Here is a 69,257-nt window from a genome sequence, read left to right on the forward strand (position 1 = left end):
ATTTACAGAATCCCTGTGACTTATGAACATGGTTATGTTTCATTATGTTTGGTGTGAGAGCTCGTGTGTGTAGAGTATTCATGCATCCGTAGGAAACGTCTTAAACGGTCCAATTTTTGTGCCCCTGTTTTGGAATTTCTTTATTCTCAAGGCCCCAGGGTTTTCTGGGCCTCTGAGGGCTTCACCCAAGGGCTCCTCATCCCGAGTATATCTGGGATGAGGGATGGAGGTGTGCAGGCGAGGAGCTAATCTGCAGCCCCTTCATTCATTCTGCTCTTTGAAAAGAACCACAGGAGGTACTCGACACTGGCCCTTGGAGCAGAGGGAGGGGCTGGGGACATGGGGCCCTGGATGGAGGAGTTGGGAGTGGGCTTCCTGGTGTCTCTGTGCACCCAGTGACTCGGCCTTTGCTCTTGGTCACGATCTTGTACACACGGAGGAGAGGGAGGTGGAGAGGGCTGAGTGGTCATCAGGGAGCTGGGACCGTGACTTCCGAGGGCCTGCAGGCTTAGCTGAAGTGTGACATTGCCCTGGGCTTGCCTGGACCACAGTGTACTCATCCCTGAGTAAGCAAGAGTGTTCCTGGAAGGATGGATTCACAAAAGGATTCAATAGAGGGGTAGAAGGATGGATAAAATTAAACCGACCTGATAGAGGACTCCCCAGGACTTTCTAGATGACTTGTACAAACAAGAAAGGAAAACCAATCTTACTGCAGTGTCTCTTGCTTGGTGGCAGGAATGAGGGACTGTATAGGACGGGGCTGGGGCCGGGGCTGGGGCTGCGGGAAGGGACGAAGGCCTCACACAGCGCAGGCTGGGGACCAGGCAAGGAGAGCTTGCTTGAAGCCTGTTGGGATTGAAACAATGTCAGGAGAGCCAAGTTGAGACATCTGGCTCGCAGCTGGAGCTGGGGAGAGGGTCCTTGTCCAGGTGGGGGTATAGACGGGGAAATTTCATCTGTAGAGGTGATCAAGGAGGTGCTGGGAGGGGTCGGTCCCCAAGGGAGGGCACTAACAGGGACAAGGGCCGGCCCTTGAGGATGTTCACAGCCGAGGTACTCATGCGGGACATCAGCAAGCGCTGTGGAAAGGAACAACTCTTATTTCTGCTTTTCATGGATACACGATGATCACACACACTGATGGAGGAGTACGTGTGCAGTTCCACACACCCATATACTCTGTGGTGGTTAAAGCGAGGCAATTAGCATTTTCATTTTCTTAAACATTTATCATTTCTTTGTGTTGAGAGCCTTCCAACTCTTCTCTTCCAACTCTTCACAAAATACAGTCAACTGCTGTGAGCCACGGTTCTCTCCTGCGCTGTACAGCAGCAGGACTTTTGTTTTTAATTAAGTTTATTGGCACAATTTAAATATACACAGTGGGGCTGGGGATCTGGCTCAGCGGCACAGCGCCTGCCTGGCAAGTGCAAGGTCGTGAGTTCAATTCCTGGTACCGGAAAAAAACCAAAACCAAAACCAAAAAAAAAAAAAAATACACATAGTGATAAAATTCATCATAGGGAATTTGTACCTGTACACGATATATCTTAGTTCGTCTTTTTTTCCCATTCCCCTCCTCTTCTTCCCCTCCTTATTTATTAAGCTTTGTTTCCATTTTATCCTTTTTTTCTTTTCCCTTCCACCCTCCCTCCCCATTCCCCTTTCCTTTTGAACAATTACTTCCTACTTCACAATATCTATTATACATTTTGGTCCTTATTTACACTTTCAGTTTCTCACACCAGAGAGATAATGCGATATTTACACATATGTGTCCAGTTTATTTCACTTAAGAGTATGGTCTCAAGGTCCACCCACTTAGCTATAAATGTCTCAAGTTTATCTTTCTTTATGGCTGAGTAATACTCCATTATATTAAAAAAAAAGCCCATCTTTTTTATCCATTCATCAGTTGACGGGCATTTGGGTTGTTTCCAAGATTTAGCTAATATTATGCAAGAGCACCAGAACTTATTCCTCCTATCTAACTATATTTCCATCTCCATCGTTTGACTTGCCTCCATCTCCCCCCAATTTCTAGCCTTTAGTGACAACTAACCTGTCCTCTACTTCGAAGAAATCTGCTTCCACTGGAGTGAGAAACTGTGCCTGGTTTATTTCACTTCAGCTAGTGTTCTGGAGGAGGACATTTCTTGAAGTCAATGCAGGGAAACCTCTAGAACAGTGTTTCCTATCCTTTAATGGCACCAGGAATCAGTTTCATGGAAGACAGTTTTGCTATGGACCAGGTATGTGTGGGTGGTGATGGTTGGGGATAATGCACAGATGCGGGCAGCCTGGATCCACCCAATGCACAGATCGCAGTAGGGTTCATGCTCCTGTAAGAATCTGATTCTCTGCTTCTCTGATTTTTTGATCTGACAGGACACGGAGCACAGGCAGTGGTGTGAGCCATGGGAAGCGGCCGTAATTACAGATGAAATTGCTCACTTGTCCACTGCTTACCTCCACTGTGTGGCCAGATTCCTAACAGGCCCTGTGGCCCCAGGGTTGGGGACCCCTGTTGTAGAATTTAAAAGACAGGAAAGCAAATTGCATCTGCTCTGTGATGAATCTCAAGAGAGACTTCTGGGAGACTGCTGGCCGGGGAGAGCCATGATTGCAGGGTCTAAGGATACACTGCTTCTGGGAGACAGACAGGAATGCTGTTTTGCCTCTAGCTTCTACATGGTGTCTTTCAGTGGTGAAACACTGATTTTCTACAGCAAGCACATCCATCAGTTACAGTCACGTCACCTGCAGTATGTGAGTAGGATCTGTCAGGCCAGGGTCCACTGAAGTGGGACATGCGCTCTGTCATTTAGTAGCAGTAGCCTGGTGCCTTGGAAAGAGGCCCAAATTACAGATAGATCTGATTTCTGGGTCTGGATCTAGTGCTAACCAGCTGGGTTATCTTAATCAGATAATTTAAGCAGAGGTCTTCACCCACACACCAACAAGCTCCTAACCATCCCGTATCTGCTGTTGCTGTTCATGTTGGACTCCTCCTAAACATTACTGTTACGGTTTAGATCTAAAGTGTCCCCCAGAAGTCTCCTGTGTGTGTGAGAGGACTTGGTCCTAGGTTCCAGTGGGTGGGTCCATCCAGTGGGTTCAACTGTGGATGAGTCCAGCAGCTGAATATACTGTTAGGAGGTGGGGTCTGATTGGCAAAGGTGGGGCACAGGGGTGTGACCTGGCAGGGTGCGTTCTTGTCCCCAGCCCCTCCTTCCCCTCTCTGCTTCCTGGCTGCCATGAGGTGAGCAGCCGTCCTCTGCCCAGGCCCTTCCGCCATGTTGTTTTGGCCTTGGAGCCCCCAACCATGGGCTGAAAGTATGAACCAAAGTCAGCCTCTCCTCCGATAAGCTGCAGGTGTTGGATGTTTTGTCCCAGTGATGAGAAAATGAATACAATTACCTGGTTTACAGTAGCTGCTCAATAAGCATGCCGGTGGGGAGATGGATAGATGACTGAGTAGGTAAATGACAAATACTGGAGCTGGATGCCCATCCATAAACCAGGGGATAGGAAGTAAAACTTGCTCCAGTTTCCTTCCACCTCCAACAACCTATCTCTTGTCACACTTCCACAGCCTCTTCCTGTTTGATCAGTGGTAGGATCTTCGAAGGTTGCTGCTAAGCATTCCTTGAGTGAAAAACGGATCACTCCCAGTTATACTCTGGTTCTCCAGAGACACATTTCAGGACGTTGTAGCGTGTGGTTCTCATGGCAGACAGCATGCCACAGTGGCTTCCAGCTGCTTGAAGATTATCCTCGATGACCACACAGGATGCGTCTCTGTGACCGCTTACCAGTGCGACAGATGTCACATCATTTTGGCAGCCACGGGTTTGGGTTTGTCCTTACATCCATCAGCCTGTCAACACAGCACTGGGAAGTATCGTGTCTGGGGTGGCCGCTGCGTAAGAGAGAAGCTGACAATTTGCAAAGTGTCCGGAGGCATGAGCCCAGGATGGAGAAGGATGTGGAAATGTCATGACGGAGGAGCGGTTACAAGAATTAAGGTATTATTCACTGGAAAAGGGAAACGCAGTGGCTGCCTGCATATACACACAACGCTGTAGCAAAGGGTGTTGTCTAAGCAGGCTTGGACCAGACTATTCTTTTCCCTGCATGGGCCTCCTGAAACAGACCTTTGGCTGTAAGTTACCGGGAAGCCAATTTCAGCTCCGTCTGAAGAACTGAAGCCTGGTTCTCACCTGAGATGTGCGAACGTAGAAGTGACTGTGCAGTCACACTGCCAGGGCCCCAGGGAAGGAGTCCACAGAGGCTGGGCGGCTGGATGGGGTGGCTTCTCAGGTCTCCTCCCAGTGGAGACTCCAGGATGCTACATGAGCTAGCACACTGGAAGAAAGAGAAAGTGCTGTGCTTTGTCAATTTACAAACTGTCTCCTGCCCTTTGCGGTGGTACATCCAATTCCTGGCTCGCTGCCTCTAAACACATTTTTCTAGCCCAAGGTTTTGGCCTCCTAATGCAGATGAACTACAAGCCTCTCCCCTCTGTAGCTTAAAAAAAGGAGAGGTTTTTTTTTAAAAAACTTTTTTTCCTAATTAAGAACTTAGAAGGTCTCAGGAAAACTGTACCCAAATGGAGCAATTCTGTAAGAAACAAACAAACAATAAACTCTCAAACCAAAATTACATGGCAGCAAAGGCTATATTCAGTTTGGCCCAAAATTCAGTTAGTCAAATTGTCCACAAAATACAGCTCTGTCCACCTTCCCAGCCTCTTCAGGAATGAAGTACTTTCCTGACCCAAGATCGGACCCATGAAATTCAAATCTGGGAACAGGTAGGCGGGACTTTCTGAAGTTCAAACTTCCCAAAGGTGAAGGAGAAACACCGTTTCCATGGCAACTGGAGGCCCCAAGCATAACATCCTCCTTTCCACCTGGGACCAAGTCTTCCAACAGCCTCTAGGCCTGAGGTTTGCAGCCTGGGGCCTCCTATCTGGTGGCTGGTGACGTCAGTGGAGCCTCTGATGGAGTGATTTTCTTGGAATTATGCAGGGAACGTGGCCCATAAAATAGAAATTAATCTATCAGCTGCAAGGCTTAAAATAAAAAGTGATTCATAGCCACTTTATTTGAGACAGCACCACGGCCAAGCAGAAGTAGCTGTGGGCTCCCCAACCCAGAGCTCAATGGCGTTTTCTTTTCTTAGTGGCATGAGCTGTCAGAGCAGAGGGCTCTCTGGGATCTGCCAACCCCCTCATTTTACAGATGAGGTTTCCTTTGAAGCTTGGTTCCAGGAGGTTTGGCGTCCAATAGGAAAGTGTTAACATTTTCCAGAAGCGGCCTCCACCTCTCAGCTGAAACCTACTTTAACATGAAAGTCCACGGCTTGTTTCAATTAGTTGGCTGCTCGGGCTCCATGACTGGGAAAGGGGAGAGTGACGAGGAGGAAGTGACATCACACGGGACCCCAAGTAAAAGCCTTGGGACAGAATGACAGGGGCCAGCAGAGCCTCCCAGGCTCAGCTGGCAGCATTGGAGGGAGAAGGTGGCTGTATGTGTTGACCATCTGTACACCTTCCGAGAAGTGTCTGTTCATTTCAGTTGCCCATTTAATTGATTGGATCTTTAATTTGGGGGAATCTAATATTCTGAATTCTTCATGTATCCTATGCATTAGTCCTCTGACTGAGCAATAGCTAGCAAAAATGTCTTCCCATTCTATAGGTTTCCTCTTGACTCTCGGTGGTTTCCTTTGCTGTGTGGAAGCTTTTTAATTTGCTATGATCCCATCTGCTGATTCTTGTGTGACGAGGGTTCTGTTCAGAAAGTTCTTGCCTACTCCTGTGTCTTCAAGAGTTTTCCTTCTTCTGTCTTCCAACAGATCAAGTGTTTCTGTTTTAACATGTAGATCTTTTGATTTTAGTTCAACATTTAGATCTGTTTTGACTTAGTTTCGTGCATGATGAGAGAGATGGGTTCGATCTTCTGCATGTGCATCGCCAGTTCCCCAGCACCCTTTGTTAAAGAAGCTGCCTTCCCTCCAGTGAAAGTGTTCAAAGATAAGGTAGCTGAGTGTGCCTGGAGCTGTTTCTGCTTCCTCTATTCTGTTCCAGTGACCCACAAGTCTGTTTTTGTTTTGTGTTTTGATTTTTTCTTTTTTGCCAAAACCATGCTGTTTTAAAAAAAATTTTAAAAAAGAAGAGGAGAAGGAGGAAAAGGAAGAAGAGGAGAAGGAGAAAGAAGAGAAGGAGGTAGGAGAGGAGGAGGAGGAGGAAGGAGAGGTGGGGCTGGCTCAGTCTCTGTCACTAGGACCCACTGCCCAAGAGGCACTGCTCTGCATAGCAGGGTGGGTCCAGACACCAGGGCGCTGCCTGCTGGCCACTGGGCTCAAGCGCACTCCCTGTTTGGGGCCACCCTGCAGGAGGCAGCTGTAGCTAGGCATACAGTAGCATGAGACAACTGTAGCTAGCTATATTTGCTGGGCACCTTTGCAGGGGTGTGAGCTGTTTGAAGAGGAGCCTTCTTTCATCCCCAAACACCCCAGCGCTACCCGCCCCTGCTCCACTTTGCAGCAGAAGTAGAATCTACCATGCTGAGTGGATGTCACTGAGGAAAGGCTCAGTTCCCTGGAGCTCAAGTTCCTCTTCAAATGCACAGAAGCCCCCGCTGGCATGGTTTCTTTTCCATGTGTTTGCAATGTGAGCTGGGGGAAGGGAGGGGAAATGAAGGAAGTCATGCTGACAATTGCAAGTCTGTTCAGAAGCCCAGAGGAAAAAGTTAGTACAGACTAAGTAGGAGAAAGAAAATTTCAGGGTTTCCAAGAATACTTAAATAATTGCTGTGATTCCGGCCCTCAGATTGGCGGTTTGTTTGAGTAATAGCTCTGGCATGAGTCCTCGGTACCACACTTTGTCTCAGCGGAGGCCCGGCTGCCTCTGCCATGTCTGCAAGACATGTCCCCAGGGTGCGTGGTACTGGGAGGCACTAGCCCCTGGGGCAGGCGAAGGGATGAAAAGATGGGGCAACGTGGTGAAGAGGATGTCACTGTGGAGGACCGTGTCTGGGCGCCCACAAACTCTTAGTGTTTCAGAGGTGGGCTCTGAGGGTGGATTCTCCACCATGCAAATGCCGGACCTATCTACCACCCAATCAGATCTCAGCACACAGAAAGAGGCTTCTGGTCATTATCCTGGGACACTCTTGCCCGATGTGACATTTCCCTGAGCTGAAAAGGATGCTGGTTGCTGCAGGGTTTCTGTGTTTGGCTGCCCGGGGCTCTGTCTGTATCTACAGGGTTGGACTGTGACCTGTTTCATCAGCAGGCGCCTCTTTCCGACCTAAGCCAGGATGCTGGCACCTTGCAAGGAGGGAAGACCCTTCCCAGGACTCCCAAAGTTGGGACGTAGAAGGAGCTGGATCCTGGAGGCCTGATCTGGTCCCGGCTCTGGTGTAAAGTGGCTTTGTGTTCAGTGAAAATCACCTCATCTCACTGAAAAAGATGAGAGTGGGAATTAACCTGTGTCCTCACGCACTACACTTTGCGACCCACAAGTGAGCCACTGTAAAATGAACTTGGGATTGTAAAGACTTGGGGATCCCTCAGGAAAGTGGCATCCAGCTCGCCCAGTGAAACGTAAGGACTTTTGCAGTTCTTGGAACTCTTGCTCAATGTAGAATCCTTTCTTGGTTTAGGTACCTGAAGGGGCGGGGTGCTTAGCAACAGGATGGCAACGATAATGATGGCTACCAGTGTTTAAACTTCTCTTTTGCAGCAGCCACTACCGACGTTACTCAAGTGCAAGACTCTCATTCACCCTCCCAGCAGGCCTTCCAGTTTGCACCTGAGCACGCAGGATCCGAGGGCCCATGCTTAGAAGCTCTACTTGTCACTGGGCCTCTCTTACAGGACTGCTCTTGCCCCTGAAGAAGTCCTTCCTGCCTCCTCCTTGTCAGGTGACTACTCTTGCCCCACCCTGGATATGAGCTGGAGCTACCATTGGCTACTAGCAAGCAAAAGGTGACCACAGTGCTGTGATGTCACAGCTGACTGGGGTCAGAAGACTGACCTCTGTTGTGCTCTATCTGGCTGTCTCTCTTACCCCTTCCGGAAGCCAGTAGCCACTTGGTGAACTGGCCTAGGCATAGTTCACGGAGCCAACAGCCCTGAGAAGGAGCTTGGGAGCTACATGCCTTCAAGTGCCTGCAGCCCAGCCAACACCTTGAAAGCTTCTCTTTATGGGAGAGACTGGTAAACACAGCCAACAGCTAAGCCACACCCTGATTTCTGACCCAAGGAAATGGTGAGATAACAAACTCTGGTTGTTTTAAGCCTAACTTTTAGACTCCTTTGTTACTCAGCAGCAGATAACTGATACATACCCAATATCCTCCACCCTACTGTTACCCTTTTGAGAGATACAGAACATCTTCACTCTCTCTCCACCTTTTCACACCTGCAGGTTGCACCATGCCTGCTCGGAATGTCCTCTTCTTCAGCTTCCCAGTGACCTCTCAAGCACAGGCAAGTATCACTGGGCTCTTCACTTTCTCTGGAAAAGATGGGCAGGTCAACACACTTCTCAGAGAGGGTATTGAGACTGGCACCCTATGGTACTGGTCCTGACACTCTCTGATTTCACTATTCATGTTTGGAGATCAGTCCTCTACTTACTAACTGTGTGACTTTGGGACAATTACTCAGCTTCTCCAGGCTTCCATTTCTTCATCTGTAAAATGGGGAGAATAGAGTCCCTCTCTCACAGGGCTACTGTTCTTGCTTTTGAATTTTTTTTTTTTCTGGTACCTGGAATCTAACTCATGACCTTGCACTTGCCAGGCAGGCGCTGTGCAGCTGAGCTAAATCCCCAGCCCCCTGTTCTTGCTTTTGAAACGTGGTTTCGCTATATAGTTTAGGTTACCCCTGAACTCACTGTGTAGCCCAAGCTGACTTGAATACATGGGAATTCTCCTGCCTCAGCCTCCTGCTGGGATTGAGGCATGCACCAAGACTCCTGGCTTTATAGGGCTATTGTGAGGATTAACGAGATAATGTATGCTAAGTGCTTAGAACAGTGCCCAGCATACAGTGGATGCTCAAGCAATGTAGCTGCTGCACAGTTGGTGAGAACTACGCTGTTCCCATTACTACGGCAAATGTACAAAGCTAGCTGGGTTGCAGAAGAGGCTGGGGGCCATCGCTGACCTTTCCGGGATCTTTCCAAAGTCTCCCTTTGCTCAAATTCAAAGGGAATGAACAAACTTCTTGTAATATGGGGGATCAGGGTGAATAAACCACTTCAAAAATGGAGGCACAAATATAATTGTTCTCTCATTCTTTCTCAGCAAAGGAAAATAGCTCTCTGCACTGCCCGACCCACCATGATAGCAGGAAGTTCATCCTTCCTCTTCCCTAGGGCTTCTCCATCTCCAGCTGCTTACAGGTTCTAGGAATCTGCCATCCACAGCCAGGTCAGGGCGTCAGTCTGATTCCTTTCCCACCTGCTGGCCCCGAACACCCCCATGAACACTCACGTTGAGACTGACTCCCCATCCAGAGGGCAGATGTTGAATGCAACTATGGTATTTGGAGATGGGAACTTTGGGAGTGGACTGGGGTTGGATGAAGCCATGGGGAACCCTCTCTTCTTGAAGCATCTTTTTTTCTTTTGGTCTTTTTGAGACAGGGTCTCGTTATGTAGTTCAGGTTGGCCTTGAGCTCACTCTGTAGCCCAGGCGGGTCTTGAACTCACAACGATCCCCCTGCCTCAGCCTCCCGAGTGCTAGAATTACAAGTGTGCACCACCACGCCCGGCTTCTTGAAGCATCTGAGGGAGCAGAGTTCCACAGAACATGCTTTGGGAACCACCAAGCTACAACAACCCCATGAGTGGTCAGCAGCATTGGCCACCGCTCTGTGCCAGCTCTCTGGTGTACCACAGAATGGACCCAACCCCTGATGTGCTGGGGCTTGCCCCAGAAAGCTGTCCGGCTCCTCAGGTCTCCACTCACACCCTCCGGCCACATGTTCCGGCCCTAGGCCAGGTGCTCGCAGAGCAGGAGCTGGGCTTTGCAGGCTGTATCTCCGGTGCCTGGCAGACATTGAGCACTTGATAAGTGGCCGTGCAGGAGAGGGGTGAGTAAAACCTTCTGGGTTTGTACTTCACTTCTGCCTCTATCTCTAGACATCTCACCACCCTGGTTGCTCCTTGCCAGTGAGCCGCAGAGCCACTTGTACTGGTGCCCGCATTTCCTGTGACATCTGTCTTGAACACTGGTTCCCTGGGTGCTCTTCACCTGCCACATCTCACGACTCTCACCTGTCATTTCTTTTTTTTTTTTTTCCAGTACCGAAAATCGAACTCATGACCTTGCGCTTGCCAGGCAGGCGCTGTGCCGCTGAGCTAAATCCCCAGCCCCTCACCTGTCATTTCTTGCCAGGTACTCTGAACCTACCTCAGGGCCTTTGCATGGGCTATTCTCTCTGCCTGGCATGTGGCCACCTCTTTTCTGTCTTTCAGTTCTTGGCTGAGAGGTCACCTTTGCAGAGGGCCTTTCCAAAAGTAAATCCCTTATCACTCTCCACCATGAACCTATTTTGTTTTCTTTTTTGTGCTCACTGCTCTCAGTTATTTTGTGAACACACGCAACTAACTCTGCCGTCACCATAAGCCTTTGGGTTAGAGCAGCCCCTGGGACTGCACCTGGTACATTTCGGCTTAAAGAACACCTGAAGTCTGCAATCACGGGATGGCAAGTGACGGTCTTGTCACCCAAGATGACACAAACACTGTGCCATGTATGGTCACCAAGGCCACTGCCACTGAGGGATCAGACCCAGGGGCGGAGAAAAGGCAGCGAGCAACTGACCGCCTAACACAGGCTGATTCACAAGTCACTCCCTGCAGCGCCCAGCCGGCTCAGCCCAGCCGGGGCCTGTGAAAGAGGCCCTTGTCACCTCTGACTGTGTGGTCATTCATTGAGATTGGCTTGCCAGGCAGAGGATTTTAGTTTTTTTAAAAAAAAATAACAAAAAACTTTAAACCATCTTGAAGCGCACAGCCCAAGTGCTGAGGCACAGGTAGGGGAGGGACGGATGCATTTATTTCAGGAGGTGCCTCTAGGAGGCTGCTCTGATCTTGGACTTGTGTATCCCTTTCTGAGACTTCCCCCCCAAAGGACTGAGCTCACTGCTTCCTGGAGCGGAGGAGAGTGGGGGAGACAGGGCGGAGGGGGCTCAAAGATGGTAAGGGGTCAGGAGAGACTCGAGGCTGTCCGGTCTGGGGAATTTCACATGCCCAGTGCACTAGACCCCGCCACATTATCAATGCTTGCTGAGCGTTGGTTCCCCAAATATTTCATAAATCCTCCAACCCTTCCCCAAGCTGCTCAAGGCCCATCCTCACAGCCCTGGACCGTGAAACCAGCCTCTGCTCTCCTCCCAGGAGCAGGAGGGCCAGTTCCAAAGTGAACCCCCAAGCTTTACACTAAGCTACCTCCCCTAGTCTCCACCCACTTTTGTTGAGACAGGGTTTTGCCAAGTTACTGAACTACCCCGGGCTGAAACTTGTGATCCTCCTGCCTCAGCCTCCCACAGTGCAGGAATTACAGGCATGTGCCACTACACCTAACACCAACCTCTTCTCAAATCCCTTCGACAAAGCATCACCCTTCCAGCTAGACTGTGTTCCTCCCCGGAACTCAGGCCTTCGATCTGTGTCCTGCCTGATGCTCCCGCAGCATGGCCTGCACGACGCAGCGCGTGGGGAAGACCATGGAGTTGTGACATCCTCCCCCACCACAGCAGGCAGAGACTCAGAAGCACGAATCTGAGAACAATGAGAGACAAAGCCTGTGGAATCTGGGAAGGGTTCCGGGAAGAGGCGACAGTCCAGCTAAGTCTAAGAAGAGAAGTTAGGTGGTGGGGGGTGGATGGAGAATTGAGCAGGGCATCGCATAGCTCTTTGTGTCCTCTTGGGTGAGGAAAGCAGGCTTAGGAAGACACAAGGTGAGCAACTCGGGCTGAGACACTCCAGCAGAGCCAGAACCCATGGGTCACAGCCTCAGAGCCAGGCTGGACAAGCAAAACCCACATTCACCTGCAGTAGGAAGTGTCCAGCCTCATACAGTATCTGAGCTTTAGAGTTCAAACAACCCAATACAAGAAATCCAAACCCAGGGCTGCTCCTCACATAGGCTTGGGCGATCCTCGTGTGCATGGCCTCTGAGGTCCTGCCACCCAACCTGAGAAACAGACAAAATCAGGGCCCAGAATCCGGGTCCTGCGCTGTGATCCCCACGAGGGAGCCATGCAAACTTGTCTGAACAGATGCTCAGGCCCCGGGCAGAAGCGCTGCTCCCAGGAAGAGAGGCCCTGGGAAGCTGACCTGACAGTGATGTAAAGAAGCAGACGAGGCATGTGCGGGGCAGGGGCTCGGACAAGGAGCACCAGAACCCCAGGTACTGGGGGACCACAGCGCTGGAGAAAGACGATCGGTCCCCATGCCCACTGAGCCAGGCAATTTACAAGTGGCACGTGCACATGCGTGCACACACACACACATACACATGCACTCATATCAAACACACTGAAATAAAACACTAGGGGTAAAAAGAAGACTTGAAAGACAACTGTAATGGGTTGAAGCATCCTCTCCCACTGAAGTCACGTGCACAGGGACCCTTCGATGTGACCTTACGTGGATCAGGGTCTCTGCAGACAGAGAAAACGAAGCCGCACAAAGATGCGGGCAAGACTTGCATCCAGGCAGCCTGGAGCCCAAGAGCTGCTGCAACTAAAGGAGGGAAGGAGGGGTCGCCCCCAGCCTCGGAGAGCTCCTGTCCTTGCTCACACTTTGATGTCACGTGAGAGGGTACATTTCTGTTGAGCTACGACATCATGTTTGTGGAAATTTGTTGCAGCCGCCCTAGGAAACTAAGATGAATTTCTGGAAGTAAAAGAATACAATCTTTATCAAATTAATTAATTAACTTTTGGTGGCACTGGAGATTTAACCCAGGGGGTCTTTACACTCGGTCACATTCTCAGTCCTTCTCATTTTTTTTTTTTTTTTTTTTAATTTTGACATACGGTCTTCTTAAGTCTTTAAGTTGCCCGGGCTGGGCTCAAACTTGTCATTCTCCTTCTGCCTCAGCCTCCCAGGGTGCTGGGATATCATATTTTTAAATAGTTTATGGAACAGTTTGCTGGCCCCTGCTCTAAAATATGGTGGTCACACAGACCCAAGGACCCTTTGTCATGATCCTCTGATCCCCTACAGTCTGAGACTCAGAGGGGGACCATAGCACTAGAGAAAGACGATCGGTCCCCATGCCCACCAAGCCAGGCAGTGAGCGGAAACACAGGAAGGGCCAGGAGGGGGCTGCCGCCGACCAAAGTGGACGAGCAGTGGAGAGCAAACACAGAGACGTGCCGAAGCACCATCTCATATGTATGAAGCGGGGCTCTGCACACACCTCCCACAAACGTGCGCTTAGGTTCCTGCGTGTGCTTAGGAGCACACAAGACAGACGCAGGCTGTGCCCGGGGTGGGTGACGTGGACATGGCCTAGGTGGAGAGTAGGCGTTGCTTTGAGGAGAGAGTTCTGCCAGCAACGGGGACTGGAGGAGTTTGTGAGTCTCTGCCCCTGTGGCTTGGTCCGTGTTTCTCTTTGCAGCCACGCTTTCCCCAGGGTTGTTATTAGTAGAGGTGACAAGGCCCCCATGACTGGAGGCTGGCCCTAGCCCAGGGTGCTGGCCCTTACTTACTCCCCGTGCGGGGGTGGAACCCCTTGGCAGAGGGCTCCTACTGTGGGGAGCTGGGCTGGCAAGGTGCTCTTGTCCCCCACCTTGTGGCAGAAGCTGCGTGAGTGGAATGTACCCTTTGCTGCTGGAAATGCCTTGGGTGAGTGGCACGGGCCCTTCCATGGGCTCTGAAAGGACAGTCCCTGCCTCTCTCTCCACAGCGTCCCATGTCATGACATTGGAAGCCCTTAGGTTCTCCTGACCTTGGTTTGGTCCCTGGCCCTCCTCACATGTGTGGACGATGGGTGCCTTCCCACATTCCCCCTGCATCTCAGGACATGTAAGGCCACCCGGACCAGGGTCCCACCCAGCCACCCCCATTCTGCAACCTCAGCCCGCCCTCTCAGAGGTCCCACCACAGCCGCCTCCCCTCTCAGATCCTGCCAGGTACCGGGCTCATCCCTCAAGCCCCCAGTGAGAGGCCTCCACCTCCGCACCCACGTGCTTCTCTGAGCTCCATCCCCAGCTCCTCTTTGTCCTCAGCTGGGGAGCTGTACCCAGTCTCTCTGGCCTGGAAAGTCCTCCCCCAGGTAGCGCCGTTCCATCTTTCTGGACTTGTACCAGGACAACAGTGCTGGGAGCGTAAAAGCCAAACATTGTCCTGATTTTGCTCTATGGCTCCTCCACGCCTTCTCCGTGGGAGAAAGCTGGGTTTGTCCTGACACACAGTGGGAGAAAATTCAAAGTAGTCAGCACCTTCCCATCACCTGTCTCCACTGCTCTCCTCTTACTCCGAGGCAGATCCCTGCTCCCCCTGCACCTTCGGGTTCCCAGGTCTCTGCTGTCTGCTAGATGGGGCTGTGGCACTTCTGACGACAGCTCCTGGTGATGACAGCTCCTGGTGATGAACCTCTCCAGCCAAGACCAGGATGTTGGGGAAGAAGCCATGGCCTCAGTGACCCTTCGTCCACATTCACACACCCCGGATCCAGCCGCCTGCACAAAGCCCTACCTATGACTGCCCGAGGCTTTGGGGGGACATCTAGATACAAGCAGTAACACTGATGAATTAATTTGATTTTCTTTCCACTTTTCAGAGTCTTGGAGTTGTAGAATAGGACCTCACTTTACTGAGTCTCCGTGAAAACAGCACAATAAAAAAGGCCAGGAATGCCTATGGCTCTGCGGCCAGACCCCAACCCAGCTGTCGGGCTTGGAACAAGATCATTCTTGTGATCGCTGAGGTGGTGGCAGGGAAAGTGGCTACTGTTATTGGCTGTGTCGTTACCCATTGTCTGAGCCACTGACCCAAACCAATAGGTCCTCACTGCCCAGACTCACTGAGAACTTAGAGCTGCTGGGCAGATGTTTGGCCTGGGCCTGGAGACACCCATCCTGACCCCCACTGCTGGCACAGCCGCCTGGACACTGGCGCCCCCTCCTTGCCACTGTCCTCCACCTCAGCCAGAGCTTAGGGGCGTGGTCCAGCCGGGGGCCACCTGGTTAGGTCCTGCCTAGGAGGCCCAACACCCTGCTTTGGGAAGGATCCTGCCAGCCTCTAGACACCTCGCTTTAAGGGCACGTGTGTGTGCTGTGCATAAAGCCAAGGCCATGGAAGGGCACTGCGGGCCAGGATGGCACAAGCCATTTTCCCGTCTTATTCCCAGCCACAGTGCCTCACAGTACAGTGTCCTTTGTCACCAAGTGCTAGTGAGGCTGGGCAGGCAGAGGGGTGGGGAAGGACCAGACCCCAGCAGGGACCAGGTGTGTGCTCCTTCTGGCATCCTGCAGGGGCAGTTGGGCAGATGGGGAGCCTCCCGGAGGGGAGGTCCCACGGCAGCAAGCGCGGCCAGCGCAAGTCTGGGTGAAGGAATCTTGTGGTTGTATGGTCTCCTGAATCAAACTGCACAAACCCCAGGACCTCTTCCTGGGAGGATGCGAAATCCCATCATAGAAGCACGGGGAGGAACGGGCTCAACACAGCCCCGCTGAGACGCTCACTGTTCAGGCCCGTGTGGTTTGAGGGGACGGCTGCTCCATCTCTCCCTGCCTGATGGCCATCAAAGGTCATTTGTTACAGAGGCAAGGCCAGCCACAGTCCAGTGCACTAGCTGAGGAGCTCAAATGAAATGCCCCACTTAGCCCCACCCTCCTGTCATAGAGAAGGTGAAGTCAGATCCCAAGAGGTGGCACAGCTTTGCTCTGTGGATGGCAAAACCAGGAAGAGAACCCAGGTTTCCTGGATTCCAGGTCAGTCGTATTTCCGCGGCCCACATCCTCCTTTACAGGCAAGGAGGCAGCAGCTTCAGGGTTGGGGTGGTGCTGTACCCACCCCAGTCCCACCGCAAACTGGCCATGCTATCCCCCTACTGAGCGAATCCACTCCCTCCTCTCAAATGGGGGGTGTGTGGAGGGGAGCCTGTTTTCCCCAGCCCTGGCTTCTTGCCTGTACCCCTGATGGGACCAGTTTGGAAAGTCCCACCCCTTCCGTCCATTCTCTGCCTGTTTGCCTGGGGCTCCCCTGAACCCTGTTCATTAGCTGATCCTTCCTCCACCCAACCTTTGCTTGGCGGTAAACATATTCCTCCTTCATGAAATGCGTTTCCGCTGTCACTGCGCAGTTCTAACAGCTCTCCGGCGATTCTTCTCAAACACGCATGTTGCTCACCTGCGGCTGCAGAGCCTGAGGGTGCCCCGGCTGCCTTCTCCACACATGTTCTGACTCAGCATTCCTTACAGGTCCAGCTCCGCAGCCTGAACTCTCTCGTCCTGTTGGGGGCTCCGCTGTCCTCTAGCGAACCAAAGCCTTCTGTGGGGAGGGGAGGAGGAAGAGACAGGCAGACACAGGCCTGTGGCTGGGCGCAGAGCTGGGGCCAGGTTGGTTGTGGGACTTTGGGTTCAGGCCTGACCTAGGGCCGGTTCGTGTCTGGATCCAGGGCCGGCCCAGTGGTCCATCCACAGCGATTCTCAAACTGAGGTCACAGAGGGGCTGGGGATTTAGCTCAGCGGCAAAAGCGCCTGCCTGGTAAGCGCAAGGTCGTAAGTTCGGTTCCCGGTACCAGAGAAAAACCAAAAAAAAAAAACTGAGGTCACAGTGACATCTGCCTCTGATCCTCCGTGCTCCTGATTTGGGAGCTTGCGGACGAAGTCTGGGTAGAGTGAGAGCCAAGCCCAGGAGGTCTTTTCTGTAGTTCTTGTTCTGTCACAAAATATCCTCTTGACTGCAAATCAATCTCATCCCTGTCAGAGCCTCAGTTGCCCGCTTACGAATTAAACAGAAGGGGCTAACGTTGTGGTGTTGTGTGTTTCACGGAGCCTGTGGGGCCCAGTGAAGTTTCCACACAGCTTGACATGGATGGTGGAGGTCCCAAGGCAGACATTGACCTCAGCCACTGCCTTCTCTAAGCTACGGGCATAAACTATGTCTCCACCCATGACTTCATTTGGAACAAAGTCTGGAAGCCATCCATGCATTCATCTTTAGAATCCAGCCGACAGATGATAGTGTAGCCACAAACAGAATATCATACAGCTAGAAAAAATGAAATTGCTCTCAAAACATGTAAGAAAATATCCAGGGTTGGGAAGATAGCTCAGTGGTAGAGCACTTGCCTAACATGAGCAAGGTCCTGGGTTCAATCCCCAACACTGAAAAAAAGGACTCTGAAAACCTGTCCAGATTATGTTAAGCTAAAAAAAGGCAAAAATACCGAACAATATATAGTGCGTTATATAAGAAGGGGGAGAAAATAAACATATCTGTATCGCTTGGTTTGCATAAAGAACCCCTAGAAGTTTCACTTAAGGCTAATGTATACTCCCTGTGGTGGTGGTGGGGGTAGGTGAACCCCAGGTGGAAATGAGATTTATCAGTGCATACCATTTTATAGCATTTAAATTTCTGGACCATGTAGATACATTACCTTTTCAAAAAAATAACATTTAAATTTTTAAAATCAACTAAAGACAAAGAAGGTCAGGAGAGAGCTAGCTGACCGACCTGTAAGGCCCTTTACAGCCTTGATGAGCAGGCTGTGGGAGGCGAAGAAAGGCCAGAATCCTGTCCCCAGAGGCAGGGAGCAGGGGTGAGGCCTTGGGCTGGGGTCTGGGAGGAGTTGGCCCCAGGCCCACCTGCTGCTTCTGCAGGACCCCCTGCTCCGTCCATAAGCGTGATTCACAGAGAAGGCCCAAACCCTGCCCTCCCTCCCTGCCTGGCCTGGCCTCAATCCCTCCCCCAGGGGCAGAGGCCAGGGCTGCCCCTGTCACCAGCCAGCCGGGCGGCCCATGCCAGCTGGAGCGGCAGCACAGCCTCCTCCTGTCCTCCCCTTGCCCCTCCCTCGCCCCTCCCCTGCCCCCTCCCCCTGCAGAGCTGTCTCCAGCCAACGACGCCAGCCCCAGACTGTGGCCTGAGCCGGGTCCAGGACAGAGCCCAGGGCACAGATGTTCCCATTCTCTGGCTCCCGAAGAGCTTCTTGGCAAAATCACATGGCCAGCCTTCCTCAATCCACCTTTGAGTGGAGAGAAGAGGGGCCCTTCTCTCCTGCGGCCACGGGCACCTGGCCGCCTGCCCTCTGGCCTGGCCTTGGCCGGAGATCCATGCGGCCCTTGTCTGTGCGGCTGGCTCCTGGCCGAAGGTCCCCACAGGAAGACGGGTGGGCTGGGAGAGCGTGGCAGAGGCTCCAGGCAGCCCCTATCTGAAGGTCTCCATGCTCTGGATTTTTCTGGCAGGACAGGAAACGGCCTGGCTTGGATGGGGGACAGCAGCTACAGGACTGGGGTGGGGTCTTGTTGAGCACTGAGGTGCCAGGCTTTGCCGTGAGGCCAGCTTGTGCTCATATCCAGGCTCTGCCCCAGACCTTGGGCAAGTTCCATGATATCCTCTCTCAGCCTCAGTTTCCTCATCTGTAAGTTGGGGATGGTAATAATAATATCCCTGAAAATAAAATGGCATAGGGATCACAAATTTCCTAGTCAGACAGTGGATGCTGAAGAACACCGCGGACCCTCTCCCTCTGGGGTACGAGGTTCAAGGTTAAGGCCTAGAAGGGTTGGAGATGCTGAACTCAACGGCCTGGCTTCAGGTCACAGCCCTGTCACTACTGTGTGATCCTGGCCAAGTCACTTCACCTCTCTGTGATGGGGCCAATGGGTACATAGCTCATAGGGATCCTGGGAGGAGCAAAGGAATGGAGAATGGAGGCTGGCATGCAGTGGGCACCCCAGCACCCCGGTGATCACCTCTTGCAACTGCCTTGGGCCTTTTTAGCTGACAAAGCATGCGAGCTGTAATCTGAGGGCAGCTCTGACTCCAGCTGGGCTGGATGGTCTGGAGGGGGAGGGGAGCCCTGCCAGCCCTCCCTCAGCATGTAACTCCCTTCACTGGAGGCCTGGGAAGGAGCAAGAGCTTCCTCGGGCACCAAAGTCCTCCAAAACCACCAGTCATGAGGTGGGTGGACCCCCTGGCCTCCTTCCCACCGCACATCTGGGCCTGCAATTCTGGGGGCCACACCCCCTGCTCAGCCCCTCTGCCAAAGGGTTGCTCCCTCCATCCTGGCTGCAGCTGCCTGTCCCTCCGGCTCCTGGTGGCCACTGCTGCTGCCCACACACCATCCCCCAGGCTACCCAGTGACCACGGTGGTGGCCTGACAGTCCAGGGCCTCTGCCACCCTGTAACAATAGCATGACCTGTCCGAGATACTTCCCTCCTCCCCCAGTACTGGAGATTGAACCCAGGATTGTCACACTGCATGACATCCCCAGCCCTTTTCATTTTTTATTTTTAGACAGGGTCTTCCTAAGTCACTAAATTGCCCAGGCTGGGCTCGAACTTGCCATCTTCCTGCCTCAGCCTCCCAGAGTGCTGGGATTACAGGCATAAACCACAGTGTCAGATTCCCTGGAGCTCCTTAAAGGAATTCCTTAAAGAAAGAGGGTGTGTTTTTTCTGGTTCTTTCTGAGGCAGATGCGACTGAGGCCCCGCCACTCTCTGTGGGTCCCCATCTCACCCCTCTTCCACGGGCTTTCTCTTCTCTCTTACCATAAACTCTGCACAAGCTTTGTTCTCAGTCTCAGCTCAGATATGAGCACATACAAAGAGTGTCCATCTCTTCAGGGAAGTGGGACTGAGCAGCCGGCGGCCCGTTGCGCCACCCTCCCCGCCCCACGTTAGTGGGAAGCCGGCCCTTTTGCACTGAATCTCTGGCTGTGTTATCACCGGGCGTTGTGCAGCCGGGTGCAGGAGTCTGCACTTAAGTTTAAGACACAAGAGAAACCCTAGAATGCGCATCCACCGGGCAGAAATGTCCATTTTGCCTGCTGCTATAGTCCCAGTGCTGGGAAGAGGGCCCGTCATACAGAGGGAGCTTAATAGATGTTTGCTAAGTGAGCATGACACTTGTGGCCTGAGGCTCAGGCTGGCGCTCCTGACAGGGGCTGGGGTCCCATTCTCTGACCTGAGGGAAATGAAATGTGCAGGATCGCGGGGTCACATGCCATCTCCTCCTCCCAGCAGCCCGAAGGCACTGTGTGATGGGGGAACTATCCACACCCGAGCCACCCCTCCCACCTTATATTTGGGAATGTCCCCGCCGCGGGAGTCTTGGCAGTAGACCCACTACGCTATCATTGCAGAAGCTTAAAAGATCAGATAAATGTCTGAGCGCCCCCTGTGGGTGGGACCTGGACACAGCACAGGACCAAGTGACAGACACACACTCAGGTCAGCAATCATTCTTTCCAGGCCCACGGGGCCCCCAGAGGTGCACGGCCAGCTGCTTTCCTGGGGTTGGGCCTGGCCGCGCCGCACCCGCTTCCTGACCGGGCTCTGAGCCTGCTCCCTGCAGCCTCCGAACGGACCACTCGCTCTCCACGTGGCCCAGCAGCCTCCTGGCGCCTTCGTTTCTCCTTCTGTTGACAGAGATGTTTCCGGTAAGACCTGTGATGTCGAGAGTAGGTGCTACGGCTCCATGTTCTGCAGGAGGAAGCTGAGGCTTCCAGTGGCACTTCCTGGGCACCTGCTGTGTGCCAAACTGAGTGGGGAGGACGGAGAGGGAGTTCCAGCATAAGTGCATGCGTGCAAGGCCTATGGGAGGCGGTGTCCCATCCCTGGGTAGCCCGGGGGCGCTGAGCAGAGGGAAGGACACAGTCTGAGTGCTGAGGAAGGAGGGGCAGAAGGACTTAGGCCGGTGAGCTGGGCTGTGGCCCTTCTGTCCAGAGGCTGGAGCGAAGGGCACTGGGAGACCATGCCTCAGCTCTGCCGGAGGAGCAAGTGGAGGCCACTTCATGGGGCCTCACTAGTCTCACCAGTGAGACTATATTTTGGATCAGGCTTCTGAGTTGTAAGCAACAGAAATCAACTTTTAACTAATTTTACCAGAAAAGAGATTATTTTAAAAAAAGAGGGGCTGGGGATTTAGCTCAGCAGCACAGCGCCTGCCGGGCAAGCGCAAGGTTGTGAGTTTGATTCCCGGTACTGGAAAAAAAAAAAACCAAAAAAAAAAAAGAACCACTGGCAATTCAGAATTGGAGGCAAAGGGGCTTGGGAGCTGGGCTGAGAACAGGCATGAGGAAAGCGCCAGCAGTGTCGGCCATGATGAGTGCTGGTCTGTGGGAGGGCTGTTGCTAAAACGGACTCGTCATTTTTGTTTATTTTGCTTTGCTTTTTGAGACAGGATCTCACTATCTACTTCAGGCTGAGCTTGAACTCGCTATGTAGCCCAGCCTGGCCTCGAACTCACCGTGATCCTCCTGCCTCAGCCTCCTAAGTGCTGGAATTATAGGTGTGCACCACCACATCTGGCCCTGTACTTCCCGTATAGCACCCATATGCAAGACATCTCATGGGTTTCCTATTAGGGATGGTACTTACTGACTCCTCTGTATGAAATATAACGATAAATGGTCACGTATACATACACATTCTCCAATTCCTCTAAATATATTTACATCACTGTTTGAGGAGTTAAATCAATAGTCGTTGTTTACATTGCTGTTTCTGTGTGGACACTGACAGAAGAGTAATATGCCTACTAGTCTCGTATATCTTTTGTTTCTTCACATTAGCTTTTTTATTTGTTCTGTGATGCTGGGAATAAACCCAAGGCCTCACAAATGCTAGATAAGCACTTCACACGAAGCTACACCCCCACCTTGCAATCAGTCTCTCCCTCTCTCTCTCTCCTTCCTCCTCTGCTTTGGAGAAGTGCATTCTCCAACAGCTTCTTTAAAAAGGAATGTGGACGATCAATATTTGAAAATATAGATTTTTCAAAATAAGCACCTCTACTTTGTCTTCATGTGTCATCTACAGTTTGGGTAGATACTCAATCGTAGATTGGAAATCCCTGCCCCTCCGAGTTGTGAGGCATTGCACGACGGTCTTCAACTAGTCTTCAGGAGTCAGAGTCCTTTGACTCCTGGTCCTTGGTGTGTGCCCTTTTGCCTCCCTCTGGAGGTTCCTGGGGTCTCCTCTTTACCTGGGCAGACTCAGTTCTACTGTGGTGTGCTTGGTGCAGGATCTCCTTTAAGCATCTTGCTACAAGTCTCACAAGTCTTTGTCTTAGACGATCCTATGCTTCAGTCTTGAGAACTTCTCCTGTTTTATCTCTTTCTAGAACTCCTGTTGTTGGATATTAAATTCCTCCATGGAATCTCTAATTTTCTTATCTGTTCTGAGCTATTTTCTACCGCTAATATTTTGCTTTATGTAATATATGAAGGACTTACAAAGTAGGCTTACAATGGCTGCCTGTAAAGTCAGGTGGCCGATGGTGTACTGGAGAGTGAGGGGATCCATCAAAGGTCAAAGGCTTAGAGCTCACCACAGAGTGCTGGGCATGTCCCTATTGGAAAGCCGAAGAGTCTACATTGGAAGGCTGTGCAGTAAGTGAAGGAACTGGAGATGACTGTCCAAAGGCAACGAAGGCCAGAGTGCCTCTAAAGAAGCAAAAAGGAAGACTGCCTTCTTCTTTCCCTTTTTATTCCATCTAGGCTGCAAGCCTATTGGTTGGTGCCACCCATATCCGGGGTGGGTCTTACCCCCTGACTTTGTGGTCTACATATTAATTGTCCAGACATACCCAGAACTGTGCTCCACTAATGCACTAGGAGTTTCATAGCCCATTCAAGTTTGATACCACAATAACTATCACAGACCGGATCACAAGGTCTAGCCCAGCCTCAGCAACTTAGCTGGAATCTATCTCGAAATGAAAAAATTCATAATGGGCTGAGGATGTAGCTTAGTGTGAAGGGCCTGGGTTCAGCTCCAATACTGCCAAAAAATATATTTTTAATACTCAGTATCTCCAGTTCTTTATTTCTAATTGGTTCTTCCTGACCCACATTTCCTATAACCCTCTTGTCTCTAAGGATAAGCTTTATGATTAGACCTCCTGTTCAGACTTGTCATTTGCTCCGCTCCTTCCTCTGCGTCCTTTTGGCACAGTGCTCGCGTTCCCCAGTGGCTCGTCCCTGTGTTTCTTCCCGCAAGGGCATCACTTATGCTCCTGGGAAGCCTTGGCCACCTTAGCCAGGTATGTCTTCCTGGGGATAGGGTACAAGCCTGCTTCCCTGCACATGGTGCTCTGGGTGAGCTGGGAGGGCACACCTTGGTCAGAACTCTAGGATGCTGTGTTCAGTCATTCCCTGTCCCTCATATCCATACAGTTTTCTCCAGCAGTCCTCAAGCCCATACATACTTTTGCATGGTGAGCCATGATGTTTTCTTCTGTAGTGCATCCCTCCCTACCTGCAGTTCCGATGTCCCCTCTGGCTCGTTCTATTTCCTGCTCTCTAAAGAGGTGAGCAGTGGTCCACTCAGGCTGTGGGGGGAAAGAGGACAACCAGAAAGTCTTCTCTCAGCCCGTGCTGGCAGCACACCAGCCTCAGATCCCCACACACTGGGCCCCAACCTCCCTTGGTCTCGCCAGGGCTGTCCCTGTTTGGGCCTAGCTGTTGGGTGCAGCTATGAGATCTATCAACCTTCTTGTGTCTACTGAGTCAGCACTGGGAGTTGGATTCTGAGGAAAGCCTCAGCGGGCCATAACAGCTGCCATCTTGAAGCTCCTCTATGTTCCTGATCTGTCTCCATCCCTTGAGCAGCTTATGCAGGGAAGATGGGTTTGTTTGTTTTGTTTTGGAAGACTGAAAAGATGTTATGGTTCATATCTAGATGTCCCCTGCCCCCCAAGAGCCTCATGCACTCATAGGCAGGACTTCTGGAAGGTGACTGGATTATGGGAGCTTATGCCTGACTTGCTGTTAGGAGGCGAGGTCTGGTTAGAGAAGATAGGTCCCTGGGGGTGTGGTGTGGAAGGGTTTATCTCTCTCCCTGGGTCCTCCCTTCTCTTTTCTTTCTGTCCATCTCGCCCCTCTGCCACACTCTTTCTTCTTTGGACCCCGATGACCTTGGACTGAAACATGAACCAAAACAGACCTCTCTGCCTTTAAGTTATAGGTGTTGGGTGTTTTATCCCAGCAAGAAGGAAGTTACTAAGACATAAGATTTGACCATATTTATGAACCAAGGAGGTAGAAAGGGAAAGCTTGAATGTGAAGGAACGTGAAAAACTAACACAGCAGATCTCCAGCGTGGTAGCATTTCAGGACAGGGCTCTCTGTTTCCAGGGCCAGTGGCTTCTGTCACCACAAAGGGTCATATGCAGGCCCATTCAATTTTTTCATTCCTTTGGAAAAAACATCTTCACTGAGCCTGGTGCCAGCTAGGTAGAAGCACTGGAGGATAAAAAGGTAAAGGACACACTCAGGAGACTGAGGCAGGAACATCTCACGTTTGAATCTAGACTGAGCTACATAATGAAACCCTGTCTCAAAAAACAAGTGAAGAAAAGAGTTTTAGTCCCTACTGTCACTCACAAAACAAAGGTGTAAGTCCAACCTGTGGTCAGGGAAGGCCTCTCTGAGCCAGTTACCTGAGGATTCCCGTAGACAAGCGAAGAGTTGAGGAGAGACCTCCCCAGCAGGGGAAGCCACGTGTACAAAGGCCCTGAGATGACTCCGGAATGGGGAGGCGGGCCTCAGTGGCTGGTGGGGAAACCAGGAGAGGGTAGCGGGGCAGAAAGTGGTCTGGGCTCCCAGGGCCTTGGGGATCAAGTGTCAGAGTTTTCAGTGTATCTTAATTGACCAAAGAGAAGCCTTCAAAAGTCCCACTTTGGGTTCTTTGGGACAATGGTTTGAGTGGAAATGGTTTATTTGAAAGGTGACCCCAGGAAACAACATCTGGAGGGGGCGGAGGAACAATCAGAGTTCCTTTTGTTCTAACAGAAAGCCACAAAAAAAGCGTTTCCAAAGAAGAGAAGTGTATTTCATCTTTATTCCAGGACTCTGGGAGACTGAGGCAGGAGGATTGAAAGTTGGAACTCAGCCTGGACAACTTAGCAATAACTCATTTCAAGAGAAAATAAATTAAGAAAAGGGCTGGGGTTGTAGTTCAGTGCAAAGGCCCTGGGTCCAATCACCAGTACCACAGAAAGAAAAGAAAGAGGAAAGGAGGGAAGAAGGAAAGAAAGAGAAGAAAGATGAATGGAAGAGAAGGGAAGAAGGAGGGAGGGAGGAAGGGAAGGAAGGGAGAGAAGGAAAGAATTCTTCATAGCTTTAGGGGCTGGAGGGCCCTGGCGGGTGTCTTGCTGTGTGGGTGCCATGTGGTCCTTCTAACACATGATCACTCACGAAGCCAGAGCCCTCAGTGCTGGTCACCTGTTCAAGTCCCCACCTTGCAACACTGTGGCCTTTGCATTGTCTGTTTCCACCCCATGGACTTAGGGGGCCTGGTGGGGATGGAAGGGAGGACGTAAAGGAAGCCACTGACAAGGGAGTCATAGACCAGTTACCACTGCCAGCTCAGTGCCACTGGGACCTCAGAGAGCAACTTAATGTACACCCCTCAGGACTCCCCCACACACACCCCACACATTTTAAAAATATTAGTCTACTCCACGGGCAGTGACATCTAATCCCTGCACCATGGGAGGCTCAGGGTCTTAAAACCCAGGGTCCTGACCTGAGTTCCTCTCTCCTCCCTTCCGTCTGGAGCACAAAACACACTGGGCTTGAAGCTCGGGTGCCAGGGCCAGGCCAGCTCCAGCCTCCTCCTCCTGAAGCCCTAGCCTGCTGCAGGAAAAGCGTATGTTCTTTCTACACAGGGGGCTGTTCATGGAGCCAGTAGACCTCTTGGGGCCAGCACACACCGCTCCTTGGGGATCGGGGAGCCGGCTGGGCTGGCGACACCTGGGGAGACAGCAGGGCCTTCAGATGGGGCTGGGGCTGGATGTGTAGACGTTGAGCAGCTCCAGGTAGACGGAGCAACCCCGGGATTGGGCGGGGGAGCTGGAGGAAGGAGGGAAGGACAAGGGGCTTGAGGAGGGGCAGATGCAGACTTTCCAGTCCCCTTACTCCACCTCTGCAGTCCCAATCTGAGTCAGAAGTGACTCAGGTGCTGGCCAGGGTCATCCCTGCCAAATTCCCCTTGATGCCTCATGGTTAGGTGGCAGGGGTGGTAACTGTTGCTCCTGTTGCCTGAGTGAATTCTTCAGTGTCTTAGGTCTTTCCCCAAGCTGTGCTCTTCTTGGAGGACACAGTTCTTTCCCTCTGTCAGCCGGGTCTGCCCTCTCCCGACAGTCTTATCCCCATCTGTCCAGGCCTCACTGAGTGGCGTGGGCAGAGGTGGGACGGGGAAGGACAGGGAGCCGGGCAGAAGGGAGGCTGGAGGCTCCCACTGGAGAGAAAGCACTGAAGAACTGCGGAACCTTGAACCCAGAGGGGTGGACAGAAGCCAGCTGAAAGGTGTGCGACAGGTCACCAGGTCAAAGTGGGGAGAATTTGTCCTGGGAGAGAGGTCCACGCGCCTGGAGATAAATCAGGGTCCTGCCCTCCTCGCACACTTTAAGAGGTCATTTTCCATTCCTGGACACAGCTGGAAGGGGGAGGAAGGTGGATGGCCCCAGGCGAAGGCGGTAGCCTGCAAGCCAGATCCAGCCTAGATGTGCCCACTGCCCGCCTTTCTGCTTGGCCACGGTTCACTGAGACTGCGTGACTGACAATTGCCCATCCTTACTCCATCCGGCTGGTACCTGGGTCTCCATGGCACGGCTGGCCTGATTACTCCTGTGCCCTCAAAGCAAAAGCGCTGATCGCACCCTCATCTCCCTCTTGGTTATGCCGGGCCCTCCTGATCTAGGAGATAGGGCGTGGCAAAACCGGCTGGGGAAATGGGTGGGGCCTGTCAATCACAACATCCCAGGGCAACGGGAAGACCCGGATGTAGAACTTTTCTCAAACTCCCACCGGATATGGATGGCATAAAAAGGACCAGCCATCACGGAAAGCTAATAGCGTGCGTGAGCGCGCACAGCAACCTGCGCAGTGGTGTGCACTTTCGTGTTTGCATTACCCTCTTTTTCTCTTTGTTCGACCCAAGTTTGCTCTGCAGAGCTGCTTTCTCCCATACTGGTTACCTCGTACTCTTCAAACAAGCGTTTGGCACCATTATTGGCTTGTCTCCTCCAATTCTTTGAGGCAAGAAGGACCTGGAATACTTTAGGTTGGTGAGCCATCTCCGAAGAAACCACCCTATAACACTCCCCGGCTAGCAGGAGGGAGGACCCGCCCTTCCCCTGGGCTCAGCTGGGACCAGATGCCTCAGTTGTCTGGCCCTGACTGTGGCCCCAGAACCCTGTCCCTGCCCCTTCTGCCACCATGCTGGTGTGTTGTGGCCTCCAGGGACAGCTCTCACCACCAAGGACAGCAGTCATCTTTCCAGCAGAGATGGCCCCAAGAGTCTAGAGCCCTGGGGCAGGGCCCAGAGCAGGGGACATTGTGGGGCATGAGGGAAGGGACAGAGGGGCTGGACGCCAAGCAGGATGCCAGCCACCCAGGGACAGGGGTGGGCTGCAGAAGGGGAGTGGGAACAAACCTGAGGGGTTGGGGGAGCGGTTGAGGCAGGGTGGCACTTCGTGCTTTGGTGGACCTTGGGGGGGCGGGCAGGAGGGAGCAAGGTTCCACCTAGAGCACCGGCTGGGGCATCTTCCAAAGCGATTCTACTTCGTGGTCTCGTTCGTTCCCATGACAACTCTGGGAGTCGCGACTAAGGCTACTGTCTCCTGTTGGGACAATGAAGCTCTGGAGGCAGGAATCACCTAGGGAGGAGTCGGGCCACTTGGTGACCGCGGCTCCTAGTGGCTTGCTTGACCTGCTTGTGGGGTGACGCTCCAGGCCACAGTGGGCTGGTCTCCGGGGTGACAGAGCTTGCTTCGGTGCTGGGCTTCCTCATGAGTAGGATGGGTCATGGCTTACCCTGGCTCTGGTGGAGCTGGCCTCATCCCAGCACCGCAAGGGAACAAACTCTCCACTTGCATCCAAGGTGTGGGGGCCCGGCACTCGGCCCACGCCCTGAGGCTGCTGTTCTTCACCCTCAGGATCCACAGGGATGAACGCTGCTTAAAGGTCCCCACTGCCTGCCGCTGGAGGCTGGGCACCCAGCTCAAGGTCTCACTCCCTTCTCGGTCCAGTGTGAGGCTTGTGACGTCACTGAGGCCAGCCCGCAGCCCAGCAGGCCGGCAATGCTTGTGCTCTTCCTGCAGCTCATGAAGCAAAACTGGCTGCTCAGGACCGGCCCAGGAATGGGCCCTAAGTAGCTGCCACTGTTCCCGCCAAGGTCCTGGCTGTACTAGGGTGACAGCCTGGGAGGTAGAGGGGTCCCCAGATTTTCTCCCCCCTTCCCCTGCGGCATGCAGGCAGCAGGAAGTGGAAGGAACTGGCAGCTTCTTTTGGGAACGCGGGACCTTTGGGGACCCAGGAAACTGAGGCTATAGAATCACTGCCAGGGGCCTCCCACATCACTGCAGGACCTGAGGCATGGCCCAGCCCCTCTCTGAGCCTCATGTCTGTGGCTGAGGGAGGACTAGCAGGTCCCTCAGTCCTCTTCTCCTTATGCTGGTGATTGAACCCTGGCCTGAGCTATGAGCTACATCCCCAGCCTCTTTTATATTTTTATTTTGAGACAGGGTCTTGCTAAATCATGAAGTTGCCCGGGCGAGGCTTGAACTTTCGATCTTCCAGCCCCAGCCTCCCACAGTGTTGAAATAACATGCCTGCAACACCACTTCCAACTCCCTCAGGGACCTTTTTAAAGACAGGGCAGCTCACACCTCCTCCCTTTGACTTGCGAGGCCTCCTGGCGGGCGGATGGAGCGAGGCCGCCACCTGGTGGCCAGTCACAGCCAGACAAGCCAACACACCCAGCAGGTTTGAAGGTTCATTAAAAAACAACAAAAAAACACAAAATAGTGGAGCGTTGGGCCTGCACCGGGGCTGGGGGAACAGGGCAGGACGGCGCCCTGAGAGCAAGCTGCGGCCCCCTAGTGGTGGGAGGGAGCCTCCAGGTCGCCTGACCCCAGGGGAGACCCTGCCGTTGCAAAGCATCTGGAAACCTCAGGACAAGCCTGTCCTCCGTGCAGGGGGTGCGCTAGGGCCTTCTTCCCGGGTGGCGAGCCCCGCTCTGCAGGAGCAGGCAGCTAAGGGCAGAGGCTGGACAGGTGACCAGGTTGCTGCCAGCCGTGGGTGCATTTTGTAGATTGAGCTTCTCAAAGCCAGATTACCATCAGTGGGGAGTACGTCGGAAACGTACACTCTCGGGGTGACCAGGGGGTGGGGCCAGCATCCTCAGGGAACACTGACCTTGCTTACTCGTGGTTACTGTGATCAGGTCCCAGGATGGCTTAGCAAGCACCTCAGGTTCAAATGGCCTGGGTACAGGATCACTAAAGAGCCGAAAAAACTAAGACAGGACTGGTGTTGGAGATTTTGCCCACAATACCTCTTAAGTACCCAGTGAACTGCTATTTCCTGTTTTACAGGTAGAGGAACTGAGGTTTGGGTTAAGGTTAAGACACAGAGAGGTTAAGCAACTTGGGCTAGATCACACAGCTACCAAATAGTAAAGCAGGATTCTGATGCAGTCTTCCCTGACTCCAGAGTTCACTACCTTTGCTTCCTCATTTTCCAAGGAGAAGGGCAGCACCCATTGCAGTTTGAGTGTGGTTCCTTTGCTTTGAAGGCACTGCCCTCGTGATGAGATAGATGGACCCCAGAGCAGAATGCCACTTCAGGAAATAAGGCCTCTCCTCCGGACATAAATGCCACAGGAAAAGCGGGACAGGGGGAGCCAGGGAGCCACTTGTCACCTGGATTGCCAGGTAGCTTCTGGAACACCTGGGCTCCCTGGAAGGGAGGGTATCAGGATGGTGTGGGCCTCCACCTGCTCCCAACCCACGGGCACGTAGCCTAGGTCCTGTGCTCGGTGAACCCGGCTCGGAGGGGAGAAAGGAAGACAAAGAGAGGGTCCACTGGAGGAGTAGACAAAATAGAGAAGCATTTTACTGTGAAAGATGCGTCTTCCAAAAGCTCTTGAGAGAGACGCTGCCTTTGCAGAGGGAGCCTGTGGCCCCTAGGGCAGGGCTGGACCAGTTCAGTCTGACCCTGCCGGGCGAGGCAGTCCCTGGCGGGTTCGGATACACTGTGAGAGCAGGTAGAGCTCCATGGTCGCCTTTGCATCTTCCACAGAGCTGTGTCCAAACAGGTTGTTCTGCAGACCGACAGACAGACAGACAGGTAGGTACGGGGCGGGGCTGGGAGCTGGCTGAATCCAGAGGCCCAGGGTCTGCTCAAGCCGTTTCCCAGTTCACAAGGTAGGTCAGGGGGCTGGCGTCTCCCCAGGCCTCTGACTCCATGGGTTTGGAAGGATGTGGCCAGGTGGTGTCCGGGGTCAAGGGCACCAGGCCCAGGTGTGTGCAGGCACAAAATCCAGCATCCTGAGAAAGAGGCTGGGGTCCAGCACAGGCCCCTGGTGGGGGACAGGGCTGCAGCCAGGCACACGGCAGCTGCTCTCAGGTGGAACTCGGGCCACCAGGATGGAGCAGGGCCTCCAGTCAGGGGCATGGGAACGGCTGCTCAGAAAGGGTGCGGAGACCGGAGCGTGATGGCACCTGCTGTGGAGGATGGAAGGAAGCACCCCAAGCAGCTGGTACCCCAAGGGGTGCAAGCCCTGGGGAAGCATGAAGAGGGGGTGCCACTAAAATCAGAGCTCTGGGTACACAGTGGTGGGGGAGGTGATCTGTGACTCCTCAGCAAAGGCCTTGAATGCCGCGAAGGGGAGTCTGCACTTTATGGGTGGCGGTCAGAGGACATTCGATCTGTTGGAGGGTCAGGTGACTGCCATTTACCACCTCTGTCTGCACTAGCACGGGCCCATGCGAGCTCTTCCGCTTTGGCTGATCAGAGGGGTCCCCCATGTCACAGACAAGGCGAAGGCTGTGGAGCTGGGATTGCCATGCGCAGAGGGGCCTGTGTCCCTGTGATCACCCTCACAATGGGCCCTCCTGCCAGCCTGTGTGACCACCTATTCCCTGACACTTCACTTTCTTTGGGCCAGCCAGGTCTTGCTCACCCGTGTGCCCAGCACCCGGCACGAAGTTGGCGCTTACTCAAGGGCTGCTGGCCAGGCTGACCCATGTCTGGCCCAGTGTGCAGAGGGATTAAGTGTCTCCCAGTATGCAGAGTTGGGGTGTGAGTACCCAGCTCCTTGGTCCCTCCTGTGGGGCACATCACCCTCCCAGGGCCCCCCCACCACAGTACTGGCGACTGAACCTAGGGTCTTTGCACTGAGCTGCATCCTCAGCCTTTTTTAATTTTTTCTTTTGAGACAGGGTCTCGCCAAGTCACTAAGTTACCCAGGCTGGGCCAGAACTTGCCATCCTCCTGCCTCAGTCTCCCAGAGTGCTAGAATTACATGTGTGCACCACCATGTCCTGTAGTTCTGCAGTACCAACAGCTTCATTATCCACAGGGTAGCTGGCTTGGTTTAACAACCAAAAGCCAACTTGTACTGGGTGCTGCCCTCCCCCGACCACCCTCACTGTACCAGTGGGTCCCGGAGTCGCCTTGCAGAGCCCATCCTTGTCTCTGGGAAGCCCAAACTAAGACACCCCAGTTCCTCACAAGCACACGACCTCTCAAGGGTGAAAGGAGCAGAGGCTTTGTCCCTGAGCCATGGGACAAGTTCAGAGTTCCGGAGGGAGAGGCAGGTCCGGGTAGGACCAGGAGCGGCCTCAGGCAGGCTGGCTGGTGTCTACTTTGGGGAGGGAAGGAGAGGCAGAAGCAGGAGGCGAGGAGGGAGGAAGAAGCCGCCCTCACCTGGATGTGCTTGTGCAGGAGCCGCTCGCACAGCACCCGCAGGGACACGCGCTTGCAGTGCTCCAGCTTGGCCTCGCGCCACAGCACCCAGTCGGTGGACGTGTCGTAGATGGCGTAGCCACTCATGTCCTCCTTCAGGGCCTTGAAGTCGTGCTTCAGGTCATGACCCACCACCAGCTTGCCTTTCAGGAGCTGCAAGATCTGCCAGGAAGACACGCATCCCACATATGTCCACCCAGTGTCCTGCAGTGGCCTCCGGGTGGGTCAGGGTTGGCAGAGGGAGGCCCCTCCTCACTCTCGGGGTGACCTGTGACCCAGGCAAAGCATCACCCGCTCTGGCCTTCAAATGCATCATCTTCTCCAAGAAGAGATCAACCAGGTCCCTCCTCAGGTTCGAGAGTTCACATCAGTGCCTGGAGCCCCCCCCCAACCCCGTGGCCTGTGTGGGAACACGCCGTTGACTGTCACCCTCAGGCCTCTGCACAGTGCTGCGGCAGCAGCAAGATAATGACCTCCCGAAGCCTTACACACCCTGACCCCAGAACCTTCGGCCCTGCCCCATGGCAAAGGTGGCCATACGGAGGGAAACGTCCTGGATTATCTGGGTGGCCTCGCATGATCAAAGGTCAGAGCCAGTCTGTGTGAGAACTCGTGAGCTGTGGCTGGCTTGGAAGTTGGAGGAAGGGCCCCTGGTCAGGGTGCCCAGGAAGCTTCTAGAAGCTGAAGGTCAAGGAGAAGGCCTTTGCCCCAGGCCTCTGGAGGAACAGCCCTGCAGGCACCTTGCAGGACCAGCAAGAGACCGTGTTGGACTTTGGACCTACAAAACTGTAAGATCATAAATGTGTGTCATTTTAAACCACTAGGCTGATAGCCAACTAATTCAGCGAGGAGGAGGGGTGCTGAAGGGAACTTTACAGAAGAAGAGTGATTTGCTGGAGAGTTTCTCTGATGGGTTTCACGTAAATTTGCAAATTCTTTCCTACGCAAGAAAGGTGGAATTGAATCCCCTCCCCAGGCAGTTGGGGAGGCTTGTGTGAACCCTGACTTCTCTCCAGGGTTGGAATTCTAGGAGCCTTGAACTGATGTGAAAGAAGCTCGGCCACCCCAAAGCCAGCAGGTGGTAGAGACCATGGGCAGAGGCCACCCAGGCATACAGACAAGTCCAAGGGACCCCGGGACCCCACCAGACAGGAGGGAGAAGGAACTCTGTTTTCTGGTCCCGCCTCCTGGGAGCCTCAGCTGACGCTGTCCCCACCGCCCATCCCTGCAGGGAGCACGCAAAGCAATATTGACGTGGAACCACTGACTTTGGGTGATTTGCTAAGCACCTCACAGAGCTAGGGCAGTCGTGCGGCTGGCTGGTGGCATAGCCAGGTCTCCAAGCACCTGCTTGCTACTGTCACACTGGCCCAGGTGTGGAGGACAGGCCTAGGGCACCCCCATCAGCATCCTGCACAGGTGCCCCAGCTCCCCTCTGGCTGCCTCGCACAGTGACACCCCAGTCAGTGCTGTTGGAGAGGCTTGGCTGAGCTTGGCTGTCCTTGGAGAGGATGATGGAGGGGTGCAGAACGGGGTGGTAGTATAAAGCCTAGGGTGCGGGCCTGTCATGGCTCTTCAGGAATACTTTGAGCAGCTGTCTGTCTTTCCTGCTTCTCTTCCTTCTCTTTCTTGGCACTGGAGATTGAGGCCAGGAGCCTGCATATGCTGGGCAAGCACTCTGTCACTAAGCCGTATCCACAGTATCCTCACCTCACTCTTATTTTTATTTTGAGACAGGATCTTGCCAAGTATAGATCCTCTTGCCTCAGCCTTCTAGAGTGCTGGGATTACAGGCATGGGCCACCACACCTGGCCCAGGATTCCGTGTTCCTAACGGCAATGCGATGCTGCTGGTCTGGAGGGACATGGCCTCCACACAGCAGCTCAAGAGGACCCGGTGTGGAGGAAGCGGGGACCACAGAGGCAACATGGTGGAGGCTGTGGTCACGTGCCTGCTCTTGCTAACATCCTTTGTGTTTCTGAACAGTGTGACCTGTTTTTCCCGTCTAGGAGCTTGGCTCGGGCCCAGTTCACATAAAGCACTGAAGAACTTGCCCACCCTCCCAGAGACAGCCACTGCTGGTCCCAGACACAAAAGGGCCAAGTCATCAAGCTGTGGATTCCTGGGAAATTCCTCACTTCCTGAGCCTCAGACTCCGTGGGGGGGGCTGCGCTGGGCATCATGGGATTCATGAGGAGACAGAACAAGAGGCAGCAGAAGGAAGCGGGAGAAAGCAAAGAAGGGAGCCTCTGCAGGCCTGGGCAGGAGAGACCACTGGACTTGCCATGTGGCCCCGGGTGTCCAGGACGCTGTCTGAGCCTCCGTGTTCATGTTTGTCAGGTGCAGGCTTGCACTGGTGGGAACAAAGCAGCCCATCAGCAGCCGCGGCTCTTCCAACTTTCCGATGCAGGGCTGGGGCGGCGCCAGCAGCAGGTGGCCTGGGGGCTGCGTGACCTGCTGGCCTCCGGCCCTGTCCTGTGCCAGGCGAGATAGGCATGCCAGACTTTGCCAAACACAGGGAGTGGAGACTCTCAAATTCCTGGAAAGAACCGCAGCGGGCATTCGCCACTCCTCCCTTATCAGCCGGGCCCTGGGCCAGGTGCTTGGCTTGCCTCAGCCTGAGGCTCCTCCTCCGGACTATTCTTAGCTCCATTTTAAAGGAGGAACAAGATCAGCTAGGTCGAGGGCTCACCGAGGTCACACAGCTGGCGAGTTGCGAGCAGCGTGGAGGTGGCCGGGCTCCATCTGACCCCAGCAGAATGAAGTTGTTACTAGCACCGCCTCTGAGCACGTAAGGATGGGGGCACATCTGGGGCAGTGATGAGGCACAAAGAAGGAGGGCTCATCTCATTACCTGACCAACTGGCGAAGGGGTGCGGAGGGTCCCGGCCCCTACCGTCATCTTCAGGAGTGGACGGCATGCATAGCCTCTTTCCTCGAGGCCCCTGCGATGCACTCTGGCCGCCCCTGCTCCCAGCTTGTGCCTTTTGCCCTGGGTTATCTAGACAGTGAATTCCTCCCGCCTGTGGCCGAGATCCAGAGAGACCTGCCAGGTGGCGGAGCCCCAGCGGGACGCTCTGACCCGTGCAAAAGCCACTCCCCAGTCACAAGCTCCCACGGCCTCTCTGCGCATACTCCTCCGAAACCACAGGCTTTGCGGGGCAGGCGCCAGGTTGACATAAGGAGTTTTAACTCACAGAAGCGGGATAGGAGCAATCGAACATTACCACCAGGTGGGAGCCCTGACTTATATCACAGCTTCCTGAGCATCCTTAGGGAAGTCACTGACCCTCTCTGGACATTTTGGAAGGTTCTTGAGCAAGGGTATGGCAGGATAAAAACACCTGCAGGACTGTGTGGTCCTCATGTTGCAGAGGGCTCTGCTGAGGGGCACAGAGAAGGACAGGAATGGGCCAGAGGACTCAGAGCAATGGGGTGGCAGAGCTGGACAAAGGAGACCTGCAGGAGGACAGAGGTGGCTTTGCTGCACTCAGGTGCCAGAACCGTTCTGTGCTTATGGGAGTCAGCTTGACGCCCCCGCACACCCCCTTTCTGCGTGCCACGCCCGGGGCCTGGCCTTGTGCAGGAACAGGAAGTTGAGGGAGATGGGAAGGAGACAGATGTGTGTGGGGCAAGCTTTGAAGTACGTGGGCAGAAGGAAGGGGTGAGAGGTCCCTCTGGGGGAGCAGGAGGGACAGGGACAGAGAGGGGACAGCACCCACCAGGCTCCTCTCACCTGGAGATGGTAGGAGCAGGACTGCAGGCAGCGTAGCGCTGAGGCTGGAGCCAGGGATGAGCGGTGCGGAGCTCAGGAAAGGCAGGTGCTTGAGGGACAGAGCCCTGGGCTTGGGCAGCTGAGGCAGCAGGGAACAGCGGGAGGTCCAAGGGGTGATCAAGTATATGGTGAATATTTACATTAAAAAATATTTTATAAACCAGGTGTGGCGGCACATGCCTATAATCCCAGCACTTAGGAGGCTGAGGCAGGAGGACTGCCATGAGTTAAAGGGCCAGCCTGAGCTACATACAGAATTCAAAGTCATCTTGAACTACTACATAGTGAGACCATGTCTCAAAAAAACAAACCCCCAAAAAAGGGTCGAGGATACATCTCAGCAGCACAGTGCCTGCCTGGCAACCTTGAGAGTGTGAATTCGATTTCTGGTACCAAAAGAAATTTATTCTAGTAAAGCACACATCGCTGTGAGTCCCCTTCAAAATATTCCCCCTCACATATCTCATCATTCTTGCCACCTCCTGAAGCAGCTCTGGAAGTCCTCTTTCCTGAGTGTCTTTATGAGCTGTGATTAAAATACAGTGCATGCTGCTGCCGAGTGCCCTCCAGCAGAGAGGCAGGGACCTAAAAACCTGATGCTGTGTCCTGACCCACCTTATCCACCGGATGTGGCACTCTGTGACTTGTCCCTTCCCCAAAGTCAAAACGGCCAGGAAGAAAGTGTTTTGAGCTGATTCTGAACATCAAGGCGGCCACAAGAGCACAACTAAAGACACTCAGGAAAGGGCGTCGGGAACCGCTTCAGACTGGGACAAGAGCGACGTGTTCAAAGTGAGGGGGAGTGTTCTGAGGGGGATTTATGGCAATGTGTCTTTTACTGTAATAAGGATTTTTTTTTTCACGCCATATGCATGACTGATAGTATCTAGGCTCTGGGCTAGCCTGGGGACGGTGCTCAGGCAGCAGAGTGGGAGGCAGGCAGCGAGCAGGAGACAGAGGAGCAGAGCATGGCGCTCCCAAGAGTACAAGCGTCCCCCTCAAGGGCCTGTGCTCAGGGTCCCAGCCACATCCCTCATCCGCCCGCCTGAGGCCACGCAGGGCAGAAGTTCCATAACTCGCCCCAGGCCCCACAAACCGGGCGGTGACCCAGGGCAGGCCCTGCGAAGCCCAGATGACGTTCCGGAGAGCTGCTGGCGGCTACGAGCGCCCGCTCTGGGCAGGGCTTCGTGTCAGGCATGGTGGCTGGGGCTCAGCACAGTTCCTGCTTGGGGACTGAGATGGAGGGAGGTGCCCTGGCCCGCGGGCCGGTGCTCAGGATGTCAGGGGCTTGGGGTTGCCAGCCCTCAATGTCCAGGCCAGGGCATGTGAGAGCCTTTCCCTGTGCTCTCTGGGCTCTTCTGCACCTGTGACACTTTGGTGGGCGAGGAGCTGGGGACGAGGAGGAAGGGTGAAGACATGTCGTCCACCCAGGCTGCTCAATGGGGATCTTGGTTTAGGGACGCCGCGCAGGGGCTTCTCAGGACGCCTCCAACTCTTCCCTTACTCCCGTGTAGCCCCTACAACTAGTTTTCTGAAAACTAGCTTTTATCCAGCCACACCCTTGCTCAAGAATCTTCAATGGCTCTCAGTGGCTCTCCAAATTACATACACATCCTCCTTCCCCACTCTTTTCAAATGCCACTGGCCACCTGCATCCTTCCAGAGCCACACTGACACGCTGTGGCCTCCCCTGGGCTCTGCGTTACCCTCCTGATATTCCTAGAACAGTGTCATCCAATAGAAGCAGGATGTGCCACAGATGTAATTTTAAATCACTTAATAGCTATATTTAAAAAGGGGAAAAGAAGCTGGACATGGTGCACATATTGGTACCTAGCACTTGGGAGGCTGAGGCAGGGGGATCAGGAGTTCAAGGCTAACCTGGGGTACACAGCAAAAGCCTAAATAAATACATTTTTAAAAGGAAAAAGGTAAAAAGGGAAAGGTGAAGTTAATTTTAGTGTTTCCTTTAAGCAACACATCAAAAATATGATCATTTCAATATATAATCATGATCATTTCAATATATAATAGTAAGAAAGTAAGATCATATAAAAATATGATCATTTCAATATATAATCATGATCATTTCAATATATAATAGTAAGAAAGTACTAAGGTAATGTATACATATATATGTATATAGAAGGATGGCTGGGATAACTGTACTGCTGATGTCTGGTGGTTTATTGAAAGGAACAGTTCATGCTTAAATTTTTTTAATATATTTTGATCAATTTTGCATGCTTATATCTGGTAATCTGAGCAACTTATGTGAAGACAACAATATGCAATATAACAGCCATTGGCAAATTCCTACCCTCCTGTCTAGTGAAACTCTGTATTATCTCTAACGTTTATTTAAATTATTATTTGCTTATTTTCTTTAATGGTTTGATCAGTCTTCCAGTCCTACATCTGGTGATCTGAGCAACTTTGTTGAAGATAACAATATGTAATATAACAACCACTGTTAATCCCTATCATTTGGTTTGAAACCCTGTATCATTTTTAATGTCCTTGCTTTGCTTTGTTTGTATTTTGCTATTGTTCCTTTTTTTACTATTCTCTTTAAAATGGAAAGACAGAAAGAAAGAGAAAAAGAAAGAAAGAAAGAAAGAAAGAAAGAAAGAAAGAAAGAAAGAAAGAAAGAAATGAATTCAGGTATTATGTGGTTCCTTTTTAAATATCAGTGTGGGAATCCAGCATGGATTTTATTGCACATCTCAGCCCGGACGAGCAGGACTGGAGCTGAATTTTCGGGTTTGCATCCTGATCCAAGGGGAAGTTCCTCAGCGCAGTGGGCTGATTTCTCTCCTGCTCACCCCACTGTACATGTTGAAATCCTAGCCCTATTACCTCCGAACATGGCTTATTTAGAAACAGAGGCCTGACATACATATCACCGCTCAGTGTCAACAGACATGGATTCCAGGATCCCGGAATCCCAGGGTGCCTGAGCCCCTTACATAGGACTGCACAGAACCTGTGCACACCCTGTCGCACACTTTAATCGTCTCTAATAGCTTAGCGCACCTGATGATAAAATGTAAATGGTGTATGAATAGCTGTTACCCTCTTGTGTGGGGAATAACAAGAAGGAAAGTGTCTGTACATTTTCACTAAGGACAGATGCAATTTTTTCTCCAACACTTTCAGTCCCTGGGAGCTACTGTGCTGATTTGCTCTCTGGCCCGCGGCGGGTGTGTGCCGGTGAGGGAACCTCAGTTCCTGGACGCTTGGATTTCCCCAGCCCCACGGAGACCCACGGGCTCCCTTGCCCGGATGAACCTTCCCAGAGGTGACTCACCAGGGGGAAACCTCTAGGTGGCTTGAGTTTTGCTTTCCCCTTTCTGTTTCTCTGAAAGAGAAACCTAAAGCTGCTATCACCAAAGCTAAAAAGCAAGGAGGTGGGAAACACTGGGGCCGCAGACTTGGGCTTCATACTGCGTGGGTGGGGCGCCCTGGGCCAGGGACGAGACTCCTCGCGGTACCTCACTCTGGGGAGCTCCGGCCCGGCCTCTAGAACGGGCTCCGGTGAGCTGCTTCCCACGGGCTCCTCGTGGCGGCCCAGCATGGGGGAAGACGGGGCAAGGCAGCCTCTATCATTGCCTGGGGGGGCTGTCAGGCGGGACTCAGTTTCCCCCGGGACCAGAAACCAGATGGGCATCTTGGTTTCTCTGGCGGTGAGAAACCTCAGGCTCTCCCTGCAGCGGGGTATGGTTTTTTCCCTGGTGGGGCCGCAGGTCCCAGAGAAGGAGCAGGGGGCGAGGGAGGGGGCTACCCTGGGCTCGCTGCCCCGGCCCGACTCACCTCTCCTCGGGCCTCGGCGAAGGGTGTGGCTGCTTTCATGTGTAGACGCGTGACCCCGCTGACCCGGGTCCTGTAATCCGTGATCACCCCCTCGGGCCGGATGAACTTGTCGTACAGCACGGAGCCGGAGGAACTCACGAGGCTGCAGCGGGCCAGGCCGCTCTCCCGGAGGGGCCCCAGCCCCACCATCTCGCAGTCTATGGCCACCGCCTCCAGGCTGCCCGCCATGTTCCGTGGGCACCCTCCGAAGTGCTGGGGGAGGGACCCTCAGATGTCACGGGAGTGTCACGCCAGCCGCCCGGTGTCCTGGGCCACCACCTAGCTGGCCTGCCTGCACCCTCCCCACCCTGCCCTTTGTCTCCAGTGTCACCTGGCAACAGGGGAAGCTGGCCTCCTGCCACCCCACTAGGTTTCGCGGCTGTGGGTCCCAGGGCCGCTGGTCCTGCCCGGCAGCCTGCACACCCGGAGGTCCCCTCCCTCGCGGCCACTCTCACCTGCCTGCCTCTGCACCTCGCTGGAGTCCGCCTCTCTGCTGCCCCTTCTCAGCCACTACCGGCACTCTGAGCACTGACTCATCTCTCACCAGGAGTCCCGTATCCCGACCCTGTTTCGGTTTCCAATTTGTTTCAAGGGAAATGAGGGGCGGGAGGCCGGCAGTGGGCTGGGCTACTCCATCTCCCCAGTCTGCAGCAGGTAGGGAGCTGGGAGGCTGAGTCAAGGCGGCCACGTCCAGGTGTCCCTCCTCTGCCCCGGCCCTCCCCCTCTCAGAAGAGCGTCATATGTGCTTGGAGTGGATTTCGACATCTTCGCTTTGTCACCCTCCGCCCAGCAAACAAACACCCCCGGGGTTGGAGCCTGGGAATGTCCCCTGCTCCTGGGGCTACCAGCCTGATACTGTGAGGTCTTTTACGAGGCAGGGCGAGCTGCTCTTGGGACACTGAGGCTATTAACTGGGAAGGGTAGGAGGTTGGGGTTGGGAGGTTCCCACCGCAATCCAGGGCAGGCACCGAGGCACTGAGGCTGCCCCTTCCTTAGAAACAGACCTGTCTGTAGGGATCCATTGGGTTCTTGCTGTACCCCAGGAAGGAACGGTGGCACGAATGAGGAAAATACGGACAAGAGAGAAAAAGCCGGGATCAAGTGGAGGTCCTCTCTCTCTGCGGAGAAGGGGAACTATCCAAGAACAGTAGAGCATTTATTTATACTGTCAAGAGGTTGGTTAATTTTCACCTCGCTGTCCAGCAGTCAGTTAACAAGCTACAATGGCTTGTTTACGTGCTTTGAGGAGCTCCCGTGTTCTCAGGCTGGCTTTGTCCTGCCCATGCAATTACTTTACAGCTTCAGCAGCTCCCAACATCTGTCCACAGTGAGCTCTGACAAGGAGAGAGACATGGAGACGGGGCAGGTCTTGGGGACGCCCCAACAGTCCTGCCAAGAAGGGTGACCCTGTCCGGGGCCAGAACTCCTTCGAGCTCTTAGAGGAGCAACTGGCCCGGAGACAGCATTCAGTACTCATGACAGAATGAACGAGGGAATCAGGAATGGGTCACCCTCCGTGGGGGACAGCCTGCTGCTCTGTACGCTGTGGTGGGAGGGACATGATGAGGAGTGAACCCCCCTCTTGCTTCCCTCCTACCCTGGCCCACAGGAAACGGCACGGATCCACGTGCCCTGGTTGCTCCCCACTGTCACCAATATTTATGGCTGGGAAGGGAACTTCCTCAGATCTGTGGTGTTTTCACCAAGTGAGACGCCTGACTTAAACAGACCCCCCCCCCAAATAAAACCAAATGTTGGACTCTGTCTTGGGGTAAGGCTTTTCTCCTCTCTGCTGTGTGGCTCGTTCACATGTGGAGTATGGAAGAGAATTTTTGCTCTCCATCCTAAATGAGTGACTTTTACCTGCGTCAGACTGCGGCTTTTCTGCTTTTCAAATGCATAATAGTGGTTACAATGGAAGGAATCCGACTGCTGGCATCCGGGTCAGACCCCTCTACACCACCCCCTGCTGGCCAGTTGCACTTGGGGACTCGCAGTACCACCCCGCAGTGGATAGGAGCCCCTGTCCCTGTGCCTTCCCAAGCCTGGTCCTTGTGCAACCGTTACTGCTTCCGGTCGCTCAAGCCTTGTTCTTGGCAGGGAGCCACAACCCCCCTTTACCGAGCTCCCCGCTCCCCGTGACCCTACAAAAGACCCCACAGCCTGTACAGAGCAGCTGGTCCCGTCTCTCCTGCCAGAGCCTCCTGCCAGAGTGTCCCTCCCAGGTTTGTTCTGCAACCAGCCTGTCCTGTTGAGCTCACATCTCTGCTTCTGTTTTTTCCTAACAGTGATTTAGAGTGATCAATTTTCTCAGCCTTTTGGCTACGATCTAGTGTAGTACGATGATTTAGGAGGAGCAGCAGCATAAACAGGTGATCAAATCATGTCACTTTTAAGTGCATTTAGTAACCCCCTAAAGACTGGACTGGAGGTTTGTGCGGACATTTCCCACAGGACCCAAGCACTCAGTGGCAACCCTGGGAACAGCAGAGCTCCGTGTCCCACAGCCTGTGTCTGGCCCTTCTGCTTGCCCCCCATCTTGAAGACCTCTATGTGTGGCCTTTGCTCCTTCTCTGGTCCCTCCTCATCTCCTCCGTGCATCCACATGTGGGTCTCCCTGCCTTTGTCTTCAAGACTTGATTTAAACTGTCCAAGTTCTACCAGATTTAGCCTCCTTTACTGTTTGTCATGACTCTCCTCAGCTTAAGAACTCAGTGATTTCCTGAGGGGGTGGGGGAGAGAGGGGGGAGAGAGAGAGAGAGATAGACAGACAGACACAGAGACAGGGAGCGAAAGGAGATGAGAAAGAAAAGAAAAGAAAGAAAGAAAGAAAGAAAGAAAGAAAGAAAGAAAGAAAGAAAGAAAGAAAGAAAGAAAGAAAAAAGGAAGAAAGAAAGAAAAAGAAAATGGCAATGTCCTGCATGAGTCCAGCGAACACGTAGAGCCCATGGCCGTGTCTCATGCAAGTCTGTATCAGGGATCTGCACTGGGAAGGCCCAAAGGCCAGCGGTGGGACGTAGAGTCTGCACCAGCGGGATGAAGGATCTGTGCCAGCAGGCTGAGGGATCTGCACTGGAGCCAGGAAGCGACACTCCAGGTAAGGACTTGAGCTCCCTGGAAAAGAGCTGAAGCCATCCTCAGCTACAGCGAGGACACAAGCTCCTCTGATGGTAACAACTGAGGTCTTATCAGGAAATCCAGCATGACGAGCTCTCCAGGAGAATCAACAGCACATAGTCTTCCCCACCAGTTCTCCTTTTATGCTGCTGGCAACAAACCTTAGCCAAATCCATCCAGACAGGCCTTTTACACCCAGAACCATGCTGATTCAGTTCAGCTGGATGTTGAAAGTTGACCACTAGTCAACCTACCATGATATCCAACACCCAACGTTAAAGGAGGAAAGGTTGCTTTCAGCTCAGTGTGCAGAGATTTCAGTCCAAAGCAGGGCAGCCAGGTAGAGGCGCATCACAGATGGGAGACACTCTGTGGTGTGGCGGGCAGAAAGGCAGCAAGCAGACAAAGCAGCGAGCGGCTGCAGGCCTGCCCCCTTTCTATCCCTCTATATTCCACCCAGGCTACAACAGGCCTATTGATTGGTGCCACCCACACCCAGGGCGGGGCTTCCATTATCCACACCTTTAACCCCACTGCCGAACACCTCACCACATCCACACACCCTAACCCAACCACCTTCGGAACTGCCCACCTACGACCACATCAAGATACAAGCTCACAAGCACTCTGGGGTCGTTCTGTCTTCCACTGTCCGGAGAGAGGTAGAAAATAAAATAACAAAAGCTCAGGAGATCATCAGGCAAGAGCACATGTGCATTAGATCTCCTCTCAGTAGTGGTGAATCTATGGCATGAATATTATTTGTTTTTCTTTTAAGACAAAAGATGTTAATGTGTAAGTTGCCTTTCCTAAACTAAAATCTCAGTATTCGGGTTTAACTGCAGGGTTGGTACTTTGCCACAAATAAGCGGGCGTGGGGTTTCAGTTTGGACACTTGTCTCTGAAGGGTTTGCTGTCACTGTCAGGACCCAGGTGACCTTCAGGCATCTTCACCCTACTCCAGCCTCATTAAGGCTTCATAAGTACGCACTACATGTCAAAGAATAATTGAGATCAGAATGAATTCTGGGATAGGCATGTGTGTTGAGAGCCCTGGAGATAACACAGCACCCTGTCAATCATTCCTGTCAATCACACCTACAGGTTTGGGGGAGGCAGCTAAGCAGAGGTTCCTTTCCTTTAAATTCTGAAACTCTGGTTTGACCTATGTGCTGCTGCCATGTGCTGTGCCTTTTGTCACCCCGACACCTTGTTGTGCATGTGCTGTATCTTCTGTTGGCACAGACTTACCCTGAACACCGCTTCCCGGGACCTTCAGGCAATGTAACCCCCTTCACTTGCCCCTCAGAGTATATCTGCAATTCTTTGTGCAAGACACAAGAGCCTGGATTATATCAGCCTATTTCATGGTTACAAAACCTCACCCCTCAACTCCTGGGCAGCTTCTGGCTTCTCTGTGTGTCCATGTTTCTACTTATGCACCGGGCGTGGTGGTGCACACCTGTAATCCCAGCACTTAGGAGGCTGAGGCAGGAGGGGTCGCTGTGAGTTTGAGGCCAGCCTGGGCTACAAAGTAAGTTCAAGGCCAGCATGAACTGCATAGCGAGACCCTGTCTCAAAGACAAAAAAAAAAAGACAAAAAATGTTTTTTTATGACCCTCTTTTAAGTTTAAACCTGCACGAAGGGCCTCAGGTTCTGTTCCCAGTGACTCCTCCCAAGCCATCAGCAGGTCCTGCCCCCTCCTTCAATGCCCGCTGTTGCCCCAGCACTGGGCCCAGTGACCGGAGGGACCAGTGGGGTCAGGCCAGCTCCAGGAAGGTCAGCAGTCCTGAGGAGGCACATCTGTTGCGGGTCTGGGCATGTGCTGAACTGGTTCTGGCAGCCCCCTCTCCAGGTCCTCTCCTGGCCTTGCTCTCTGTCCCACAGGCCTCTCCATATAAAAGGGAACCTTTTATCCTCTTCCCGGGCTTTTTCTATGGCAGTGGGTGGTGTGGGAAATACTGGACAGTCCACTGCCCCACCTCGTTGAGGGTCATTGCTGGGAGCCCAGCAGCTGACCCTTGCCTGGGCGAGGCTGGCTTTTTTTAAAGGTACTGAGGGCTCCAATGTTGGCCCCAGGCGCTGGAGACCAACGGCGCGGAAGGAGGAAGCCGGATCTCAGCCAGGGGGTTTCCTGACTTGCTCAGCTTCACCAGAAGGGGAGTGAGCCCATCTCCAGGCCATGCCCACGAACCTTGGCTCAGGTGAGGTTAGAGGGAGCCCCTCAAGGGGAGTGGCTTTACCAGCTGTACCCCCGTACACAGTCTGATTTGCACCTCCCTAATGATCAATGCTATCGAGCATGTTTTATATGCTCACTGGTACACAGTTCATGTTTAATTCAATTCTTATATGTGAGCGCTCTGCTTTCTACCAGCAGTTTTAAGCATGTGAAGTTGCAGCAGGAAGAGCGCCCCCGTGTGGCCCTCCGCAATCCCCACCGCGAGGACCCCTGGTGCCTGCCAACCAGAGGGTACATGATGTGGGGCGGACATGGTTTGAGTGTGGCCCCAGAGGTCACTTGCTGGCAGCCTGGTCCCCAGTATGGTGATGTTAAGGTAACCTAACGGGAGGTAATGAGTGGGGGTCACCACCCTCATTAACAGACTAATGCAGCCTCCTGAGAGCTTGTGTCCTTCGGGACTCAGTGGTACTGCAGGAACGGGTTGTTATAAAGCAAATCCGGCTCTCAGCTCTCTCTTACTTCCTGTCCACCAAGGGATCTCTTCTTCCACGTGCTCCCACCATTGTGATGTCAGTCATGGGGCTCCCCACAGAGCAAACACGGGCCAATGCGGTACTTTTTTATTTTTTTGGTACTGGGAATCGACCTCAGGACCTTATGCTTGCAAGGCAGGCGCTGTGCCACTGACTATCTCCCCGGCCCTATGTGGTACTCTTGCTCTCCACACCTGTGAACTAAGTAAGCCCCTTTCTAAAGCATTGTTCTAAAGCACCCAGCCTTGGGCATTTTGTCAAAGTAACATAAAATGGTGCAAGACAGTGAATAGAGGGTCAGAGGCCACCTTTCCCTGGAGTCAGCCTGCCCCTCCCAGCTCAGCTGTCCCAACCGTGGCTGGACCTGTCCCTGAAATGTATACCTGTCCTGCTAGTGGAAAGCAGACCTTGAAAGGGGACCTGCGTGCACCGTGTTCACAGTGGCTTTATCCACAATGTCCAAGATGGGAAGGCAACCCCATGCTGGCCAGTGGCGGAGGAGCAGATAAATGCACACATCACACACACACCAAGGTCTGTGCAACCCCAAGGAAAGCAACAACATGGGTGGGCCTCGGGGACACTATGCTAAGCAAAATAAACCAGCCATGAGAATTCTGAGTCCAGTTATATGAAGTATCTAGTTGATGCGAGGCATAGTGGTACCTGCCCATAATCTCAGCACTTGGGAGACTGAGACAGGAAGATTACAAGTTCAAGAGCAGGCAGGACAATTTAAAAAATAAAATACAGTATCTGCTCAAATGCATAGAAACTCAAAATGGTAGTGGATAGGTAGATGGGAGTTACTACTTAACACACTCACAAAGGGACTGAATTCATGTCTTGCCGCCAGGCAACTGATTTAAATTTGATCATTCCTGTCAGCTTTAACTGAGATAGGATCAAAGAAATAAAATACGGTAGGATGGAGATCAGGAAACAGAGAATTTAAAATTGTACTTTTAAAGAAAAACTCCATCTTCTGAACACAAGGCCAGGGCCAGGTGTGGTAGCACAGGCCTGTAATCCCAGCACTCAGAAGGCTGAGGCAGGATCACTGTGACTTTGAGGTCAGCCTGCACCTCAAGTGAGACCTTGTCTAAAAACAAAACAAAATAAAACAAAACAAAACATCACTACACGTCCCGTTTACTCACTCCCAAAACAGCAAACATGGGCAAGTCCCTTTCAGCGGTTTATCTCCTTTCCTTCAGCTTCCTCCAGCCCAGAAAGGAATGGAGACTCCGAGGTGCGGCTCAAGGTGTACCTCCACCTGCAACGGTTTGCAGTGACCACCGCATACAGCAAGGGCGATACCTATCTGGATTAGAACCTGCGCCTCATTTTCTTGAGCACCCGCACTCCGCTCGAGTGTGTCCTTTATTTACTTCTCATAAATCTTTCTCATGCCTCTTTTTTCACTAGTGCATCCTGAAAACTCTTCTTCCAGGACAGGAGTCAGTGAACCTGCATACTTCTGTTAACGGGGTGGGTTAAATTCCTGATTTCAGCCTTGGGGACCCTCAGACCAGGCTGTGACAGAATCACAGGTGGTACAAGCATGACTATCCCATTGGGTGGCTTGTACAGGGGCCTTTGATTACAATAATGCAAAGAAAGGCTTTGGTTTAGCAGACTGGATGTCATCCTATTACAGTTCCTTAAGGAAAACATTAAAATGGTAAAAAGAATTGTAATGTAGCTACTTTTTGGTATTGAAGTTTTAACTGTACATTATATACAACAGCAACGGGGTACTGGTGAGAGCTCCACGTTTAAATTATTGATAAACTATTCATAAATATCAATTTTTTTAATGAAATAAATTTGCTGATTATTGCAATAATTTTAATTGGTATGAACGTATTAATATTTATATTTAGGCAGTAATTATTCAAATTCAAGCAACTAACTAGATCCAGGCAATTAGACTTTTTATTAGTTTTATTAATAAAGACTGATAAAAAGTGATACAGGCCACCAGAAGAGACAGTCGTGTTGCAGAGGGATGGACTGGTACCAGCCCAGACTCTTGTGTATGACGAGGAAAGAATCGCCCAGTGTACACCCCATAGTGAGCAAGCAGCTACATTTATTGAAGATCACAGGAAGGTGTGGAAGTCTATGCCACCATACAGCAAGGTGCCAGGGTGACAGAAAAGCGCTACACACAGGTCAAAGCACACGAAAGCGGCCAGAGTCAAACAGCACAAATCCGGCTTTCGCAGTGTAAAGGATCCTGTACCTGCAGCTTACACCTGCATGGACAGGTCCTGATTGACAGGAGCGATGACTGACGGTGTTGAGTCATCTGAGGGGCTCTGAACATGCACGCTGCCCCAGAATTCACTCCGATCTTAATTACACTCATGACATATAGTACATATTTATGAGCCTGCAATGAGGTGGGAGTAGGGTAAAGCTGACCAGATCAACCTAGGGGATCCAGCATACATGTGCTCTCACCTAGAGCATCACAGATCCCCTGGGTTTTTTAAATTTCTCTCCCTCTTCAGACAATGGACACAACCATAGGGTGCTTGAGAATTAAATGGAGGGGAAGCAGTGACTCCCTTAGCTCCACTGTATTCACTGTAATAGTCATGCAGATACCACAGTGATTCAAGCCAAAGGGACCACGTTTGGGTTTTGCAAAATGAAAGTGCTCTGGGAATCTGTTATACAACGATGTGAAATACTTAACACAGAACTGTACACTTACAAATGGTTGAGCTGGTAAGCTTTATATTATGTATATTTTATCACAATTTTAAAAATTTAAAGTAAGCGTATTGTTTGGGGAGAAATTAAATTTGTGCTTTATAATAGGACAACTGTAAAATGTAAAAAATTGTAATTCTGTAGCTGTTACTTTTTGCCATACCCCCCACTTTAAAAGATACTCCTTCTACAAAGCAAAGCTGGGAGCCCCAACAAGCCAGACAGATGACTCATGTGGAGGGTCACTTCACCCGCCCTCCCGGGGGAGCATTATTCCAGAACAAATGGCTTCGTAACAAAGCGATTTTCAATAGCACTTTTCCCACTGGTAACAGTGACAGCGCCACCTTCCCTCCATCCACAAACCAAACCACTGCTTGGTTGAGTCTGGCACTGGCCCCATCGACATCCTGAGAGAGGCCAGCTGTGGCCGTGGCTTGGCTGGCCTCCTGCTCTGCTGCCAGGGAGGAGCCAGCGCCCCACAGCCTCTGCCCTGGGGTGGGAGCCTCAGCTGACAGTGGCTAGTGGGCGTGTGGCAATGCCCCCCCACACCGTGCTGTCCCAACGCCATCACTTCCTGCACACTCTGGCAGGACACTGACAGGAAGCGGCACTGCAGAGCCACAGGCCACACCTGCAGATAACCCTGAACTTCCATGCCGCGTCCCTGTGCTGGCCCAGGCCCCGTGCTGGGGGGACCAGCACAGGGTCACAGCCTTGGAGACCACAAGGTCAGTGGCCTGCTCGTAAAGGGCGGGCCGGGCACTGTTGGGGCACCTGGCCTCTAGCCTCCTCCCCACCCACCCTATGCGGGAGCCCATGCCAGTCTCGCCACTTACACATGGGGAAGCAGACTAGGGCAGTCACAGCTGGCCTTGACGCTCAACGCCACGTGGCAGCAAACACAGGACTCAGAGGCCCGTGTGCCTGGAGCCCTTGGCCATCTCGGCACGCCAAAGCTGCTCCTTAGGAAACAGCACTTTCAGAAACTAACCTAAAGCCCAGCAGTCACAGTGACCACCAACCCGAGCAGGGCAGCACCACATGGGGTGCAGAGACAGCAGCTGCCGCACCTGCAGCTGCAGACACCCTGACTTCCTAGAGTGGGGGCCACAACTTAACTCAAACCACTGTGCAGTTGCCTTCGGTGCAGGGGGAGCTTCCTGCGGGAGGGCATGGGAATCCCTGACTCGGTCACAAACGTGTCAGTTCCCATTCAGAGCTGCTCTGCCCAGCCTGCTCCCTGCACTGCACCCAAGGACTTCTGATGCTACGCTTGGGAAGGGGCCAGCTCCTGCGGGAGGCCTGGGCTCTGTTAGTCCGTCTAGCCTAGCAGGGAGAGGACAGGCCCCGCAGGGCCCCAGGTTCCTACCGTAGCTGTGGCCAGAGCTGCGGCACAGAGACGGGAGAAATGAGGACTTAACTTCCACTTTAGGGCAGTTGTTCTGAACCAAACATGACCCTGCAGGAAGTTAGGTGACAAGAACTGAACTCCACCCTGTCACCGAACTGAGGTAAGGGAGCTCCAGCACACTGACCACCAGGGGTGAGGGGGTGTCGTGCTACAGCCAGCACGGCATGGGGCCCTGTGAAAAGCCCCGACAGCCGGGTGGAACTGCCTGACTCCTGCCACCTGCAGATCTATAAAGTGCCCTTAGTTAATCTACAGGAGTCAGAAGAACGAACTGCCAACAACGCTTGGGGGGCTGCACTGAGCACAGCACACAGACGGTGCTGGCAGCTCTGACCCTGGGCACCAAACACCCTGCCTGCCCTGTCCCGCCTGGATGTCCCGCCCGGTGTCCCCTGGCCCGGGCTTCCTCCTCAACCCTCCTCCCTCTCACTCGCTTCCTTCCTGCACCCCTCCTGTTCCTGCCCCAGCACCAGGGGCCAGGTCTTCCGGCCAGTACTGGTCCTCCATGTACTGCTCCACGTCCGTGCTGCTGTCGGGCTCCCTGTCCTCGGGGCACGACCACAGGCTGCTGGCCACCTCCTGCTCCCACCTGTCCTCCACCAGCCGGTAGAGCTCCATGGCTGTGGCAGCATCTTCCACTGATGAGTGCCCGTGCTGGCCCACCTGCGGACGAGAGCCAGTGTCACTGCCTGGGGGACAGGCCACAGGCCGCCTCGCTTCAGATCCTACTTCTCTTAACCGTGAGACACGGCGAAAGCTTCCCGCTCTGGGGGATGAAGAGCTGATGACAGTGAACATGAAGCAGGGCAGGATCAGGGTCCCCAGCCCTGACCGAGGGCCTCATGTCTGCTTCTAGGTGACACGAGAGCAAAGTCTGGGGGTGCAGGACAGAGTGGTCAGGTGGGGGACACGCCAAGGAGAGTTCAGACAGAAGTGACATTTACCCAGCGCGCTCGCTACACAAGGCGACCTGGATGGGGAAAGGACGGCCCACAGCCCCATCCTCACTCAGGGGCTTGGGGCCACCGGCTTCACTCCTGCGCACTCACCTGGATCCTCTTGTGCAGCAGCTGCAGGGCCAGGTCCTTCAGGGAGACTCGGGCTCGGGTGTGGAGGCCAGGCTGGCCGAGCAGGCTCGGGACGCTCGTGGTGTCGCGGGTCTGGCTCCGGGGATGGACATACTTGAGGGCCTGGAAGTCATTGTGCAGCGCGTGCCCCACCACAACCTTGCCCTTCAGGAGCTTAAGGATCTGTGAGTGGAGAGGAGCAGGGAGAAGAGCCCAGTCAGGCCTGCAGCGAGATGGACGCACCTCTCCTAGCAGTGCTCAGACCCTTGGGGAGCAGCAGAGGCAGATCCTGGGCTCCATCATCAAACTTGCTACCCCGTGTTTGAACCTAGGTCTGTCTTTTTTGTTATTTTTTTCTTTTGGTGCTGAGGATTGAACCTAAGGCCTCACCCATGCTAGGTAAGGGCTCCACCACTGAGCTACATCTGCAGACTATTTTGTAATTTTGAGACAAGGTCTAAGTTGCCCGGGCTGGCCTTGGATTTGTGATTCTCCTGCCTGTGCCTCTGAGCAGCTGGGACCACAGGTGTGAAGCACCTCGCCTGGATGAACCCAGGCCTTTTTCCTGATTGTAACCGGCAGGCTGTAATTTAAACACTCTGGACCCGTGCAGGCACCCTGCCCACCGCATTCCACAGGAAGCTTCTCGTCACTAGGCACATGCAGCCCTTCCCTGCTGGCAAGACCTCCGCTCCGAGCCCCTCCTGGGCTGTGGGTCTCAGGTCACTGGCTGGGCTGTCCCACAAGTCCAGTCTGTCCAGGACTCCATTCTCCCCTTCAGAGGACTCATCTTGTTTTCTAGGGACACATTCGGCTCATGAGATGGTGCAGCAATGCCTCCCACGCCGGGACCCAAGAGCACAGGGACCCGATGTGACTTCACCAGTGCCGCTCCAATGTACTGATTTATTATCAGTTTTTGGTCAGTGAAGACCTACCAGGTGAGGTCAACAGAACCACGCCTGGTGCCAGTATGTACAGCAAGGGCAGAAGCTCTTATTAGTATGTAAGAGATTCGGTCCTGGCTGCAGGATTCTGCCCCCTCGCTCCTCTGTGTACCAACTGCCCCTCCTCGCTCGCCAACCTGGTCTGTGGGCACAATGTGCCCCTCTCCTCCTAGCACCCACGGAGGCCGCGTCCAGGCCCTGGGCCTGTGCTCTCACCACCAGCTGCTGGCCTCACACGACCCACCTCTGCGGGCAGCGACGAGATGTGTTCAGACGTCATGGGACGCGTCACCATACAAGTCTCACACCTCATCTCCTACTCTACCCCTCACCACCCCAGAAGGGGAGAGACCAAGCCTTCCCTGAGCCAGGCAGAAGGAGGGGGCTGGGGGTGGGGCGCTTACACAGGCTCACTCCTATTGCTTTTGTTCCCGCTTGGCCTATGGCCTAGATAATCTCGTCTTCCCAAAGAACTGCTGCATGAGCAGGACGGATGGGGAGTTACAGCAGTTATTTCCCAAACTTGCCTCCCAACAGCCCAGAAGTGTTACAAAGTTGTTCTGTTCTACTGCTTCTTTTGAAAATGCAAACTTGTTTCAATACAAGATTGGATTCAATACAAGACTGGATTAGGATACAGTGTAAGAATGTTGATTTATTAACTTCTCTTTTGCTCATGCCTGCTTTTATCCCTGAGAAACACTAACGTACAACAGGTGCCCAGCTGGACAGGGCTAAGTGAGGGCACATGGCAGGTGCACACCTTGCTCACACACCAGCGCCCCCGCCTGCCCAGGTGGACACATCTACACCTACATGGGTTAACCTGGGGTTAGACCTGGATTCAAAGCCCAGGTGCTCTTCCACGGAGCTGTATTCCCAGCCCTTTTGTCTTGAGGCAGGGTCTTGCTAAAGTAAACTGCCCAGGCTCACCCTGATTTTGTGATCCTTCTGAGTAGCTAGCATTATGCGTGTGCACTACTGCACCTGGCTCAGTGGTACCGCTTTCAGAAATAGCTCTTCTGCACACGCTTCACTCCAGCCCAAGCAGCTGCCCTCCTGGCACCAGCTGCTACCAGCAAACTTCAGGACTTTTAAGGTAAAGTGCCCTGCTCGTTGGTGGATTGTGCATTTCCTAACCCTTTCCCACGTGCAAAACTGTGCTATCATTTTTTGTTAGGTTTCTCTTTTTCTTTCTATGGTGTCACTGACCAAGCCTTCTGACTCTGTTGCACCTAACACCATTTCCTCGTGAACATCCGGTGCTGGGTATGCTTAGCATAACTTTTAGGGATCTCCCAAGCCTAGAGACCTGCAGGATCAGAATCTTCATGGAAGAACCTATGGACAAGGGCGCTAGCTCATTAATCAGGCTTTAGATGTTTGCTATGGTCAAGAGCACCTGAGAATTCCTGCTACATTAGCAGGGTCCCAACTACTGAGCAATTTTTTCCAAGCACTTAAAAACTAGCATAAGGAAATACACTAACAGCTCAGTGCCTGAAGGATTCAGGGATACAGGCCCTGTACTTCTCATATAGACACCTAACACTTTATAGCACAAAGCAGACCCCGAAAGGTAAGCTGTTTCATCTCTCATCAAGGGCATAACCTTCTACAGACATTACCCTGTGTGTTGCCCCACCAACCCTTCATGGAGGTGGGGCCAAGATTTTTACTCACCCTATTCTACAAGGTGTGATCACAAAATACGGTGAACGTTTAAATCTAAAAGACAACTTATCACAGTAAAAGACACACTGCCACCAATCCCCCTCAAAACCCTCTCGCTTGCCTCGAGCACAACTCATCCCATCATTCTTGCCACTTTCTGAAGCAGCTCTGGAAGTCCTCTTTCGGGAGTGTCTTTAATTGTGCTGTTGTGGGTGCCTTAATCGCCCAAGTGGATTCAAAACGTTTACATTTCATGGTTATTTTGACTTTGGGGAAGAGCCAGAAATGACAGTGTCAGACCCAGTGAGAACACACTGTCATGTTTTTATATGACAGAAACCACTGTGGCCATGTAGAATCGATTCAGGACATTGAGGCAGGTACAAAAAGACACGGGGAGGACTTCCAGAACTGTTTTTCGGAAGTGGCAAGAATGATGGGCTAAGTGTGTTCAAAGAGAGTGGGAGAATTTTGAGGAGGATTAATAGCAATCTGTTTTTTACTGCAGCACCTTTAAAAATTAAAAATAGCGTCCATCACGTTCTTTGATCACACACCATGTATGGAGAAGGAACCTACTGCTTGGAGGAGGCAAGGGACTTTCTCAAGGTCTCTCATGCTCAGTGGGATCTGACTATACTCACATTCAGAGCTGCACCATGCAGCCCGTCACACAACCTGGACGAGCCCCCCCCACCTGCCCTCACCTCTTTCTGGGCCACCTGGAAGGGGATGGCCTTGCGCATGTGCTGCCGCGTGATGCCACTCCAGCGAGTGCGGTAGTCAACGATGGGCATCTCAGGCCGGATATACTTGTCGTAGAGGACGTCGCCATGGTAACTCACCACGGAGCAGCGGGCCAGCTCGCTCACGCACCCTCGGGGTCCCGTGCCCACCATCTCACAGTCAACAGCCACATACTTGCTGGGGGAGGGCCCCGAGGCTTCCCTGGGGGCTGGCCGTCTGCTGCCCAGGCCACCACCAGCAAAGCCAGCCCTGGGATGCTGCCTCCCGCCGCTGGCAGCTTCAGAGCCGGGCGGTGCCTCTGACGGGGAGGAGCCTGACTCCGGAGGCATGCTCAGCAGCCCCTGCTCCTGCAGCAAGGCCTTCCGGGCCATGAAGCGCTGGTGCTGTCGGCTCCTCCTCTTGTGCCTTCTCCGGAGCACATCCTTGGCGTTCAGGCTGGCGTTGGGCAGGCACTGAGTAGACCCAGGGCCTTCCCCCTGGACCATGCCAGTCAGTTCACAGCCTGCGGCAAGGGACGCCAGGGAGGCGGTCTCTCCTCGGGGCAGCACCCTATGGAGAGGACAAAGGGGCAAAGGGGCTGCATTAAGAGGTGGTCAGCCTACTCCTCAGTACTGAAGCTCACAGCTCCGGACTGGGTCGGAGACCGGCCTCACCGGGGACAGCACCCACACTGCTACCACCCCCTGTGGAGGACTGCTGCAACTGCATGGAGTCATGCCAGCACCCCAGCTAAGCAATTACCCCACTTTCCAGGAAAAAAAACTGAGGCATGGCAAATGAGGACTCCACCCAATGAGTAGGAGAAAAAGACTGATAAGAGCGAGAATCTACCAGGTGTGGAGCCACTCACCTCCAATCCCAGCACACTGGGAGGCTGAGGAGGAGGGACTGCAAGTTTGAGCCCAGCCTGGGCAATTCAGCAAAGAAACTTAGTGAGCCCGTCTCAAAATTTAAAAAGGGCTGGGGATGTAGCTGAGTGGAGGGTGGCAAAGGCACAGCGGTGTGGTCAGCAGGGGGCGACAGGGAGGGGCACAGGACAGGCAGAGAAACCAGCTGAAGGAGGCCTACACTCTGGACACTCTGCAAGGGTCCAGCTAGGTCGGCCCACCAGGTAGTCCGGGAAGGAAAGGTTCTGAGAAAGCGAAGTCACAGGCCCAAAGCCCAGGAGCCGATACGCGGCACTGCCAGCAGCACAGTTCGAAGGGCGCAGAGGCAGGGAGTGAGGAGACAGGTGGAGGTGTGAGAACTGCCTGCTCGTGGGCTTCCCCAGAGATGCACCAGGAGCCAGCTAAGTATTTCAGGGGGAAGGTGAAGTGATCACAACTGCCTTCCAGGAACAAGAGTGGGCTGGATAAGAATGCTGGCAGTAGCAGCAGAGACGGAAACAGGGTGAGAGTGAGGTGGAGCCCAGGTTTGCTGATGCCAGCTCATGCAGGAGGCCTCCGGCACCAAGGGCCAGGGTGAGGCTTGGTGACCCATTCTGACTCATCCACCTGGCCCTATTCATTCCCTCTCCAAAGCCTCCTCCCTTTAAAGATGCTTTAACTGCAGCTGTCAGAAGTGACACGTTCAGAACTTCAATGTGCCTTAGCCCACAAACGGGAGAATACCTGCACTAAGCCCCAGCTCGCCCTCCCTGAACTGGCTTGCGGTGCGGGCTTTCCTCTGTGGCGTTGAGGGTCATAGAATGAGTGGCCTTCCTGCCCGACACAAGGTCCTAAAGAAGCTAAACTTAGGTTCCCGGAGGTCAACATGGCCTTGCGTTTGAAGAGACAACAGCAGGCCTCTTCCACCTGCCGCGGCCTGGCTATGAGAACCAGCAGTGACCTGCACGAGACTCAGGCGCCAGCCCAGACGGAGCTGGCTCGAAGTGCACAGCCCTTTCAGCAAATGCGGATACAAACCTCGCTCCAGACTACTGGGGGCTCTGCGGGTCGGAGCAGCAGGCTCCCTGGTCCAGGAAAAAGGCCCAATGGCAAAGACCACGAAACAAAGATGTGGAGGGAGCAGAGTCAGATTCACCAGTGGTGTGGGATTAGACAGGCGTGGCTGTGATAGCAGGTAATTCTCAGTAACACTACATCTGCTAAAACACTACATCTGCCCACCGGAACTTCCTTGGAGAGAGGATCTTGGAATTTTCCCCCTGCCGTACTGGGGATTAAACCCAGAGCCTTCGCAGAGCTACACACATCCTCAACCCTTAAAAAAAAACATTTTTAAAATTTTGTACCAGACTCTCTCCAAATCGCTGAGGTGCCCAAGCTGGGCTCGAATTTGAGATACTCCTGCCTCTGCCTTCCAGAGTGCTGGAAATACAGAGGAGCATCACCCAGCTTCTGAGAATCATGGTGGCTAAGGGCGACCCCACCCACAAGCCAAGGTTCTCAAAATTGCCCCGACTTGGGAGAAACTGGCTCAAGATCTCCTGTGTTACTAAAAAGTTCCAACGCGCGGAAAGCGCGGCCGACCTCCCCGCCGGCCGGCGTCCCCAGAAGGCCTCGGGCGGTGTCACCAACCGGTCGCGGCGTCCGGGCCGAGGACCCCCAGGCCGGGGCCCCCAAACAGGCAGAGATCCATCCCCCAGGTCGGCCCGCATCGCCCCCTCCAAGGCCCGGGACACGCCGCACTGCCTGCTGCGACCCACCGCGGCCAAGGGCTGCGTCCCCGGCTCACCTGAAGCCCCGGCGTCTCTTCCGGCCCGCACGTGTCGCCGGCCGGCCGCGGCTCCCACATGCCCCGGCAAACCCGGCTCCGGCTGCCCGCCTATTGGCTTGCTGGACGGCAGCACCCGCCTACAACCGCTTCTGATTGGTCGAGCGTCAGTGCCGCAGGTGGGCGTGCCTGAGCCGGGGGGGGGGGGAAGGACTCCTAGGGGCGTGGCCTGTGACCCAGCGAGATGCGCAGGCCGGAAGTTTTAAAGAGACAGGACCCGGGCGGTCTCTACTCCGGGCCCCTGGGCTAGTTTCCACGCGGCTGGCTACCTGCCTCGAGTTGTGGGCTCCTTTGGTACAACCAAAGGTCAAATGACCAGAGTACACCCACATCTGCGGAATGCAGCAGTAGTTACTACCTCCTCCAGAGTTCTGGGGATTCAGTGAAACAATACAGTATGTAGTGGGCGCTCTTCAAAATCTCAGGTTTGAGCCAGGCTTCGTGGTGCACACCTATAATCCCAGTCGTGTGGAGGTCTGAAGCAGGAGGATCCTAAATTCCAGGCCATCCTGGGCAATTTAGTGATTTAGTGAGACTCTGGCTTTAAAAAGGGCGGAGGGAGCCACTGGGGATGTGGCTCAAGGCGAAGGATCTGATTCAATCCCCGGTACAAAAACAAACAACAAAAAACAGTTTCTGCTATACTTCTTCAAAATTAAAAATTCTTTTTTTCATGTAGGGAAGTTTGGATCTGCTGTTTTCCCTCTGAAGTCTTGGTAATTTTATTCTATGTAATAAAATGTCAATAGATAACAGGAACAAAAACATACCCCGGGCAGCACTGTTTAAGGGACAGGAATCCGAAACTCCAAGGGAGACCGGATGGCTGAGCCCTACTCAGAGCTCTAGGGGGCAGGGGCTTGAGCTTGGGGGGTCCGGCAGGCGCACACGGGCTGTGAAAAGGTGGCTGAAGAGGCCCCACAAGCCAGGGCTGTCTTGTTATGCAGATGAAGACTTCCGGGCCACAGCCACCTGTGGCGTCTGTCCTTGCAGGTTTCAGATGTCCAAATCTCTGCTTCCTGCAGAAAGAGTCCCTGGGCAGAAAGGGGGGGATTTCAGATAGCAATGCTGCTTATTCGTGTAGATAGATGTAAATTTCTTTTACAAGTGGATAGCTTTTCAGAGGTATTCTTTTTGGCTTTTTTTTTTTTCTTTTTTTTGAGACGGGGTCTCGCTGTGCAGTTCAGGCTGGCCTTGAGTTCACTTTGTACCCTAGGCTGGTCTCAAACTCACAACGATCCTCCTGCTTCAGCCTCCTGAGTGCTGGGATTACAAGCGTGCACCACCACGCCCCGCTCAGAGGCATTCTTGTGACAAGAGAGTTGGAGGTTGCTTCGGAGATCTGATTCTTATATAATGAAATGCTTCGGATTGGTTTTGATTAAAACCAATGTTTTAATCAAACATTGTGGTGCTGACACTGCAATGCTATCCTAGTCTGGAAGGAAAACGAAGGAACACTTACAACTTTATGGCCATAGAAAATTTTTCGAATTAGCAGGTTCAAATTTATCTACATATTCTTGGGACAGAAAAGCACAAGAGGGTGTTCTATATAACGAATTAAACTTGTACAAAATGCTGTGACAAAAGCCGAATATAAAGAATAGAATGTCAAATTCTATGGAATGTCAAATTTTTAAAAATGTAGATATAGTAAAAAACTCTTTATTTGAAAGGTTTATTTTGCGAGTAGGATGAGGGATACTAAGACCATGCAATAGGAAGAACAATCTGTAAAATCTATAGTCTCTCAAAGATTAGACAAAAAGGGTTGAACCCAGGGCCAAAGGGATTTGGAGGGCGGGAAAACAGGGTTGAACCCGGGGCCTCCGCACTGAGTGACATTCTCAGCCCTTTTTTTATTTTTTATTTCCAGACAGAGTCTCAGTAAGTCACTAAATTGCCCAGGTGTGTCACTGGGCCGGGCTGGCGAGTCTGAAATTGAAGTAAGGAACTTGACCCAATTGTCTGTAGAACAAGTTCAGGTTGGATGACTCCCAGCGTGGGGAAAGAATTTTCCAGACTCATCAGTAGGAGGCAAGGGAAGAGTTTACTAAACAGAGATTTTAGGACACACAAGGATGGAGAGCAGGTGCTCGAGAAATGAGATGCGTTATTTCCTGGAACAGGGAACATTTATGTTTCTCTTAAAGGGGTGGGAACCCCAGGAAAAGATGCCCCCAAATGGTACTAGCCCATTCTACAGGTATCTGCAGGTTTTTTAAATATGAAATTTAAACATTTTTGTATTCTGCTCCTTAATCTTAGGGTCAGGTTCCTGCTCTTTATTTTCTCAAGTAATCCAATTTATGGACTTTCAATATTCCTGAGGAATCTCAGTGCCTATAGGTCTTCCAGGATCCCTGGCCATTTTTTTTTTTTTTTTTTTTTTTTTTTGAGACAGGTTCTAGCTATGTAGTCCAGGCTGGCCTTGAACTCAAGGTCATTCTCCTGCCTCACCCTTCTGAGTGCTGGGATTACAGGCATGTGCACCACGCCTGGCCAAAGCAGCCTAAATTTAACCAAGGGAATACTGATTTGGATCACGTGGGGTGATATTGGCCGGGTCCTAGAAGTTGCATTCTTCTTAAAAGTACAAAGTGATTTCCTCATCTGCATTTTTCTCTTTTGTTTCTTCTATCCTACCTCAGGCTGACCTAAAATTTGTGTGATGCTCCTGCTTCAGCCTCTCAGAGTGCTGGGATTACAGAGTCTTATCTCAGCTAGATGGGGGAGGGGATTTTTGTTGTTTTCTGGAAGACAAAAGCATTGCTATTTTGTCAGAACGCAATGGTAGGGTAAACTCAACATTGTCAATGAGGAGTTTTTTTCCCTGTGGACCTTAAACATGGCTATGATTAATATCAAATCACTCTGTGATTCAGATTTCCTGCTAGTTATTTGGCATAGTTTACAAAGATGTCACGCAGCCTTTGTAACTACTTAGGTTCTTGGTAAGAACATTATTAAGCAAAAATGTTTTGAGACCCCAGGTATTCAGTAACGATGGCTTCAGTGCTGGGGTCCTCATGGAGGGCAGCAGCACCCCCAATCCTGCTTCTTTAGTAAGCCATTCAGCTCACCTACCGATTCTTTTTATTTCTGCTTCTTCTTTTTTGTGTTAGTGGGAAATGCTCCCAGGGGGCTTTGCGCGGAGCGACATCCCCAGCCCATTTTTAAAATTTTAAATTTTGAGACAAAGTCTCTCTAATTCACTAAGTTGCCCAGGGTGGAATGGAACTTTCAATTTTCCCGCCTCAGCCTCCCAGATTTCAGGGATTACAGTGTGCACCCTCATGCCCAGGTACATACCACCTCTTAGAGCGAAAAGAGCCCCTCTTTCAAAGAGCAGGAAGCCTTTGGGGTGGAGCCTAGCGGGGACACCTCAGGGTCAAACCCTTCCCTGCAGGGACCCCATTCTTTCCCCCTGCACATTTTCAGTCCAGAAGCACAGGGGACCAGAGACGTGATCTGTTTTGCAAGCTCAAACCCTATGGGCCGTCACAGCACCACTGTGCCTGCTGTGGGTGCCGTCTGAGGACTTAGGGGTCGCTGTGGGGATCCCCATGTTGCCAAACCCGTCTCGGACTTGAAAGGGTGCGTTGCTCTGGCCAGTTTTAGAGAGAAGGTTCTCTTAAGTGTGGTCCCAGAGCAGCCTAGGCTTGGACTGGGAATTTGCTGGGCCTACTGAGACAGCAAGCCAAGGTGGGGCCAGCGGTCTGTATTTTAATGAGCTGACTTTAGCAGCTGGCCCTGGTGTAAGGCCGTTTAAGACCCCTTGTGTCAGAGGGAACGGAGCGGACAAAACTCTGGGGACCAACTGGAAATCATTTACTCTTTCTATTCAAGGAGCTTCCTCTCTGGTGTGTGTGTGTGAGTGTGTGTATTTGTGTGTGTGTGTGTGTGTGGTACTGGGGATTGAACTCAGGTCCTTTAAACTGAGGTACATTTTTTTTTTAAAAAAGTTTTAAATGTTGAGACAGGGTCTCCCTAAATCACTAAATTGCCCAGGCTGGGCTCAGACTTGGAACCCTCCTGCCTCAGCTTCCCAGAGTGCTGGGATTACAGCTGGCTCTATTGGCACTCTTGACCCCACAGTGGCTGGAATTTGCACCTACCAGTACATGACCTGTCACCAAGACAATTGTGGCACCTGTGTACTCCCCCAACGCCTAAGTGTTTCAGGATTCTTAGATCCAGGTTAATTTTGTACAGTTTTTAAATGGAAGACCAGAGGGATTCGATCCAGGGAAATTTTACTCTCCACCCTTGCTCGCTCCTTTCTAGACTCCAGTTTCTTCATTTATATAATGAATCCTTACGCCAGCACCCCCAGTCTCCTCTGAACGTGCAGAGTTTTAAAAATGACTGATCTTATCCAAGATTCCCATTCCAGTGGTCTGGGCTAAGAACTGCGCCTAACGAGCAGTTGCCTCAAAATCCCAGCAGAGGGCGCTGCGTCCCCGTACATCCAGGGAAACCTGCAGTTGCGCTGCGAGCGCGGAACCAAGTTGCTTCAGCAGCCTGGTGGTAGGTGAGAGCAACCCAAGGGCTTCGCCCTTGAGCTACCTAGAAGGTCACCTCACGAGGTACTAAGTTGTGAATCTTGCTGAGTGACTTAGAGGCAAGTCCCTGCTTCTAGTCCTTGATTTCTGTGGCTTTATAGTGGGAGGGTTTGGGCTGCATTTATTCTCCATGGAATGCACAGCACAGCGACCTGTGGAAGGGAAGGGTCACCACTCAGACTGGGGTAAAACTCCACCGTGGTGACGGCATTGGAAAGTGGAGGCTCCCAAGCGTCCTGACTGCAGGGAAGGAGGCAATGGGGAGGGAGAGTCAATGCCGAGGCTCTTCTGCAGCCTAGCGTCGCACTTGCCTACGTGCCAAGGTGAAGGTGATTAAGTCGGTCCTACAACTGGGGAAGCCAAGCCTCAGAGACGTCACGTGACTGGCTTAAAGTCACACAGCTATCAAGAGGTGCAGCCAGGTTGGAAACATGTGTTTGACTTCAGAGCCGGGACTCCCAGCTCTGCACACCAGCAGGGGCTCCTGTATCCGCCTCTCACATCAGGAGCCGACCCCAGTTCCCAGACGCTTGTTTCCGGAAGTAGGATTTCTCCCTGTCTACCCCGGCTCTGGCCCCAGAGGCAGTGCCTGGGAGCGAATGACTCAGAGTCCACTGTCCCCCTGCTCCTCCCACCTTGACATCCGGCCTGTGAAAGGGAAGACCCCTGCTGAGTGACACCAATTTGCAGGCTTCTCAAGTGTGAATGAGATTTCTAATAGGACTGGCTGCCCACTGGCTTTCCGCGGTTAGGAGGAAAGGGAAATGTAGGAGACCCGAAATGGGGACAGAGACGATCGACTCAGACGAGGGGAGAGAAAGGCAGAGACAGCAACAGCAGGAGCCTCTGGGTAGAATGAAGGGCTTCCTAGGTTCAGAGAGGTTAGGTGCCTTTCTAAAGGTCACACAGCTGGCAAGCAGTAGAGGCTGGGTGAGCTCAGCTAATGGTTTTATTTTTAGCATTCCCTAAAAGCATAAACTCCCAACCCAATTTAAGCTTGTGAGACTCGGTGGTGTTCTCAGCTGCACGGGCAGAGGGAAGGGCAGGGGATAGACTTGGAAAGGAATGGTAAGGGCGTTGGACTTTGCTGCTTGACAAATTGCTCTCCACCGAGGGTCTCAAGATTGGGACTTGGTGTCCACTGCATGATAAGATGGACCTAAGCAGAAGCATCACCAAGAAAAGCTGGCGAATGGCGTTTTGGTCACTTCTGCTGCCAGAGGGGGTGGCACCTGAGGTCGGTCAAGGAACAGGGCTACCTACCCTGTTTTCTCTCTGGGTGCGGTAGGTTCCGGGGCCAAGAAGTTTCTGTCTCCCTTGCCCACTGCCCTCTGGCTCAGGGGAGGACCGGGAAGGCACTAGGAGGCTGCTGTCCACTTTCCCACAGGGACACTGTGTCCTGATCACATGTCCTTTGGTGCCAGAGAGACACTGCCATCCACCTGGCCTGGGAGCCCCGAGTGTGGCCTGAGAGGTTCGCTAGGGACCACAGAGAGGGTGGAGGAGAAGCCCTGAGGGATGGCCAGAGAGGCCCTGCCCGCTCCTGCACCGCTGCGGGAGGCCGGCACCGTGCGGCAGACTGGGACTTGTTGTTGGGCACAGACAGACAACAACAAAATCACTAGTCTTCCAGACGGGGCTGGCCGCACGGCCTCTGCCACACCTGCCGCCCGACCGCAGGCCCCGGCCAGGTGCTCCTCTCCCACTCCAAGCTGCCCCACCACCAAGATGGGGAGCAATGACTTCCTTACTTTTCTTCTTTTTTTCCAAAGCATTGCATTTTCTATGATGAAAATAACGGGAAAAGCTCACTGTTGCAGGACAGAGAGAGGGAAGCTCATTTCTCTACCTTTTCTTCCTGAGTTGCAAAGCACTGCACATGGCAGGAGGGCGGACAATGGGAAGAGCCGAGTGCAGAGTGCAGTCCTGTAGGGGTGGTGTGCGCCTGTAATCTCAGTGTTGTCAGAGGCGGAGCCTGTGCAACTTTGTGACTTAGCAAGACCTTGTCTCAAAATACGAAATAAAAGGGCTGAGGATGTAGCTCGGTGCATTTGATCCCCAGTTCTGAAAAAAAAAAATGCAGGTAGTGGTGGCCCTCTGGGTCCTGGCCCTCAGTGACAGTCCTCGGAGGCCCCTCAGTGACAGTCCTCGGAGGCCAACTGCACAGTTCAGTAAAGTCACTGGCAGGGCCAGCAGAACAGAAAGGACAGGAAGAGAGACATGGCAGGGCAGCCAGATGGTGGAGCCACGGCTCAGGCATCCTCTCCTGGCAGGTGGGCGTGAGGCTGGGCTCCCTGGTTAATGTCCCCTGTGGGCGGCACTGGGAGGGGGAAGGCGAGGACCCCGCCGCCTGGGCCAGCCTCTAATTGCACTGGCAGGGCACATCCGCTCCTTAATTAGCAAAAGCCACAATATCCTGGTGGCTTGAGAGAGCAGCCCTAATTGTATTTGGGCAGCAGCTGAAAGATAATTACCCTTCCCTATAGGTGCTTTTAATTCTTCTGCTCTGTAATTGTGAGCTGTTCCTCTTTAGCTGACCTCCCCATCTTCCAGTTGGTTCTCCCCATGGAGATTGACGGAGAGACCCGGGGACCAAGTGGGATGAAGCGGAGAAGGCTGGCGGCGGCAGCTCTGAGGCTTGGCCACTTCCAGTGGTGGAGAAAATGCCAAGTTACCCTGAGCAAGATGCAAAGGAGGGGGTTCCTTCCTCCCCAGGAGGCTGTGACCCTCTTTCATCTAATGCTCACTGGTGGAGGCTGGCCTTGAACTCCAAGCTGTGGTGAACTGAGACCCCCCTCCCTCCATTTAACCCATTAAGAAACAGGAGTTCATTATCCTTGACCTCTTCTAAAACAGAAAATAGCCCCATGCATCTGTCATTGGTGAGAGTGGGCCAGGGCATCGCCACCCCTAGCGATTGTTTCAGAGACAAAGACCTTAGTGTAACACCAGTGAACATGGTTCACTAAGACATGAGGGATTCACAGGACCCTAGGCATTCCCAGGGAAAGCAGATCTTTCTAGGGGATGCTGCAGATGAACTTCGGGTGGGAATGACAAGCTACAAATAGCGCAGGTGGAGAGAATTGCAGCAGCTCTCTGGACACCACACTGCAGGCCTGTCCACGTGGGCAGCCCTGGCTCTAACGTCACCATCCGAGTCACCGTCCTGCTCAAGATTGTGCTCATTTATCCACGCCAGTGCCTTGCACACAGCCTGGCTTAGATTATACAAAATGCTTGGCAAAGAGGCAATGGAAGAGGGTGCACCAGTGCACACCACGTAATCCTCCTTTCTGGACCCTGTCTTTTTGCAAGGACAGATTCATTGATGATGGACTTGGGCTGATGATAACCATGGTTTTTTAACATTTCTAAAATTCTTTAACTCGGCTCTATCAGCGAAGATGTAAATAGCCCCCTGCCAAAGGCTACTATGGTCCCAGAGAAATGTACCTTGAAAAAGTGCTCTGCCTTCCAGCCCACTAAGTCCCACTCCCCACTTCTAATTTCTTTCCTCTGAATTTACAGCTGTCCCCTTAGCAACGCCTGTTTCCATGGTTGCCTCCATGACAACGGTTCCCCAACCCCTGTTCTCTTACTTCATGACAGTAATGGGTATAGGGATCCTCAGTGTGGCTACTCCACGTAACCATGGTGACAATTAATTGAGCCTTTGTTTATCTTTTGTGGAGAGAGGCCAGGGCTAGAGCTGCCATTCTCATGAAGAGGAAGATAAGGGACTTATCCTAGTGCTTGCCTATTTAGTTCAGACCTGTGCTCAGCCTCTACTTTAAACATGACTAAGCTCTAGGGAATTGAGAGTGACAAGATATCGCCCCTAATATTGAAGGTTTTACCATCTAGTATTGAAGCTCACAGTCCCACTGACATCAGATGTGGTCCATAAAGGAAGTGTTCCTGGTAGCAACATCGTAGTCAGGTATCTGTCCATCCCCAGCATCCCCTCCAGCAACCACCAAGAAAAGACCGAGCAAAGGAGTACATACTCATGTAAGGACATCCTGCAGGCTACCAGGCTGTTATTGGAGAGTCTGTCCTAGAAGGAGAGTGAATCTTTGACTCCTCTCTTATAAACATGGAAATGAATGCCATCATCCCTAAATTGTACTGTTTATTGCAGGCAGGGAAGAGGAAAAAAACCAAACCAGACCTGACCAACTCCAATGCCATGAGGGGCTGAGATAACCTTCAACTCCAGGGACCACCATCACCTACCTGCCACAGACCTTCTTTGGTAGGGATAGGTCTAATTTAGAGGGTCACCATCTCCATCTATTCGGCTTTCCTACATCTCACTGAAAATTCAGGCCAGAAGGACAGCTGGAAAGAATAAAAGAGTGAAAACAAATAAAATGACCATGGGGCAGCAAAGCTAACAGAGGGAATCCAAAATCAGAGATAACTGTTTGTCTCTTTTGGCTTTGCAGCCTCATCCCCAAAAGTTTCATCAGACCCCTAAGAGTGAGGACCAATTCTGTACTTCTAGGGAAATCATAAAAATCCCTGGGTCTTCATTATGCTGATACCAATAACCTACACTGATTTGGAATGATTGTGATATAACATAAAATGAAAAAGAATCGATAGAACAATATATTATTGTTCCACCAGTAACTAGGTGGAAAAGTCCATTCTTGCCAGTCAAATTCAATCTGAATTGGCCAAAGTGAGTCCCGGGTCCCGGAACTCTGGATTCTACTCTTTGCTACTGGGTAGGCCTAAGGCAGATTTAATCATTCTGGGTATCCTGCTCAGTCAGCTAGTCAGCAAAGGACAAATGGCATTCTCTTATTGGTTGACAAGCAAAATACACTAACCAATGAGAGAATGGTTCCTCTTTCCTGGCCAATAAGATCTTGCTTATATTCTTGAAAGGGAAGTAAATCCTTTGTCTTTAAAAAAATGAGCAGAAAAGGATTTTTTTGGTAACAATAACTACTGTTGCTATGGGACATTATTAGTGTGATCAGTGATCGCTGCTCAAGAGAATTAATAAAAGAAATTACTATGAAGAAAAAAATTACAAAAAGCAGACCAGCTGTATGGTCTGGTCTATCAGGAAGTTTCTATAGAAACACGTGAGAGGCATTTTAATGTAAATGCTCCCCAACTATATCTAGCTGTTCCACCAATGTCATCTTTGGCCATAAGCATGCATTGACATTATATCAATTTTTAAAAATTATTTTTATCAACAGATGAAGGAAAATAATACAAGGAAAGATGTTTGTGTTTGTTAGGGCAGGCATTGCAGGTGAAATATGGTTACTGCCTAAAATATAGGGATTTTTCTCCCTTCCTGTGCTATCAAGCAATAGCTCAGTTTAAAATAAGGTTTTGCTCTGGAAATTGAAAATTCTTGGCTTTTAGTGAGAAATATTCTAGATGCACTAATGCTTAGGGCACTGGTTGGTCTGGTAACTTGCTAATGGCTTCCCCTTCTATCACTCTGAGAATGGCACAGTTGCCTTTGGAAAATTGTGGGTAAAGTGCTTCTCCAGCCAGATGTTACAAATGAACACACGCGGGTGAAGCTGACAGGTGGAAACTGAAGTCAATATTTGTCAATCAGGGGAAAGAGAAAAGATCAGAGGACCCACGCTGGCTGTGCGGTTTGCTAGTTGCAAAGGTGATGGCCGGAGGAAGAGGAAAGAGAATAGAACCTTGAGCCAATGGCCGCTTACTGAAGGAGAGGTGTTTCTCCCTACTTTGAGCTCCGTGGGGGTGCTTCGATCTAGAATTCACCCCCTTCCTCATGTGAGAGTTCTGCGGGGGGGCTGTGATTGCTTAGACTCTCTTTACAGTAATATCCTTGGATAAGACCCCTGCCTGTCTCTTGTTGCCCTATGAAGAGCAAACGTATTTTTCCTCATTTAAAGGAGGGGGAAAGGGAAGAGAGAAAACGGGGAGAGATCAGTGCCTCCAGTGTAGTGCGATAAGGAGTGTGTGTGTGGAGGGGCAAAACTGCAAATCCTGAAGAAATGGTAGGGTATGTTACTATTATTTCTAAAGCAAGGGTTCGCTGGGGGTGGAGTGGGAGGGATTGCAGGGAAATTGCCTTGTGCCTGGATTTGAAAGGCAGAATTCCTCTCCCAGGATTTCCCCAGGTGGTGGGGGAGGATGAAGTGGGAGTGTGGTGACTTTCACCAGCCTGGGACTCCCAAGGTACCTTTTAAAGAATCAAAGTGCTCACGGGTAATCAGTGGCCAAAGCCCCTCCATTCACTGTAACCAAGGCAACAGGAGGCTGGGGCTACGGCTGGTTGCCTAGTAACCACGCGGTGCTGCGTCCTCTCTGCTGCTCTCTCCTCCCCCACCTCTGTTAGCCCTTTTGTGGTAGATTCTCCCCCTCCGCGGCTTTTTGCCCCCACTTCCTGGCAAAGCAATCCCCTCTGCTGCTCGTAAAAAGGGCACTTCGGGTGTTTTTGGATAAAAAATGCGTAACTTGATGTTCATTTTGGACAGTTTTTTTTCCCCTATGCCCAAGGTAGACACTAAGAAAAAATGTGCTTTTTCCCTCGGCCTCACTATCGTCTCTCTCCTCCCCCACGTTTTTTCCTTCATTCACTTTCAGCAGGGCTACGGAGACTGTGGGGCGGGAAGGGGCGGGTGAGAGAGAGGATGTGGCGGATTTTTCCAAAGAACTCCAATACTGGGGATCACATAGATCCTGTGCGCCTTGGACCCTGCGCTCCCCGCTTGTGGACGCGCATTTCGTCTTGGCGCCTGGCCGGCGCTCAGCGCTAAGTTTTGGCACTGGATGTAGGAAGAGGAGATAGAGTGCCCTCCGAGAAACTGACACCCGGACCCCTGGAGGAACGAAGAGAGGAATCCGTCCCTGAGTCCTCTATAAAGCCGCCTCACCTTTCTGGACTCTTCCACGCGGGGTCCCAGGGATACTTCTCGCGCTCAGAGTGCAGGGCGCTGTCCAGCTTCTGGTGCTGAAACTGGAAACTCGGATTTGCCGGGGAGGGGCTCCAGGGATCTTTGACAGTGGGATTGTGACCCTTAAGCAAGGACCCGGCGGGTGCAAAGGCGAGACCAGCACGCACCTGCGCTAGATGCTCTTTTTCAGCAGACGGGCCTTCCGCCTCTCCATTGCCTTCCCCGAGTTAGTGAATTATTTGCTGCCCTTAAAATGGGTAGGAACCAGAGCCAAGGACACTGAGATGATTACTCAGTTGCTTCTGGGAGCTTCCCACATCTGCCCATCCGCGCTGGGCGCTCGGGGTGTCGGCAAGCAGAGTCGCGGGGCTCCTGGCGTGCAGACCGGGTTGGGGCGCTTTTCTGGGTGCAACAGGTCTGCTGAACCTGGAATCCTAGATGACGTGGAGGAGGTGGAGGAGATAGAGGAGGCTGGTTTTTGAGAGCGGCACTCTCGAGGTTGGGGAGCCAGTGCCTGTCTGCCCCACAGAGTGAGACGTCCGCGGCTGGGTGCAAACTAGACGCCTCACAACTCGGGCTGGTGAACAGCAGGTAAGAGTGCTCCACTGCCAGGCTCCCAACCGCCTCCCCTCGCCACGCCACCCCACTTCAGCTGCGAGGCCGTAAGAGGCACGTTGGGCAATGCCAAGCCCAGGCGCTCCCTTGACTGACCCTAGGGACTTTGGCTGGGATTTTACCTGGCATTTGTCGCCTGGCCGGACAGGAAAACCAACTGCTTGCTGTCCACTTCTTTCTGGAAGAAAACTCTCTCCTGCCCTGCGCTCAAGCTGCAGAGCGAGGGCGCAGGGAGGAAGAGGAGGATGGAGGAAGCGGTTCGGGGAATACTTGCCTCTCTCTGGCTGCCTGTCCAGTCCGCAGCCGCCAGAGTGTGAGGTAGGTCTGGAGTTCGGACGCGGTCCGCCCAGGTGTGGATACAGTGGACGTGGCTGCGGGGGCCAGGGCACAACAGCTGCTTTAAAGCCGGGAGCAACCCACAGGTGGCCTGTCAGAGACTCGGA

The 69,257-nt window shown here is 52.7% G+C and overlaps 3 protein-coding genes across 4 annotated transcripts in view; all 3 read right to left on the minus strand.

Annotated features, from left to right (window-relative positions):
• Positions 1–24,243: 24,243 nt before the first annotated feature.
• Isg20 (interferon stimulated exonuclease gene 20kDa) lies at positions 24,244–40,306 on the minus strand. Of its 2 annotated transcripts, none has more exons than XM_005381570.2 (4): positions 40,055–40,306; positions 39,561–39,812; positions 31,933–32,133; positions 24,244–24,459 (listed from the first exon to the last, which is right to left on the minus strand). In XM_005381570.2, exons 2-4 carry the CDS (start codon positions 39,786–39,788, stop codon positions 24,367–24,369), a joined length of 522 nt encoding a protein of 173 aa, XP_005381627.1. In that variant the 5' UTR covers positions 39,789–39,812; positions 40,055–40,306; the 3' UTR covers positions 24,244–24,366. The 2 variants fall into 2 exon arrangements, with proteins under 2 accessions (XP_005381627.1, XP_005381626.1); XM_005381569.2 differs by lacking the exon at positions 24,244–24,459 and adding an exon at positions 30,088–30,325 and having other exon boundaries at positions 40,055–40,300.
• Positions 40,307–47,364: 7,058 nt separating this feature from the next.
• Positions 47,365–56,779, minus strand: Aen (apoptosis enhancing nuclease). The gene is made up of 4 exons (XM_005381572.2): positions 56,685–56,779; positions 53,969–54,557; positions 50,623–50,823; positions 47,365–50,236 (listed from the first exon to the last, which is right to left on the minus strand). The coding sequence occupies exons 2-4, from the start codon at positions 54,491–54,493 to the stop codon at positions 50,000–50,002; spliced, it is 963 nt and encodes a 320-aa protein (XP_005381629.1). The 5' UTR covers positions 54,494–54,557; positions 56,685–56,779; the 3' UTR covers positions 47,365–49,999.
• Positions 56,780–68,489: 11,710 nt separating this feature from the next.
• LOC102016159 overlaps positions 68,490–69,257 on the minus strand; it is a 1,848-nt gene continuing 1,080 nt past the window's right edge. The window contains exons 3-4 of the mRNA XM_013512424.1: positions 68,937–69,241; positions 68,490–68,633 (exon numbers count right to left, since the gene is read on the minus strand). Coding sequence (XP_013367878.1) covers positions 68,492–68,633; positions 68,937–69,241 — 447 coding nt within the window. The 3' untranslated portion in view covers positions 68,490–68,491. The remainder of the gene's footprint in view (positions 68,634–68,936; positions 69,242–69,257) is intronic.

This window comes from Chinchilla lanigera, unplaced genomic scaffold, assembly GCF_000276665.1.
Source record: "Chinchilla lanigera isolate Chin_1 unplaced genomic scaffold, ChiLan1.0 scaffold00015, whole genome shotgun sequence".
Lineage (NCBI taxonomy): Eukaryota > Metazoa > Chordata > Mammalia > Rodentia > Chinchillidae > Chinchilla > Chinchilla lanigera.

Excerpts from the sequence above, each read along its gene's own strand:
- Isg20 (XM_005381569.2), bottom strand. The coding sequence starts at position 39,788 with ATGGCGGGCAGCCTGGAGGCGGTGGCCATAGACTGCGAGATGGTGGGG. Across the intron at positions 32,134-39,560 it reads TCGCCGAGGCCCGAGGAGAG|ATCTTGCAGCTCCTGAAAGG; the intron begins GTGAGTCGGGCC and ends TCTTCCTGGCAG. Across the intron at positions 30,326-31,932 it reads TCCTGCACAAGCACATCCAG|AACAACCTGTTTGGACACAG; the intron begins GTGAGGGCGGCT and ends GTCGGTCTGCAG.
- Aen (XM_005381572.2), bottom strand. The coding sequence starts at position 54,493 with ATGGTCCAGGGGGAAGGCCCTGGGTCTACTCAGTGCCTGCCCAACGCC. Across the intron at positions 50,824-53,968 it reads TCCAGGTGGCCCAGAAAGAG|ATCCTTAAGCTCCTGAAGGG; the intron begins GTGAGGGCAGGT and ends CTCCACTCACAG. Across the intron at positions 50,237-50,622 it reads TGCTGCACAAGAGGATCCAG|GTGGGCCAGCACGGGCACTC; the intron begins GTGAGTGCGCAG and ends TCTCGTCCGCAG.